General features: G+C 29.3%; 4 protein-coding genes across 8 annotated transcripts; 2 read left to right on the forward strand and 2 right to left on the reverse strand.

The window, feature by feature from the left end:
- The first annotated feature begins 6,958 nt into the window (after positions 1-6,958).
- Positions 6,959-34,974, forward strand: LOC132923873 (uncharacterized). Its single transcript, XM_060987856.1, has 6 exons — positions 6,959-7,623; positions 18,056-18,122; positions 28,938-29,391; positions 29,924-30,046; positions 30,716-31,191; positions 31,651-34,974. Exons 2-6 carry the CDS (start codon positions 18,057-18,059, stop codon positions 32,299-32,301), a joined length of 1,770 nt encoding a protein of 589 aa, XP_060843839.1. The 5' UTR covers positions 6,959-7,623; position 18,056; the 3' UTR covers positions 32,302-34,974.
- Positions 34,975-37,219: 2,245 nt separating this feature from the next.
- On the reverse strand, positions 37,220-43,374 carry LOC132918403 (alkaline ceramidase 3). 3 transcript variants are annotated; one of them, XM_060979614.1, is made up of 7 exons: positions 42,727-43,374; positions 41,114-41,225; positions 40,943-41,053; positions 40,767-40,872; positions 40,413-40,703; positions 38,845-38,949; positions 37,220-38,774 (listed from the first exon to the last, which is right to left on the reverse strand). In XM_060979614.1, exons 2-7 carry the CDS (start codon positions 41,217-41,219, stop codon positions 38,666-38,668), a joined length of 828 nt encoding a protein of 275 aa, XP_060835597.1. In that variant the 5' UTR covers positions 41,220-41,225; positions 42,727-43,374; the 3' UTR covers positions 37,220-38,665. The 3 variants fall into 3 exon arrangements, with proteins under 3 accessions (XP_060835597.1, XP_060835599.1, XP_060835598.1); XM_060979616.1 differs by lacking the exon at positions 42,727-43,374 and adding an exon at positions 41,409-41,512; XM_060979615.1 differs by lacking the exon at positions 42,727-43,374 and adding an exon at positions 41,291-41,311.
- Positions 43,375-43,735: 361 nt separating this feature from the next.
- LOC132918401 (integrator complex subunit 6) lies at positions 43,736-49,430 on the forward strand. Its single transcript, XM_060979609.1, has 14 exons — positions 43,736-44,371; positions 44,486-44,563; positions 44,951-45,371; positions 45,470-45,687; positions 45,751-45,912; positions 46,012-46,164; positions 46,232-46,459; positions 46,526-46,674; positions 46,744-46,865; positions 46,945-47,151; positions 47,219-47,355; positions 47,423-47,660; positions 47,932-48,249; positions 48,395-49,430. Exons 1-14 carry the CDS (start codon positions 44,255-44,257, stop codon positions 48,565-48,567), a joined length of 2,721 nt encoding a protein of 906 aa, XP_060835592.1. The 5' UTR covers positions 43,736-44,254; the 3' UTR covers positions 48,568-49,430.
- Positions 49,431-55,060: 5,630 nt separating this feature from the next.
- On the reverse strand, positions 55,061-61,561 carry LOC132918402 (WD repeat-containing protein 48). Of its 3 annotated transcripts, none has more exons than XM_060979611.1 (11): positions 61,182-61,561; positions 60,873-61,092; positions 60,424-60,639; positions 60,060-60,355; positions 59,794-59,979; positions 59,502-59,684; positions 59,324-59,431; positions 59,114-59,213; positions 58,696-59,053; positions 58,338-58,629; positions 55,061-55,206 (listed from the first exon to the last, which is right to left on the reverse strand). In XM_060979611.1, exons 1-10 carry the CDS (start codon positions 61,233-61,235, stop codon positions 58,341-58,343), a joined length of 2,010 nt encoding a protein of 669 aa, XP_060835594.1. In that variant the 5' UTR covers positions 61,236-61,561; the 3' UTR covers positions 55,061-55,206; positions 58,338-58,340. The 3 variants fall into 3 exon arrangements, with proteins under 3 accessions (XP_060835594.1, XP_060835596.1, XP_060835593.1); XM_060979613.1 differs by lacking the exon at positions 55,061-55,206 and adding an exon at positions 56,563-57,503; XM_060979610.1 differs by lacking the exon at positions 55,061-55,206 and having other exon boundaries at positions 56,563-58,629.
- Between the last annotated feature and the right edge of the window lie 3,635 nt (positions 61,562-65,196).

Below are 65,196 nucleotides of genomic sequence, written 5' to 3' on the forward strand. Positions count from 1 at the left end.
TCGTGATATTACTAACATTAAGAAAAATAAACAATTATAATACAACTACATAACTTCATTAAAAAAATGTTTTAATTATTATTATCATTTACTAAAATATAAGAATATAACGGGACTAAACTACATAACTGCACTAATAGTTCCTATGCACCAAAAATAATAATTAATTATGATATCACAGAGCTCATTAAATAACACATTTCGTTAATTTTATTTACCCACATAAATACATATAGTTGAGATCATTAACTAGTTTTTATTTTGGCAAAGGAGGCTATATGTGTTTAATGTAAAGACTGTATATTACTGCACTTTACAATGTATAGAATATACATTTATGGTATTTTATAATAGTATATGACTTTATAGTTATGGGTTTGTGGAAACTACACGATGGTCGAACACTAGAAATCAACTATTGGTTCTAACCTACAATACCTGCTGAAGCGATAACTAGTCAGACAATGCACTAACCGATTTACAAAGATTTTTTATTTAAACAATCACAATATAATGTTTATTGTGGTATATATAATTTTATTATATAGACATAATACTTTCATTGGAATATTTTAAAAATGTATCTACGTGCAGTTTTTAGTTTTATAACACGTTTGATAACTATTCGTCTATTCATTCACTACATTAAAATGCATAACAATTTAACTAAAAAAATATTTTATTACTTATACATGTTACACCTAGGGCCTCCGCAAAAGATGGGTTTGTACTGGGGTCCGGACTTTAGAGAGGCCCGACGTTTGTGCAAATAATTACTTCAAAATATATTAGAAAAATATTTTAAATAGGTAGATACTTAAATTTTTTTTAAGTTTCAAATATTATTTTAGGATTTTTTTTAATCAACTCAAAAATTATATGCGAAATTTATGACTTATGATTCCATCTTAAATATTATGATATCACACCAATATTAATAACTTGAAAACAATCGATCGTCTATGAAATTTTCCTTCTCTTTCCCAAACTAGGAACCAAAGTTGGTTTATTTATAAAATATATACAGCTGTATACTAGTATACACGTGATATTTTTTTCGAAATAATTTAGTTATGTAATATTAATGGAAGAATATTATTCTAGTCATAGTTTTTATTTATATATTATATCATAATATTAATATAATATATTTATTTTGTGTAAATGTGCATTTCTATATTTAGACATATTAATAAATTAACTAATGTATTGATATGTCTATGGTTCTACACTGTCAGTGGCAGTCTATTACACTAAAAGTAGTGATATTGTCTACAAATTTCATAATAATAACTGGCTTATTAATAACTATGGTACGAACAAAATATAGAATCTGAAATAAAAGTAATATTTATATTTATACAGTAACTGATAAAAAAATTAGTTGATATAGAAATTTGAATTTAAGTGATAATATGTATTGTGTATTAATAGTATATAATTTATAAGTTTACCAGAACTATACATGCCTACATACATTCAAATATAATACAATATAAATTATAACAATCACACTATTTTATTTTTACCTAATAAATTACTAACTTTTTCAAGATTTTAACTATCAACATACATTTTTAGTGTACGAGTATAGGTTCTATGATTGATTATAAATACTATATACTATATAATATTTGTAATCAATGGTATTCATATATATATATATATATAATATTACATTATTACACATGTTTTCAATTTTTAAAGGATACCTATAAATTTGTTGATATTTTATACCTACTCTTATAAATTATAATCTATACATAAAGCTAATATTTAAGGTATGTATATTCATGTAAAAAATTAATTGTTATTTAAGAGAGGCCCGAATTTAGTTTTGTACCCGGGCCAAAAATGTGATGTGGGGGGGGCCTGGTAACACCATTACATCAAAGCATTCAGAGCATTATTGTTTTAAACTTTTGTTCTTTTAATTTATAGTCACACAAAATATTTACGTTTAAACACCTCTCGATATGAAATTATTATGATATTGAATTTTATTTAACCAAAATTAATATATTACTGAATTTATTATACATTATTATAACATAACCTTATTAGCATACCTATTTTATCACCAAAAAAGGTATATTAAATAGGTGGTAAATTCAATAACAAGTAATGGGTATTGCATAATATGATAAAAATTAGCAAAATTAATAGTTGGATAACATATTTATATGTTTTTTGAAAAACAAAAAAAAATTGAGGTTAAACAGGAATTTTCACACTAAACCAGTTTTTCACAAAATTTATCCTTGTTTTTTAAAATTAAAAATCGAATAATTATAGAAACTTGATATTTTGAACAAGTGTTATACAATTAATTTCTATACGTAATATTATAATTTTCTAAATATTTTTAAAATTTAGAAATTTTTAATTTTATTTTTCTATAAATGTTGATAGAAATTTTGATACGTTATTATTAAAAGATATTAAAAAAAAATAAGTTCAAAAAAAGTTTTTATAAACTAATTAATAAATATTTCACCAAATTTTTATTTTAACACTTTCATTATACAACAAAATTTTCAACTCTTTTTAGTGATTTATAGACATGAGAAATTTTCAATTTTGGTTTTTTTTCTAGGTTTATATGTAAATATAAATTTAAATTATTCACTGGGGTCAAATTTCTTGAAAATTTAGCACCCATAATATTTTACATAAATTATATATCTGCATAAAAATATTAAAAATACATACCCAGGCAAATTTTTTTTTTTATATTTATTTGAAGTTCCGATTATCATAGTTAATGCAAGTCGTACGAGAGATAATACGATAAAACAATCAATCTTATCTTTATTATATTATATTAAAAAGATATAATTGCATGCCCACGTGTCGATCATTTTGTTTATCGTTTGTCGTTATGTAACCATCACCGCATCTCCAAGGTACATAGGTAATGATAATTATTCGAGCCGCAACTCGCCTACAGCTAAAATATTATTAGTCCGAAATTCACCGGTCTCCACATCGTAAACGACATATTTAGCAACAACTCACCCTCAGGTCACAACCAAATAAATATATCACTTGATTATATAGGGATATAGGCAATAGATCGTTTCCCTTCAGAATCATTTATCGTCTACAGCAATGATACATCGTTGAATTCAAATTAACACACCTATTATAATAAGTAGTAACCCACTCGATAAACCGATGTACAGCAGAGTGGTACTCAACCACATTTTTTTATTTATATCGTCTACAGCATCTGCAGTGTTTAAGTCTCCAAAATAGGAACATCTATACCTAAGGTGGTTATTGCATATAGTATTACGCGTTTGGAATGTTTGGATAAAGTGTATTGAAACCCAATTAATCAATAGTCCAGGGCAATATTAAGATAACGAACATTGTTATTGATTAGAAATATAAATTTTATAACTTTATAAGTACAAGTAGTTTTGAGAAACAAATGGATCGTTTTAAAAAAAAATTGTCAACTTTGAAGATTTGATTCTATTATTTATTTTAAATCCATCCTAAATATTTTTTTTAGCTAGTATAAATTTATCTATTTAAGTTATAAATAAAAATGTAAAACATTTTCTTGTGTTTTTTTTTTAATTATAATAAAAAAAATATACAAACTATGATTAATATCATTCTGTTTGTTATATTTCACCAATTTTTAAAATTGTCATTCACTAAGAATATAGTTAAGTATATAAAACAATGAAGATTAATCAATAGGTTGTTAGTTCACGTATTATTATAATTCAATTAATTATTGTATTTTGTATGTACATATTACAACATTCAATAGTTATAGGGCTACAACTAGACTTTTAAAAATGCACGCTGCAAGCGATATGCAAGTTATACTTATGACCTTTCTGAACCTTTTTTTATTCAAACACAACTTACCTGAATGTTATAATTTTTGGTGCAAGTAATATACAATTTACCTACACACAAATAAATGTGGTATCGTTTAGTATTTAGTTTAATTGTCAGAATCTCTGGGATATTGTACATATACCGACCGCAACTTACTATACAATTAATGTTATGCAAAATCGTCGGAGAAACGCACGCGGAGGTTAAATAAAAATGTACAATATTCATACACAAAAGTGACCAAACCACTTAACACGATGACGTGTTGATCGAATACGCGATACACGAATAAAACGTATTCAAATTTCAGGAAACATCCGAATTGGATATTATTCATATTTCTTGTACACCTTTATATATATATATATAAATATAAGTACCTAATAATGACGACATGCCGTTGTAATAAAATATAAAGTACGAAAAAAATTACTATCTTTCTCTCTCTCAAAGTGAGAGACAGAGAAGAAAAGAGATATGATGGTGTTATTGTGTCAACCACCGTTGTAGCAGTTTATACCGTATTTCGCGAGATTCGGCAAGGTCGCAATGTTCAGTTGTGTGTCCGAAAAACAAACAAATAACGACATCCCAATAATGTGTCATATCCAAAAGACAACTTGAACATAATTTTTATGGTTTAATACGAAACACCTGAATTATAAGATTTAAAATTTAAATTGTATATATATAGTATATGACCAATACGACACACTTTGTATCTTTGTATACCTAATACAAGATATTATAATTATTCAGTGACCTGCGTTCTGTAGTGGCTGTTTTATGAAAACTTGTTATTATTATTTTTTTTTTTTAATTTTAAATTTAATTTTAATTTGTGTACACACTGTCTTAGATGTTAATCAAAATATTATTTATTTTAAATTTCAATCGTACATTATTATTGATAGTTATATCTGCAAGTATCAACATACAACATAATATATTGGTTAGTATTGGAACAATATGTTTTTTGCACTGTTTTACAGCTGAAAGCTAGACAACAATTTGCTTATGTAGAATTTAACTAAATAAACAAAATAATTCAATTCAAAAAAAGTTCAAATTTATTAGCTTTTTATAGGTTTTGTAAAAATTACTTTTGATATTTTAACTTTAATAATAATAAACTTTATGCTAATATCTAAAAATTTTAATATTTATTTTGATAAATTCAAAAAAAAAAATTTTAACTTTATAATAACAATCGACTATCATAATAACGTAGAAAAAATCTCGACAAATTAAAACTTATTCCCATCACATAATTTTCGATTTATTGCTGTAGCATCAAATAATGAACATATTATTAAGTCTTGGTATACCTTTTTACTGTTACAGTTCCATATATACACTCAAAATGATGATTGGATGGCAGTTGTGTGTATACAAATTACAAATATACAGTATATATTAATCTTTGAGCTTCGCTATCCCCCTGTAATAGTGCAAAACTTATACACGCGAATGGACCAGTATGAATTATGAATATATATTTTATGTTCTAGGTGGGTGTGGCCACTTATCGGGGACATCATTTAATGTGAGTACTATTTTTTATTAATGAAGTTTACTTTTAAGTTATAAGTTATCAAATTGATTTTATAATAATATATTATATACTATTTAAGTATACTGTTATAGAAATCTATCATATTGTATTACTGGCATCATAATTTTAAATACTGCAGATACTTTTTTAATGAGATTCATAACATAAATGATGTATAGATACGAATAGCTTTTAATAAACCATATACTATTTTATTGTATATTAATGAATTATAAATATAAGATGTGATGGGGATTGGGAACTATGTTCAATAATATGCTTTCAATGTAGGTTTTTAACAGATATGTCCTGCTCCTGCGCTTAAATCGTATCCTACTTATCAATAATTATTCAATACATAAATTATATACAGTTCACTTCTTACATTCACCATAGCCATTTTCATTTTCATGCTTTCCTCAAATTGACCACTCTTATTATTATATATGTAATACTGCCACGTTATTGATGTCTTAATAATTGAATTGTTCTTGTTTCCTCTAACCTTTATTTACATTTTTCACGCAGGTTGTAATCATATTTAATTGTTTTGCATATAATAAATATAAGAGCTTTATTAAACGTTTTTATAGAACAATAAAAATCTAATTTTATCTCAAAAAATTATTATGTTAATCATCGCAGATATAGGATCAAATAAAACAGTGTTCGTATCGCTATTTATATTTATGGATAGAATTGGTCAGTTGGATCGTTACCAATATACATCACATTTATAAATACTGCAGCATAACATATTAACATTCACACACATATATTTGCATTCCGAACATTATAAATATTCAAAATAATTTTTAGTAGGCAATATCAGTTTACTGTTAGGTAGCATATATTAGACGATTAAGTACCGCAGTATATTACATAGGAACATTAATTTGTAACCATCACGTAACTTATTATACAGGTTAAAAGTCTATTTTTAGAAATTAGTCGATATATTATATAGATACCTATAGGTAGGTACTTAATGTATTAAACATTTTATTTGTAGGTGGATCCATTACATTAATTGTGGGACGGATGTTCTTCTGTGTGTTTCGACAAATACTTCGGTAGGTACCTCCAATCGTTTCGACGATCCCACATACTATGATATATACATATATCATAATAATAAATCATCTGCGAATCGCGCACGCGATTTAATATAAATTAAGTTATTGGAATCCGATAAATAATAGATCAAAGAGCTATATAGTATGTAGACCGGACGATACTCCAGCGAGGACATACATATATATATAATATATTATACGTATAGGTACTTGCGTGTGTATGTCGCGAGATAAATACTGCTCAAAACGGATGAGTTAAAAAAATAAGATAAATAAAAGAACGAAGGGGAAAAAATGCAGTCGTCCGGGCTGCGTGTGCAGACATGCTATTATCAAAGGTGCCGCTATATTCCCGTGAATTGCGGTTGGTAGCGGTTCCAGTTTCCCGCGAGGACCGGTTCCCCTACCCGTCATCCGTTTACTGGTGGCTACGGCGACGGACGTACGCGCCGCCGCCCGTGGTCGCGGTCCCGGTCTCCCGGCAGCGTCGCGTCGGCCGGTCGGTTACGCCAAAGAACCGGCGGCCGGTAGTAAGTAGTGTGTCTCCGCGGGTCTACGAAATACGTGCGCCGCACAGGTGTCCGCGCTGCTACCACAGTAATATTATATTGTACGTACGCGTAAATACTGCACTGACGTGTATTGTATGTAATTATAAATATATAACTATCGATTTGCCGTCTACGAAAAACGATCCGCACTATCGATTTATTACATAATAATTTAGGTATATAGGAAATTCCGCGCAGTGCACGAGAAATTTTTTCTGTTGGGGTTCCGATTTTTCGTCATCGACATCCACCGCGTCGGGCGCGCGATTTCGGGATCGTTTCGATTTTTTCCCTCCTGCGGTCTTCCGGGGCGCTTTCCGTGTGTTTGTCATCGCAGCCGCAGCCCACACACGCGCCAGTAATGTGCGACCGGCGACGTGCGGAAAACCACTAAACGAAAAGCCGATACACTGCACACGTGACACAAGGAATATGATCGTTTTCGGTGGCCGAATAAACGTTTGATCGAGGCACAGAAATCAGCTTCGTTAGAGTTTGTCGCTGCTTATACCGCTTACACACCGGATACGATATCACCGACGTCAACACCGTCGTCGTAACTGTACTACCGGCTTGAATCGTAAGTTGACAAATCGTCGGTGTTGCCGAAAACACATTATATAATACATTATATATTATCGTAAACCTACATTATTATGATAAGTAAAACGAACCCTGTAATAGATAATATATAGACAGGTAATTCGTTGGCTACGAGTGAAACAATAGTTAGAAAATATAAAACAAAAATCATTGATCGCGGCGGAGCTACGTCATCAATTATCGCGGCCGCCGGGCACACGTCGTTTATAATAATATATAGTATATGTTTATTATAGATGTGTACAGATCTATAGATATTATATACTGCAAAGAGAGAGAGAGAGAGTGAGTGAGTTGTATTAGAGTACCCCCTCATCCACAGCCACTGCCGTTAAATGGGGGGTGCCCTCGAGTCCGGCACAAAAGTACGGTTTTTTGAGGCCTCTGGCTCACGATGATAAATCTATAATCTAACATACGTTTGATGATGACGATGATGATAATAATAATATATATTTGCACATGTCCGAAAGAAGGGCGGTGTGTTCCTATAGATGTTATACAGGTATACGAAACGTAAGCTGAGCCCGACGGGTCGGACTACTGCGCAAACACGACATTATAAATAATATGATCTAGGTACGCGCGGTAAACCACGGTTAACATTAATAACATATTATTTATTATCGCACGCCGATTTTCGTCTTCTCGTTTAACGTTGTTTTCGATTCATCCTGCCCGACTGTAACTTTCGCGACCTCGTTCCGTCTATATATTTTTCTTGATTCTCAATGCTTTATACGTTGACGCCGCGCGGTGCGTATATCGTAGATACCGATAATTTTCAACTACTGTTTAACACCACGTGACGATTGTCTGTTTGGGGGCACCGATGAAGGACCACTGTTTAATCAACTTACAGTACGATTTTCAGAAATTTCCTAATCTCGTTTCACATCAATCACGTTGACCGCGGTCACCTCCCCCGACAGTTGAAACCACAACAGTCAAGGACCAATTTTTGTCGCTCTCTATTTTTGGATAAATACCGCACACGATTTCAAGAAGACCGGACAAATTTTGCGGTCCCGTTATATTTAATAATTATTTTATTATCATCACAATACTCCCATAACTATGTATACTATATACATATATTGTACGCCTACCGTGTGTGCATCGCGAGGTTTCACTCTGCAGCGTACGTTTCGTTCGCCGCAGGACAATAAATTGTTAATATTTTCTTTCCAATTGCATTACAATAATATCATTACAGTACTGTATAAAATCGCAAAATATCGTGTGCTCTTCTCCGAACTACATTGGATACCCACTAGTAAAACTGTTGCGTCGGTATCGTAATATCATATATTATATTAAATTATATTATATACACACGATATACCGGCCACTAATAGACACACGACTAATTGGCGTGTTACTTTTATTGTATACGCATTCCGTTACACGTTTGTAATCTCTGTACTCTGTAGTAACGCGTTGCCAGATATCTACTACAGCGATTCGAATAACACGGATATATTTTATTATTATTATTATTATTAGAACACGACTTAAAGTTATATAGTGTGAGTTTATGATTTATGTGATTTACGCTGTATAGCAATACTGGTTAATTGACTGCGGTTTCAATGATCATAAATGCATTTCCATTACCACCCACATAATATTATGTATTATGTTTATAAACTCTCACGGTATTACTTATCGGTGCATACTTATATCCAAAATTGAAACGAAATCAAAAATATGAAACTTTATTTCACAATAATAAATAATATTCGAACTCGCATAATAAATCCACAACAATATCGTTTTCGTATATTATGTAAATTATCCAGTTATTTGAATACTGTTGCAGCGACGTCGAAACTCGTTAAAATATATTATCGATCGATATCAAAGCGTATCATCGGAAACAAACGGATTAACGAGGAAATAATGTAGTGTACACGCTACAGCGCTTTTAAACTTAAATTTCAGCAAACCTCGAACGACAAACCATTATGTTATATTATAGTTAATCCTTCTAAATTGACCATTGCGGTTAGCCACACATATACGATCCAACCCACTTCGTGTATCAGAGTATATACGGTCATTACACTTAATATTTTATTTACAAATTACAAGTCAATTGCGTGAACCTCGTTAGTAGTAGTAGTAGTAGTAGTAGTAGTAGTAGTAGTAGTAGTAGTAGTAGTAGTAGTAGTAGTACTACTACTACTCTGTACACTATTGAAACGTCATATAAAATTATACACACAATTTCTATCGGATAAAATGACGTCCTGCGAGTGCATTAGAGCACCTCCCCCCCTAATTCCAGGCATTTGAGTTGTATATACATATTCGACGATTGCGAGCGATTGTAATTTTTATATTTTCCATTCCTACAAGATAAAACACTTATTTTACCACCTTGCATCTAAAATAATGGATTTAAATAGACGTAATTAACAACAACTATAACCTCCGTGAGTTAGGGGCTTATATTATCAGTACCCAATATTATATTATTGCTGTCGCTTATTTGGCATCACGCGTGTGCATTTGATAATATGGAAAATAATGAATAACAACAATAGCCGTAATATTTTGTCGCTTTGCAATAATAACGGCGGAATTCATAAGCAAAGAAAAACGAGTTTTTAATAGTTTGCCAAACTCATAATATCTCCCACCATGTACACCTGTATAGCAGCTGTGGCGCAGGTATATCATGCTTCACGTCTTCTTGAAGGGTGCGCCGCGCCGTGGGAAAACTCTATATAGCGTATGTATCGTCAGCATTGTGTGTGTGAGCGTGTATGTTTGCGCGTGTGTATGTGTGTGTGTGTGTGTGTGTGAGTATATGTGTGTGTGCGTGCAGAGAGTCGATGCCCTGTCTGTGGTCACCTCTCTTCCGGCCCGGGCCGGCTCACGGGTTGTAGAATGCCGTTGGGTCAAGGCTATAGATGCTCCCGCCGCGGTGATCGCCATACAGACTCGCGCGCCCCGCGACGCTTTCGTAGGCCAATAATTCTCCCACTGCCGCCGCACTCGTTGCCGCTGCCGCTCCTCACCATCTCGATCGCCACTGTACGTATGTATGTTTGTGTGTGTGCCACCTGACCTAAATCAACTTACCTGATCCGCCTGAGGCGTGTAGGTGCACGCCGACGAAAAATATACGAAAGAAAAAATCGACCATGTATTATGTACGTTCGCTATAATACCTACAACCAGCCAGCGGTAACCCGTACGCACAAAACTTTCTGCCAGTCTTGTAATCATTTCCGAGTCCACTTATTAGTCATACATATGCGCGCGCTTACTTACACTCGCAGACACGCACACACGTGTCCGGTGAGATGTTTTCAGAGCATAAAGCGCGTAATTTCTATAATATTTAATACGCTTCGACTAATTATTTCCGACAATATATACATGTAGAATAATCTAATATTATATGGTTCTGTGAGTTCAATACGTAAAATGAATGAATAAAACTCATACCTCACTCGACGTGAACGATTTTCATTTTTGTTGTTGTTGTTGTTGTCAACATTATAGGTGCATGGCTAGAAAAATAAGGCGTAGAAAACTATAGAATGTGTGGTATGTTGAGTGGAAAAAAAAGTGATCATGGAGAGATTGTACCTTAGCATTAAATTGTCCAATTGAATTTGTATATAAACATGTATGTAGTATGTATAGGTATTATATTCGACGGTGACGACGAAATATACATGAGAGAAGAAAATAAGTATTATCCGTCTATTAATAAGAGTTCCGGTGGGGAGTTTAGGTATTTTCGGATTTGGTAAAAAAAAAATAAATAAAAAAAATGCTGTCTCCTATAATCCGGTTAGGACATCAGACAGGTTTGATAATGTCAGCCCCGGGGCCCCCTTCCCGATCGCAATGTGCCCCACGCACACCACCACATTATAATATTATGTGCAGCACACGCCCGGTGCTGCATATAGCTCATGGGCGCGCAAGAACGCACGCGCAAGAACTTTAGACGGTCCACAGCCGCCAGTTAATTTGAAATTCATAACAGGTCCGATACTGATTTTAAGAATGTCCGGAATTTGACCGACTGATGGGCACGCTTTCCAAATAATATTATAATATGTATGTGTCTAGTGTTACAAACACGCGTGCTGTTGGTATGACGTCACCTGCAGTCGCACAGTTAAACCATTATACATCACTGCCGGAAGGCGGAAGCACAACTTTACCACGATGCTCGGCCGGAAATTTAACTTATTTCGCGATGTAGATATATCCGGATATTGGAAAGGGAGATTATAACTATTGTTCTAACCATTCATCAATCAACTTTCGGGCGATGAACATTATATAATATTATTATGCGTCGTAAACTGGACCGTCTTTCCGACAGTTGTTACGTAGCAAACTCATAAAATAGAGTATAACAATTTACTCACTGTGTTTCGTTGTATACCAAAAACAAAGGTGGGCGGTAAGCACGTCGAGGTTAAAAATTATCTATTCAAATCACTGTAAAACTAATTCATTAACTATAATCATATCAATATCATTCCAATCACAAAATCTAAAATCGAACGAGAGCCTTCCAAAAACATAATCTCGGCCGTGTCCTGCTTATTCTCACACCGATTTTATTCGTGTTCATATATAAATTTACATGAACGTAACACGCGTGTTTTCATTATAATATGTAGTGTAGGTTAGTGTATAGGTATATAAGTTATGTGTCTACACACGTACTTTTCGTGTGCCGACTCCGCGCCTGACGGTCTCGCAGCACGATTCTACGTCCGGCTGGATCAAACTCGCGTATATACATTTATACATGTATATAAGCCATACTAGGTACTATGTATTATTGTTATTATTAAACAGGCGCATTGTCGCGACGTGACAGCAATGTTAAAATCCATTAAATCCAGGACGGATCTGACAATGAGCCCACGGGCGAACAATGGGGACCTGCCGCTGCTGTGCGCGATTTGTGCGGCCGACTACGGACCGACCGACCGATACCGACCGACGGGAGCTCTATACGCGTACATCATACACATCATGTACAGCGTATACATACGACCACTGAAAGTAGGTCGATACGCCGCACAAATGAAAAACGAAACGAAATAAACAATGCTTATGTATACGTGTATTATATATATATAGAAGACAGGTATATCCGATATCGCGTATTGATGTGTCAGTATACGTATAATCCGATTAAAATGAATGACAAAATAAAAATATTATCGTCAAAGAAAACCATAATTTGTCGACGGAAAAAAAATAAAGTCCTCATATTATATTATCTGGATATATACCTTACCTACCTATAAGTATTATATCCTATACACGTGCACATATGTATCGTTTTCTTTTTTTGCAGGATAAATGCTTCTCATTGATGCCGCACACTGCATTATCGCGCGACACGCCTTGTGAAGAGCGACTCGTTTCCGCACGCACATCGTTTTTTTTTCCGAGAATCTTTAGCGGATTTAATAATTTATCCGAAGCGCTTAAAACGGAGGCTGCGCGAAAACCCGTTCCTCGTTTCCTCAGTTCTTCTCGTACTATATAATATGTCTTCGTCCTTATCATACACGAGTTCCTTCGTCGCTGCACAGACGTATTATTATTATTGGTCTTCTTCTCTTTTTTTCTGGCCAAACCATTAATTTAATTTTTCACGGCAGACATCGGCGGTCAACGAAAGTAAATCACACGACAGAAAGATTGTTGTAGGTATACACGATGACGGACATAAAAACAATAATAATAATACGCCCATATGTCTCCTGCACCACGTCAGCGATGCACATATTATTATACATTGCAGGTTCCTACATAATAGCAACTATTTGCGACACGGCATATACCGGATATACGGCCGATCCATTGACTGCGAGTTGCAGACCGCGCGCGCGTTATCGAGTTATTTCCGCGAATGAGGTTCTGACGAGGTACGTTGTTATGTTGCAATAAAATAAAATAATATTAGACGATCTCAAAACTACCGCAGCCCACAGTTGTAAAAGACTAAAAATAACCTGACGACCTCCTATCCCGGCGGTATTATAATGATAATTGATAAATGTGGTTTTATGGCCAACCGTTTTATTTCGTTTTCCATTTTCGAGTTATAACACGCTGTTTGTCTGTTTGCAAATCATACACGCTCCGCTCGTATAATATCATAATATAATACTACGTTTCCGTATGATCAATCACCTACATAATGTATGCTACCCACGTGATGAGTAAACAATTTCGCTACCCGCCGAATGTCAGCCAAGGCGATCGAAAAGTTATGATATTGACTTCTGGACAGTTATAATATATGTATGTGTGGTTTACACACATTGTTACAACGGAGTATCGATGTTAGATTAATTATATCGACGCTTCTTGCAACGTCTTAACTAGGCCCGTTATAAATATATATCCGCGGAACGGACACATGTTGTAAAAATCAAATTATCGACAATTGTTTCTACTGCGGAATCAATAAGGTGTGCGGTGATTTCTAAACGTAGATACTTGTCTGACATACATAATACGTATTATTGTGCTTGGTGGCCTACGTCATGTCGTTTTGTGCACGGAAAAAATCAAACTGATTAATTATTAGGTTTTCGTATTGTATAATAAGGCCGAGATGAGCGTGGGCAGATTTGTTGGCCTAGAATATACTCTATATATGGTTTATATGGACAATACGGAATAATATAAACATTTATGCTCTAAAAATCACTCAGACATTGGTATACGCTCATTCAAAGCGTACTTTGATATATTATTCTCACATTTTTTTATTCACACAAATTCCGACACGGCCGCACAAAGTTAACCTACTCTAATCTGTATAAACGTGAAAAACGTTTTAATAAAAATAAAAAAAAATTAATGTTAAATAACATTTATAGGTAGGTACATTGTATATTACATTCAAATCATACAATATTGATTATATAATATACTATTTTTTTAAATATATCTTGTTAAAAACTATATTCCTAATTTGCAGTCCTCGATTAAATAAAACGAGTTTTAAAGACAAAAAAGTGCCAAACATATATATCTTTAATATTAAACATTTTATTCAAATTTTCATTAGATAAGTAGTAATTTGATCGAAATCTCGTTTTCAGTATTCATGGGATATTTAACAGAATTATTTTTTTACGATATTTTGTTTCTAAAAAAATTCATATATTTTCACGTTAACATTAATGAAAATTGTATAAGCAAAAATACTTACCTTAATACAAACATGAAAGTATGAAACAATTAGTTTTATAGATTTATAACTACAATGATATTCAATAATAATTTATCACTTAATCAATGAGCAATATAATAATGATTAATATTTTTTATAAACTTATTAGGTAATTATTATAGTAGTATGAAAAGTTCATTTTGGGTGATTAATTCGATATATTCAAAAATTCAATTGTCGTATTATATACATATTAAACACAAATTAAGTATTATTTATAGTTTATACACTTATATCCGTAGAATACAGTACAAAAACATAAAATTAATTAATAAGATACGTTTGTTCCTTACTTAACCTATAATATAATATTGCCAGTAGTTTTCTGGACAAGTCGCTTTGAGTCGCTTTCTATTAGAATTATAATACTGCGTATATTAGCGTAAAATCATTCGTAACAAATTCGATGTATTAGTATGATACATATTAGATTATACAAACTGTTTAAACGAAAATTCTTGGAATAAATTAACATGGGTATATAATATTAACGATCGTAAAATCTGAATATAAATCTATAGGGAAAAATTGGCACTGATCCGTAGTAAAAATGTACTAAGTGCTAGACGACTGCGGGTTGTCCACTGTCGTATACACCCATACATACACAAATTATGATATATAGCTCATATGTGGACACCATAAATATCCGACGATGTTCAACGTCCGTTTGGTTGGTTAATACTTAATTTATATTAATTACCTATGGGTATCTAATGTGTGCGTCCGTGGTATGTTAGGTTATTTAATAAACATATTATATTGGTTGGGGCGATCGTCAACGAGTATAAATTATGTAAAATATATTAATATATACCGCGTCCCATAACAATAATATATGCATTTATGCGTGTAACAGTGCTGAGAGTGCGAGCACAATATTATATATATACGTATATAATATACCTAGGTAGTAGGTACTTATGTGTATTTTGTAATTTGTAAATGACTTTGGCCGGACGTGGTTTTCCGCGCGTGGTTCTATCTCGATATAATATATCTCTTGACGCATATTATTAAATTTTACGATAGAACGGTGAATAGATTCGTATTATAACCTAACCTAACTTGACCACCTAACCTAGCCTAACCTACCTACATATGTATAGAATATATAATACGCGCGTATATTGTATGTGTTGTAGAAGTATACATAAAAATAGGGAAAATAAATAATTCTCAACCACTAACCAATAGGGTTTGTCAGTAGTTTTTATATATATATATATATTATTATTATATTATGAACGTTGTTATATAGAAATGAAAAAAAAATAATTATATAAAAAAAAAAAAATAGGAAAAAAAAACCGCGAGCTCGCGGTTATAATATCGTCGTGCAAACGATTCCGGGAACGAGCGGTGTATATGCAGCACTGCAGACGGGCTGGACACGGACTTAATTACGTACTGATGGCACGTATTACGGCTGTCGCCATCCCCGCCGGCCCCGTCCCCCGCGCTCGAGCACCGTACGCGCGCAGGTGTCAGTGTCGTGTGAATACCCTCCGCCACCGCCGCCGCCACTTCCGACCCATAACGTCTACGCGATTTTTTTCTATATATATATACATTTATTATTATTATTATTATTATTTTTTTTTATTTCTTTTATCTCTTTTACAGTTAAAAACGTCTCGCGCGCCATATCCGCCGCAGCCGCCGCCGTCGTCTAACCTGTACGGCTCGCGCGGCTGTACCTCATAATATGTTTATAGGTAATAATAATAATATATACTCGGCACGGCGACCGACCACGGCGTGGCGGACTGTCACGGGACGAGGGGAAACAATCGTCGTCGTCCGCGTCGTCGTCGCCGTCACTGTCGCGGCCGTCGAAATGACCGGCCGCGCGAGCTCACGGTTTTTACGATTATCTGTTTTTAACGAGTGCAACAAATCCGCGCGCGACGGTACGGCCGCGTATTATATTATTATTATTACTTTTATTGTGGACACGTCGTATTGTATTGTACACACTGTTATAATATTTGTAAGTGAGTGCGAGCGAATGATGATGAAATGCAATGAATATATTTAGGGATTGGAATTTGATATATTTCGAAATTGAAAATGTCAATTATACCGATGAACGTTTTTTTTTTCATACTTAATCTGATATAGATGATTATAGTATAGATTATAGTTATTACAAATAGTAAACATTGTTAATGAATGATTTATGTCAACGTCGTGATTTGGAAATTAGCTTTGTTATAAGTTGTAAATTATAGTAATTAGTTATCTCATCCATCAATTTGGTCTTTAACTCTCTACTTTTTGTTAGTATAATTTTTGAATGAAAACAAGGCGTTAAGGTTTCTTGCTTATATAAATGTATTTCAGTACCTATTGAGTTTTTGAATATTAGTATAAAGTATAACTACCCACATTATAACAACTGATAATAGCACTATTATAATTTTTTTACATATATTATAATTTAAAATAATTATCAAACAATAATAAGTTACATATGCCAAATAATATAGACATAAAATCAAACATCAACCATTTTTTATTTTAGTCTTAAAATAGTCAAATTATATTATAACATTATGATTTATGAGTTTGTGACTTAACGTTATGAATTTATGTAATTGTATTTACATTTTTTATTATAAATGTATATAGAATACTTCCAGATCATTAACGGTCTATCTTAATTTCGTGCAATAAATATATTTTTAATAATATTCTATATCGTTCTAAGTATAACTAAATTATCAATATTCAAACATTTTTTGGTGTTTTTTTTTAATTTACGTTTTTTTCATTTTTCAAATTAACTCTATATTTCATAAACATAAAATTCTTAAAATGTAGTAACCCTAAAATCTAAATGTATTCAACACATAATATCATATTATAATATAAAACAATATATTTTATATTATTCACTCACGTAGATTTACCAGTATAATAACCACAGTATACGTGGATAGGTGGATATTACTAGGTATATTATGTGCGCGCACGTGTATCTATAATACATTATACCATCGCCGCCGCCTCGTGCAGCGCTCACGCTCAGCTGTCCGTTTGACGGTTGTGCCATTTAAAAAAAAAAAATATAATAGCGATAATATATTATCACGATGATTATACCTATGCTGCTGCCTCTAAACGTTATTCTTGATTTTCGTTATTTTTATTTTGTTTGCAGAATGATGCTAGAGATGGGCGACAAGACTGCCGCAGCATGGACCGCTTGGTGGATCCTCACATTTTCTGTAAGTACCCATATGATGTAATATATATATTATATTATTAAATTATAATATCATCGTGTGTGCATTAATATCGATGCCATACTTATCATCAACCGTTACCTTCAAGTGCACGATTTATTATTATTTCGTTGTCGTTGTTGTTGTTGTTGTTGTTTTAAAAAGGACAATATTATATTATTATATATACATTATTATCAAACCGAAACGTCGCACGACTGCAGCGTGTCGTATGTATAAAGGTACCTTATACATCGCAGTACTACAGGGAATATACTGAGGATCTCAAGGCTTTTACAACATATTATTGTTGTATACATGTAAAATAAACCAAAGATATGTGTGTTTTCGAGAAATGTAATACAGCGAAATAGGACTTGGGTTGAAGGGTAGAACGATTAACCTTCAAGATATATCACATGGACTCTCAATAGGGTCATTAGATTTTTACTTCACCGAATACCTTGGAAGCTTCAAAATATTAATATTAATACTAAAATAAATAATATATTATGAAATGAAACTTTTTTTATGAATCTAGGTCAATTAACAACCGGAAATTGTTAAGGATAGTGGACAATTATTGTCACTGTTGACACCCATAGTTTATTAAAATGCACATTTCTTTTTTTTTTTTTTATGTAGTATCAACTTATGAAAAATATTATATTACATTTTTTATACTTAGGCACAAAAATTAAGCTGTTAAATTCATGAATTTTTATAATGTATTGAAATCGGGTTGAACATTTAAACACTTATAAAAAAAAAATCATACAAACAACTTTTTCCATTTATTTATCTGAAAATGTTTGATTAGTATTTGAATATATAAAAATGACAAATGTAACTACCAAAAATAAGTTGTTAAAACGTTCATTTTCAACAAATTTAATTTAAACAACTAAATGTTGAAAAAATATGTTTAAAGTTTTCATAAGGATTTAAATAAAATAAGTTAAGAAATTCAAACTTGTTTTCAATATTTCTATTATTTCTATTAGACTCAGTTTACTACTCCCGTTTGAAAATCATCTTTTGATCAGTATCAGATGAGGTGAAGATCGAGAGAGCCCAGACTTATGGGGACTTATCCACCATCAAAACAATATTTTTTAAGTTAATTTAGAATAATAATTATGTGAATAATATTTTTTATTTTAAAACAAAGTATTTTTATACAAAATGTCAAAATCAATGGTGATTACTGATTATTGAATAATATTTTACGTACAACTTTAATTCACAAAATTATATTTACTAAGTACAATAAATAATAATAAGATCATATATAAATAATGAATAGACTGTTTGAGCAAATCGGAGAGGCTAGTCTACCTGCAACTTAATGGTAGTAAAACAGAAACCTTTTCACTAAAAAAAATATATAGATAAGATAATTTTTACTTTTTAAAGTGAATAATACATAGATATACATAAATAATTTATTCAGAGAAATCAAAAGGGTATTGTTGTAAATTTGCTTCTAATACGCATACTAAAATTCGTTGTGTTAAAAAACTTTTAGCTTTTAGTTTATTAGCTATTTTTAGCTGATTGCGAAAAATAAGTCACGTATAATACATTTAGAGATGGATCTAATATAATATTGTACTCTGTATAGTATAGGTACACTATATATAATAAGTTCCTACATAGGTATTTATTATCTAGTCATCTAGATTCTATAATTGGTGTACACGCCACATGCATTACACATACATCGGACATATAATGTATATACGGAGTGATCCATTTAACATAAAACACTCATTATTTTAGAAAACATAGTTTTTGAAAATAAAAATATAACATTTTTTTTTTAAATTATATCTTTTAATATTTTTTTTTAATATTACCTAATTTAAGTTAATAATTGTTAAAGTATTTTACTTTTTTGAATGACAACATACATTTTTTATTTCATATTCAGAAACAGAATTTTATTCGGAGTATTTTGTTTTATAACAATCAATTATATCAGTTGATATATATATATACATATATAATAATAATATGGGTAGGTATACTGGATTTATATGTATATGGGTATATTTATAGGTATAAGGTATACGACCTGTTAATGTATATTATATACCCGCTTTCATATTATAGTGAGTGAATATAATATAGTCATATGCGTTTTCGGGACGGATTTTTTTTCACCGTAAGTACGTATTTTGGGCATGGAATAAAAACGGGTCTATCACTATATTATATTAAAATATAACATTTCCGGGCAGAATATTAACCGAAATCGCCCGTTATAATAATTATTATACGTTGTTTTGTGTAAACAACGGTGCGCCACCGTCAAGCGCGACCCGGCGATGTTTTCCGCGAGTAGGTAGGTCTTGCGCCAAATAGTCGAAATGTCACGCCGGGTCAAAGACACACACGCCACTGACACGCCAACCGAAGGACCCTAACACGCGCGTATATATATAATATTTGTGTGTGGACGAGCTCATCTGCGCATACACGCACTTAATAACTTTTGAAACTGGTAGGTATGTCCGTGAAACGAGACGCGTCCCATTAAAATAGCGTAATAATATTGTTTTATAAAACAGCAGTGGTAGGTAGGAAAAAACAGGCGGACGACGTTTAACATAAATACATAATATCTAAATTTACATAAATATTTTTTTTTTTATATTACTGGTTTTTTTCAAGTTCTAGGACACGGCGAGTTTTAATAATATAATTACACTATATCATTCGGCAGGTTATATACGCCCAGGCGTTATTGTTCGCTCGGCACTCGTTTCCTCTTCGCCATTGCTTTTCTATGATACATATAGTTATACTAATAGTAATAATATAATAAGATGATATCTGATTTCGAACAACCGATTACGCCGCGATATTCAATACTTCTACGGTTTGATGGTAGGTATAGATAATAATAATATATAGATATATGAACTATTATAGGTCTTACCACCAACCGTACGCTAAATAATATATAATACGATGTGTGCCTATTCGTAAATCTATCCATCAGCGCAGTCACAATATTGAATTATATTATTATTTTCGTGCCCGCTTGTCTAGATCGTCCGTCGTATCATACCGTTATAAATTTATACACAAATAAAATATATTATTCTACATTACACATACACATCTATATATATATATATATATATATATATATATATATATTAATATACAAAGCTAAATAAGTTAACTTATTTGTCTCACTAAATATTTAGAACCAATGCTAAAACACATACTAAGCAAATTTAATAAAATTGTATATAATAAAATGTATTCAAATATAAACATTACATACAAAAGTAGTCAACAGAAAAAATAACAGAAAGGAAGGCTCTTTATGTTGGCTCTTTTAACAGAAGTCATACTAAAAAAATTAACTTGATAAATATAAAATGAATCAACTGATTCCCGCATAGCAATTTGAAAAAATTAATATTTTCAAAATATTTGTGTAAGGTTTATTGTAAAATATTTAATTGAAAATATTGTCGAGTTATCTTCAAAATATTTGATCACCATATATTTGAAATAAAATCTAACTAAAATATTTTAAAATATTATGATGAACAAAATAAAATATTTTGAAAATTTTATTTTGCTATGTGGGTTAGTAATAACTGCATATCATGGAACAAATTTTAAATAATTATTAATATTTGAAGTCATTAATACAAAGTAACTCGCTTTATAAAGTTAAAGTAACTTACCTTTAACTTTTTAACTCGATAATACCCATATATATATATGCTTTATCATAATTATCATAGTTTAGGTCGTCTCTCTGCCATCCTCCCCCCAACCAATCAACGGCGAATAACGTATTAAAACAATAATAATTACGCTCGACTGTATATTTCGTGCGTACCATATTATGTAGTACACACGCGCAATTGTCTGTCTTTTGTTTCGCGAAACGGTTATTGGGACGGTTTCACGATAAAATAATATCTCGACAAAAATCGTCTGTAGTCGTTCACTGAAGTAGTCACACGCAGACGATGACAATTACATTCAATTATATAATACATATATATATATATAATTTATATAAGTATTACTATATATTGTAGAGACAACGGTAATAATGTTCAACAATCATATTATTATAAAATTACGTTATTTTAATATAGCCATTTTGAGATATTATCGGCCACTGCAAATCACGTGATATCCCGATAATCGCAACAATAACGGTCACATAGAAACATAATATACCAGATATGTTCCATCAGTGGTATGTTGATAATTAAATTTTGTGACCATTGTCTTCGGTTAGGTTAGTCAATGGACATAGGGTTGATCTCCTCCTTCTTGTGAGGTCATAAGCAGGCGGTTCAAGTCACGTGCTTTACTGGTTACCTAAACTGGTGTACCGTTGGTTTTGAATGAAACACACACAACTGGTTTTCGTGTGCTCCCTATATTGAGCAATGACTGTAATATACGTATATTCTGTATTATGTTTTTTTTTCTTTTTTTTCTCCACTATATGTATAAGATATTACCTATATACCTATTATATAGATACATTTGTTCCGTACAAGTTGTGACCGTCAATGCCGTGCGCGTTAAGCTTCCAGTTATGTGATTCACACACCACGGAGAGAATAAACTATACGACTTTATTAGGTTGAAATATTTTTTGGTACCTACGACAAACATTGTAGTTATACTTATATAATGCCCCGACAGAAAAACGATATGCCCATCTGCTATCTACAAGTTGCAACATATACGCTGTTCGGACCGTTCGGGATAAACTTTTTAACGGTCGCACTTTAAAAAATATTTCTTGATCGATTCGTTCGTTAACGAATCTTACACGATAATACCAATATACAATGATTATTGTATACACGTTTAATACGCACACTTGTTGCGCGTTCCAAACGAATACAAATTGTCAGCTTTCTTTTCCAGTTATTAATAATTAACGTTTGCCAATTATATGAACTCGCTAAGTATACGAAGAATGCAAGCTGCACACGCGCGATGTATTATTTAGCATTCAATTGGTATATATTTATGTATGTAATATATATTATATACAATATATATATATAGTATTAATGATTTAATACGCTTGAAACCAAGACACCGACTACTGGTTTTTTTTATGGGTTAATTTTCCAATAATGATATACTTAAACTGCGTATAATAGTCAAAGAAATTCAATAACCTGCAGTGTTAGTACATATGCGTGTTTCTAGAAAATGTTATGAACGTGATATATTCAAATATTTTCATTAGAAAACCGATTTGATAATTTTATTATTGAAATGATAGTAAATAATATATATTTGAATATTTTTATAAATAATTATTGATATATTATGTATTAATTATTATAATATTATGATATATCTACAAAATATTATAGATGATATTATTATCTCTATAATCTCTCTAAATTATAAATATGAATAGGATATAATAGTTTAATATGTATACTGTATAGTATATTTAAGGTATATAATAGTATATAGAAATAATATATAATACCTAATAAAATTGTATTCGACACGCTGTGCAATATAAAATATCTAATATTTATAATTATACACAATTTTTCCGTACTTTAAAACGTCATTATGTATTAACTCACCGGAACGAGTATATATCAGTCATATGTATAAATCGAAACAAGATTATACATTTAATATTATACTAAAGACTAGAATCAAAATCATAGTGCTTAAAAAACCGTATTTCGTTTTTAATTCATAAAGAAATTTATAATGAGGTAGTAATAATAGTATAATATATTAAGTATTTAATTTTAAACTGTATGGTTAATGATATTGTTTTCTATATACATATACTAGAAGACCGTTAATTTTGTACAGGATATATTCAGTACCTAATAAACACAAAAACCATGTTTATAATATGTGTACACATCATTGATATTTTTTTACCTAGACATACAGGTTAAAAGAGATAAATACCATCGATAAACGTGTAAAATCGAGTTTTTCAATATTTATAATTGACGTACTTTTCTCGTAGTTATAAATAATTATACATTTTTTTACTATCATTTTTTAAATTACACAAATTTACGGGTAAAATACGATTTTGTACGGTGTTTATTGACGGTAAAATTGTATTATTGTGCATTATTACCAAATTGTACGAATTTCACAGTTGTATTTAACAAAATAAAATAAATTTATTGGACGATGAACGGCGATGTGTCGATATAGTCGATTTACATATCTTTGTATCCATACATTAAATTTTATATACATACATTTCTATATACATTGTAGAGATGAAGATATAGAGACCTATGCTAAAACAATAACAAAAATGTGTTCAATCCAGTGGTGGATTTAACAATCGTATAGTCTGCAAATACCGACAGAGCCCCTCCTAAATTGTGCCACCCTAAATCATAAAGTTAATTTTGACTAAAAAGTAATATGTATATTGCAAACTGCAATATTAATTTACCATTGTTTTAATAATAAAATAATTTAAATATATAGGAATTCTTCAAAAGTAGAAAATATTGAACTAATAAAGTAATAACTTATATACGTAAATCCAATTTATTGTACATTATAACTACCATTGATCAAATAGCATTATTTATAATTATTATAATATAATCGACACTACTGCGTACTAATTTCATAGATTCAAAAGAATCAAAAAGCACAGATGATATATTAAGTTATTTGGCATTTATTATTAAACATTTATTGTCTGATGTATTGCTCCTAATGGAAACTCTTTAAAAAATATTTTTAACATTGCCCATTGGAAGTGTGAATGTTGAAAGAACTATGACTTATGAGTTATGACTTTATGAGTAGGTATACTAAGAAAATTAAAAAAATATCTTCGTTCAACTATAGTTCAAAATCGAACAACCAATTTAGCCTTACTTTCAATTGAATATGAAGTAGTATAAAAACACATTGATACGATCTTATCAATAAGTTTTCTAAGGCTAAATCTCGTAGAGGTTCTCAAATATAATTTTTTTATTTAATTGTATGTACATACTTATTATTAATTTTGTTTTATTTTTTAATTTAAAGATTTGTTACCATAAAAATGATATTGGTTATTCATTATTTCTCGCAATCGAAGCAAATTTTGTATAATAAGTGCAAGTTTGTTACTGATAATGTTGTACGCCCCTCTTATGTATTTGTCGACTTTATTTTAATATTTTTAACCCTTAAATCCCCCACTGGTTCAATCTTAAGAAATATCCATAAAATAATGGCTCTATCCTGTTTAAAATATATTCAAATTTCAATCAAAATGTACAATAAAATAAATAATAGACATTACAAAAATTACAAAATCACTAATATATTTACCTTTAATTGGTATAAACTCCATAGAAAATATTTATTTTAAATTAAACAATGATTTTTTACGACGAGTTTAGTTTGTAAACCTAACCATATTATTATACACCTGCTTAACACTTAGCAATTTTCTGTATTTTATTAGATTTTTAAATTATTTTAATGATGATGTTTTGTATAGTTGTGTGACTTTTTTTAAATTTCATAATGTCGGAGCTTATTCAATTGCAAGCGTATTGTATTTCAAAATGCCATGCTCATATAAAGGTTAATATTACCTAAACATAATCAAGTTCTTACCAGCGAGTTTAATAAAAAAAAAAAATCATTGCATTTAGAAATACTATAAATTATTAGAGTTACCTGTATTTTAAATTCGGTGTAAGTACCTACCAAACAATTAACACGCATTTAAATTAATTTAAATTACTTACATTTTATACTTTAATATTATAATAAAAATAAAAAATAAATATATTTTATTATATACCTTACTCATTTCTATAGATATATATACGTAGATGCATTTAATATACTTTAGTTGTCAGTGGATCTAGAAGTTGAGGTTAATGAACGATCAAATGTAATTGAGTATGAGTAACTTCTTTTTAAAAATCATATACGCATTGTAATAAAGACATAAAAATGTTTGGACATTTTTATTTATCTACTTGAGTAAGTACTATAACTAGCAACTACTTATAACTAATGGAAATATGATGATGATATTTGATCACAGCTATAGTTATATACAATATATATTGCATGTACTTTTAGTATCTAAATATCAGAACAAACCCGATAATAATAATGTATATGAAAGTAAAATGAAAAAAAAATAATTTAAACGTCATCTTAAACCGCAATAGTATTGATTTTAAGATAATCATCTTATAATAACTATTATAAGTACCTCAATTAAATTATGCATTAAATATATTATTCTTTTTTTATTTAACACTTAATTTCTTTTTAAATTGTAAAGTTTAAATTAGAAAATATTAAAAAATGTTGACAGTTCAACACAAAAAGAAATAAGGTGCCTATTATATCATAAAAAATGTTAAAACATTTCTTTCACTTATCACTTATGAAGATTAATATGTATTATATAGGTAAAAGTTTAACACGTGGACATGGTTTTACAATATTATTTATATCTAAGTGAAATTTGATTTCGATCAATGATCTATTTTGTACATTCCATTATCGCAAACATAAAATTGAATTGTATTACGATTGTAGGTACTTTTTAAAATTCAAATCACACATTTTCATCGATCACATACTCGTATATTATTCGTTTTCCCTTTACAAAACAATCCTGTTCTACTTTATGTATAATCAAATCTATTCATCATATTCTTTTATATTGGTACGTGAAACGTATACGTACCTAATATATTATGTAGGTATACCCGTAGCTAATACTAACATGAATCAGATGATACAAATTACTAATTGTTATACGCTATAATAGTCACTTAAATCTTTTCTTCGTATTTCATGAGAACCAAAATTAATTTGCTTACATTAAAACAATAACAACTAATGCATATACTATTTAAAATGTATCAATATTAACATACAAACTTTTCATGGTAATAGAAAACAAAAATGCTCATTTTAATAATAAAATGTATTTTTTTATTTCACTTGAAATAGTGAACACTAAAATTAATTCAGAAGTGTAAGAGTTTTTAAATAAATTATAAATGGTTCTTCATACGTAAAAATATGCTAATACTTGCTGTACCTATAGGGTACAAAACATATGAAATTATTTTATTCCACCAATAATACTATAAAAGTTAATTATTCTTTGTTTTTATATTAAATTAAACTATATCAGAGTTTCTTATCCATTAAAACCTTTTTTTTTTTACAACAGTTTATTAATGAGTTATTTTTTATTTTTTAAATGTATGTTATAGTATAAATAATTAAACGTAGTGTTTAATTAATAATTTTTAAAAAAAACTGACAACGATAATCCATATTTTTCATCACTTGTGATACGAGTAGGATGTGCAAAAATAATATAAACAACGAAATATTAATAAAAGAGAATTTTTAGTACATAAAACTGTATGTAATAATTCATATAATTATTATTTGGTATTTAATTGTCACTCACAATTAATTTATAGTATACTAATTTCGATAATTATAATTAAACAGAGCATAACATGACGTATTTTATAATGTAATTATTTTTTATTGCCGCATACGTAGCATAATTTGACAGTAATTTTATATTTTTTAAAACACTTAAAAACTAAAATATGCAATCTTCAAGTTTTATTTAACCTAGATTATTTTATTATTCATATTTAATAAATTGTATAAAATATCTTTTAATCAAATTAGTGTCTACTTTGTATCCCAGTTGCGTTAATTAGTTTAAAAAATATACAGACAGTATATAATAGACAGCGTTTATTTAATAATATGTTGTAGTATAATACGGAACAATACAAAATATTAGAATGTACTTTTTACTTGTATTTATTATTTTAGCATTAATACGCTCATGACGATAATAACTTTGTTTTGATTACAAATTATTTGAATTACTAGATAGTAGATGTATTGTTTGTGTATAGAATCCCTCTGATATGATAACTACAATTGCGTATACTAAATAAATTACCACATTGGGCACAAATTTCTAATAATTATACCTACAAACTTTTAATAATGATCAAATTAAATATGTTTTGTCCGATTAAAAATAAATATAAAAATTATGGTTTAAGGGGGAAAATGTAAAGACAAAAAAAGCAAGAACAGTTTTATTATATAATAATTAATCTATCTATAATGTATATTACTAACAAATGACACTTACATTGGCTTAATCTTGATACTATTCTTAATTAGATTAAGAACAATATTAATCAATGGAAAAATTTAGAACTTTGTAGAAAAGAAGAAACAGCGACTTCGAATAAATTACACTCACCTATAACACTTTATGAAAAAAAAAAAAAACCTATAACACACAGTTTTCTGATGACTAAAAATGAACCCTCATTATGTAATACATATGATGTCTCTCTTATGATTAACCATATTATCACAAAATAACAAAAATTCTAACCTTACTGTGACCAATTTCACATCTCCGAACAAATCAGTCCAGCCTTAGAACAAACCTACGATATACAGGGAACTTATTTTTATTTTTTAAAACATCTGAATTATATAATTTAATATAATACATACTAACTACTAAGGGCCTTAGTTACCGGTGATGTATCTATAAGGCCAATAATATATATTATATTAACAAATTTCAAACAATTCATATGTAGTTCAGTGATTAAGATTTTAAATTATAATTGTTAATTTATTTTATATAACTTGTGTTGCGGTGAAGTCGTTTATATGCTGCATAATTGTTGACAAATAGGGGCCACATAAGTCTCAAAATACTTAAATCAGATCATTCATCCACTGATGAAATTGTATTTTGTTTTCCAGTTGGTGCAAAATGCTGTAAGCGTAGGTGGAGGTGGTGGCGGTACCAGCGATATTTGGCCGCTGGAGCGGCCCGATGGCATGCCGGTGATCCAGTCCTTAGAGGTGATGTGTGGCAAGGATCACATGGACGTTCACTTGCAGTTTACTCAACCCTTCGAAGGAATCGTGTCGTCTAAAGGCCAATACGCAGACCCGCGTTGTGTGTACGTGCCACCGTCCACCGGAAAGACGTTTTTCACGTTCCGCATAGCGTACGCGCGGTGCGGCACCAAGCCTGACCTCAACGGTCAGTTCTATGAGAATACTGTGGTCGTCCAGTACGATAAGGACTTGCTGGAAGTTTGGGACGAGGCCAAGAGGTTGCGGTGCGAGTGGTACAATGATTACGAGAAGACCGCGTCCAAACCACCCATGGTCATTGCCGACTTGGATGTTATACAGTTGGACTTCAGAGGTGAGAGACAGCGATAAAATTAAGAAAATATTAGTTTGTAGTACTTATCTATAAGCAAGAACGATTTTATCTTTATTTTGATAACCGTTGTGTAAATTTAACTTCACTCAGAACCGTTTTTGGAACTTTTTAATCTTATTAATCTTCTGTTATATATCTGTAGTGACGTGGTGAAAGAAAAGGAATTATGATGCCTAGGTGTCATGGTGGAAAATAAAAAAAATGTGGTTAATTGTTAATTTTGTTAAACCAAGTCAATTATAACATAAAATAGGAAAAAGCCTCTTAGAATTTAGTATTCCCAGGTAAAAGTTAGTAAAATATAAGTAGGTATAGGTATTACATTTAATTTTTTTCCGAGCAAATTTCATGGATATGTCCTTTAGAAAGGGGGTAGGCACTTAAATATATATGATATATATCATGGTTAATAAATGTTCACCACGCCACTGTTTATCTGTAAATAATATAGATACTAGCATAATTATAATAATTCCTAATACAATTTTATAACTTTTGTTTGAAATACCAGGTGATAACGTCGACTGTTGGATGGAAATACAACACGGAAAAGGCCCGTGGGCTCCACCAGTTAGCGGTATAGTGCCTTTGGGTTCTACGTTAACGTTAGTGGTTGCCATCAATGATTATAGAGGTAATAAATAATACTAGAAAAGTAGAAAAGTATAAACAGTATATAATTTGAAATAAATAAATAAAATATAGTATAGTAGATTACTAAACTGTTGTAGACGTATTATTATACTCAGAAAACATTGAAGGGTAGATATCACCTCTCTCCAAATTTATAGTGTCAATACCTTCGATATCATTTACGAAGAATTTTAGAAATTGCCGATTTATTTAAAATTTAAACATTATAATACAATAAATGTACTTCTTAATGTAGTTATATAATAGAACTGGACTAATTGGAGAACCGATGTTTTCAAATATTATCAAAACTATTAAAAGCATTAAACTCTAAATAGAAAACAATTTTTTAATATATTCTTAATGCTAGATATATTCGGTCTTAATAATAATAAATCTATGTATTATTTATGTATTATTTTTTTAAATAAAAAATAATGAAATCAAAATCTACAATACTGCACTGTCCGAAAATAAAATAAGTTTTTCAGTCCTAAGTGCGTTCCGTATTTATATATAGTTAAGTGTCTTAAAATATAAATATTACGGCCATAGAGCGTACAAGATACAATCACATAAACATATTATAGTATTATTAGTTTAATAATAAAAAAAATAATAAAAACTCTTTAAAGGTATTATAAAACTTTGTATTGTTATGCCTCCACAGGCGAGTTCGACATGAGAGTGAAATCTTGCGCAGCGTCCGATGGTGGCGGTCATGTCATACAGCTGACAGACGACCAGGGGTGTGTGTTAAGGCCGAAAATGATCAGCGGGTTCCTGAAAGCCAGGACTTCAGACGAAAGAGCGTCCGTCATCACTTATGCGTTCTTCCACGCCTTCAAATTCCCGGATGCACTCAGCGTGCATATCCGGTGCAAGGTAGAAATCTGTCGACATGGTTGCCTGGACCACTGTCAAACGGACGAACGGATATCGGCCGGACATTTACTTCACCAGCAGCAACAGCACCAGCAACACCAGCTCCAGTACGGACCAGTAGATAGGAAGGACCAACAGAACGATCGGTTGGATTATGTCCAAACAGTCGTAGTCAACACGGATCAGCCGAATGCCCAAGCGCAAATCCACACACCATTCGATACCAACGGTCACAACAAGCCATTACCAAGTCAAAACAAGGTACGGTATCAAAATTAATATTTTCTTTATTTTACCAATAATTGTTTATGGTAAAATAACCATTTGAGTTTTACATTGGGAGCGCCAAAATTTAAGCAGGTCACTTTATTTGAATAAATATACCTATATATTTTTATACATGTATGTTGCGTCGTGTGTGTATGAGGTTTAAAGGTTCTATATGATACACAATTCTATATCGTATTTTTAATATTCGCATATTTCGAAATTTTTGAGCATATTGTGCGTGTTATCACATTTAAAGAGTAGGTATTTAAAATTATTTTAGTTATTGACTTATTGTTTATGGTTTTTATGAAAGTATAGCTACCAATTTTTTTTAAAAATACATTTTATACAAATTTTTAATTAAAAATATTAAGATATGAGATCAAACGTTGTTTATAAATTTAAAAAAAAATTAAATCGACCCAATTTCAAACGAAAACGATTTTTCAGGAGACAATGAACCGAGACGGTTTCCCGCACGGGCCGCGGAACCTGGACGACGGCGTGGTCGAGCCGTCGACGGACGGCGACGACGACGACGACAACGACAACAGTCAGCCGCCGGCCGCGACACCGACGTCCGCCAACAACGGGACCGCGGGCGAACAGACGGCCGCAGGCGTAGCGCAGCTGCAGAGGCGCCGGCGCCGGCGTTCGATGAACGTGTCGGACGCGGGCAACGCGGACGTGGGCGTCAGCGGGCTGTACGACGTCATATCGCAGTCGGACTTGGCGTTCACGCCGGACACGAAGACGGACAGCGAGGCGGTGACCATATTCCAGGGACGGATCCGCGAGGACGTGGTGTACGGCATATGCATGCCTGTGCACGGGTTCGGCGCGCTGTTCGTCATGTTCGCCGGTTCGGCGATCGTGTCCGTCGTGGTGGCCGGTTTCCAGTTGCACAAGTACCAGGTGAGGCGGGAGACGCAAAAGATGATGTCCGTCCAGGCACACCAGCACAGCGTGGCCGCGGCCGCCGTGGCCGCCGGCGGCGGTTACATCCACAACTCGCTGGCCGGCATCGTGGCGCTGAACAAGCTGATCGCGTCCAAAACGGCAGCCGCCACCACCACCGCGCAGACCAGACGAAACAGCTAATCGACTACTATTAATAATAATAATATTATTTACTATCTATATTATATTAGGTATATATATACATATAAATACTACTACGACGTTGTTGACGGCCATCACGATTTTTAGTGCATAAATCACTCGATGGTCGTCATCATTATTTTCAATTATCATTATCATCGGTATCGTCAGTATCGTTGGTGCGTGTTTATTATAACGTTAGTGAGGCTAAATTTTGATGGAGGTGGAATATAGTTGAAAAACATTTTTATTTTTACTTACCCGTCACCAGACTGGAGAGAGAAATATTATATGTTTATTGGTCTTTGTTCTGCAATTTCTTTTCTAGACGACCATACGAATACTACACTAACGTGATATACTTAACAGGGCTGTATTTATTTGCGTGGGAAAACGGGGTTATTATGCCGGGGTACAAAATGTTTAGGGGTGGAATTTTTTCGTTAAATTGTCATTTTTTTAATCCAGTATTAAGCATGATCCCGTTCACCGATTTCCTACAGTAAATATTATATTTTTTTTATATTTTGATATCTGTTACCGTAATTTATGATAATATTATCAGTAGCGAGAGTAAATCAACTAATCGAACAAAATCTAACTCCTTCCATCAAAATATGAAATTGTAATTAAACAATTTTCTGTGTCACAAATATCAAGAAGAAAATTTCTTTTTCTTTTTCGTTTATTAAGCGATTGTTTTTGTTACAACTGTATGGACAATTCGTAAATACAGCCTTGAATTGTAATCAATCAATGTAATAGTAACGCTCTAATTTATAGTAGCCCAACATGAACAAAAATATACAATATAACTAAGTATAATATACCTAGTCAATCGTCGTAAATTGATGTTCTATATATATTTTATCATAATTTATTTAGATTATTAAGCATAAAGCTACCTAGGGCAACCCACCACGACACTAAATCCATCTTTGAACATCATATTATCGCCACGCGCCAAAAAAATTCTTTGACTTAATTCTGATTTAACATATAATATCCCGGTTGATGCTGATAACAATTAATATTTAAAAAGATATATATTTTCATTTTTACACGTTTAAGAATATTATAGGTAGTATACATAATATAATTGACTATTATTATTATTATTATTTTCTCGTATTGCGTTTGAATTAAGAAAATAGTTTTATTTTTTTAATTGGTGCTAAATTAATATAAAATCAGCAATGGAAAAAACTTGGATACAACATGCATACATATTTTTCATTTAAATATTTATTAATGGTTTGTAAGAGTTATTTATATACAAATTACTGTTATATTGACAAATCTGTAAAAAAAACTTATTAGACAATTTATTATTTTATTCCATTTTTAAATCGTATGATGTTAAGTTTAATTATAATTGTGTAAATATATATCTAAATACTGAATGATAGCAATCAAAACTAGATAATTTTGTTATTATTTAATATATTTTAATATTTTAGTTTAATATTACGTAGTCATGAAACTGGCCAGTTCTTCGTAATAACGGTTGAAGTTTTATTAACAAATTTAGCAAATTTTATTATCTAGTAAAACCAAAATTTTTTGTGACCTAAAAATGAAATTCTTAATGTTCGTTCAAGTTGTTTTTATGACACGGCGTTTCGTATAGGCGAAACATGTACATTCATGTAAACGAACACCTTATTTTAAATGAATACATCAATACATGCTAAAGTTGATAATATTATATAGTATATTATACTATTTTCATCTGATTTACAACACCCGTTGGCATTTTTACTTAGTAATTAAGTTCTTGTAAATATTTTATTATTATTGTGTATTTATTATTTTTTATATTTAGCGTAAAATTGTTTTGCTCAGCATTTTGAGGGGTGAACAGAATGAAAATGGAATTTTTTTCTTAATCATAATGTAATTTGTACATTATTTATCTGAATTTAATCTACTGAAACTAAATTAGTCATACTATTTTATACTTTTCCAATTGTTAATAAATAATGTTTAAAGATACATCGAAAAAAAATCAAAATTTTACCATGTTATTACCTATAACAGTTCTTTATTTCTTAAAAAATACTTTCATACAATTCTTTTAATTTAAATAATTCTAAATAAAAAATGAATATATTGAGTTATTTATAAAATAATACACTTTTAGTACCTATAATTATCTAATCCATTTTTACTCTGAGCCTCACATAATATTATAATCATAATATATTTATGGTATAATTTTTACTGCGTTAATTTTTTTTTTTTATATATATTTATAAATATTTTGTTATTATCATAAAGTTAATAACTGTAATATGTAAATAAATTTTAAACAAGTTTTAGAATTGTATTTTATTTATTATTATTATATCTGAACCAAATACACTGTTAATACGTATAACAATGCATTTTAACATATAATATGTACCCATAACCAATGTATTATTAGTCTTAAAATGAGGAATCTGTGAAAAAATGTTTATGTTATTTTGTATTATTACATTAATGATAATGGACAATTATTATTTGCGCACATTGCATCAAATATTTATATGGGCGCATGTAAATTCCACTGGTTATTTCTTACTACCTGTAAAAAATTGTAAATTCTACCGGTACCTACGTTTTTTTACCTAAAAAATTTTATTTCCACCGTTTTTACACAAATTAATAAAAATCAATAATGACCAATAATGATCACTAGTTATTAGTTAGTTGAAAAAAGATAAAAATACAATTAATAATATAAATAAAAAAATTAAATAACTCAAATAGAATTTTAAATTGGATTGATAATGATTAGATGCAGATGGAAAAATAGTTTCCGCGAAATCGTATCGTGCTCGATTTACATATAGTCGATTTAAAACATGTAAATTTCACCTATACTTTTATTTTGACCTGAAAAACCACGTTAACTGCACCGATGGTAAAATCCACAGATTAGGTACATCGGTAAAATCTACAATCACCTATTTATGTTCCTATTAGTACCTAAGTACCCGGTGCACACGAATTGCATACCAAAACAGGTAGACAAACTTTTTTAACAAATTGCGTCCCGGACGCAATTCGTGTTACTTTTTCACTTAATATTTTTTTTAGGTTTACAGTGGTTTTCAAATTTATTTTTAAATTTTTTTAAATATAACAATAATTGAATATTTATCATTAACATAATATTATTATATGAAAACTTGTTTTTAGTAATTTGTACTTTTAGGCCGGAGCTATACACGGCGTATTCGACGCGTTTCGAATGCTGTGTATTCCACGGCGTTTTCCATCGAATTAAAAATAAACCAATGCATTTCTAGTTCAACGGGCTACGAGGCGGAATACGCCGTGTATAGTCCCGGCCTTATAAATATTTTCGATAAAAATATTGATGGAGAAAAATACAAGAACTAGGCTTGGCTTCAGACTATATCCTAAATGATGAAATAGGCAAGTACTTAAAAATTATCTTTGAATTATCTTTCCTAGAACCAGAGTTTGATAAGTGCCAACTATTTAGTAATTAGTATAGATACATACATAAATGAAAATTCAATATTTCCTCCGTGATTATGGGCAGAAAAAAGTTCTAACTCACAAAGAACAACTAACTAATGAGATTGATTATGACTTATAATTTATATTATTATAACATTATTATGTTTTTACAATTCAATTTCAATTTTTTTTTATGTAACCTGCCATATCTTTTTTATGGCAATATTACTTTAGGAGCTACTCACAATAATTTACTGTAGATAAAAAAGTAACGCAAATTGCGTCCGGGATTGGTTCGTCTACCTACTTTGATACACAATTCGTGTGTACCCTAAGTACCAACCTACCTAATAGCAGTGATTTTTCTGCACACTATGTAGCATCATTTTAATTTCTTACCCAATTAAAATATTTTGTTAAACAATTATCAACATTGTCTACCTGCACTCAGCTGCGGTAGTATGGTTTTAAATCTATAAATGTAGGAAATTATAGTATAAACATTTGGTTAGAATTTCAAGTACTACGATCATTCGATTTTGAATTACTACAGAATAAAAAAATATCTTTTGACAAGAAATTGGTATTTAACACGTGAATTTGTGTTTTCATCAAATTTTAAATTTCAGATGCTTGTTAAAAATGTGTTTATTTTTAAATTAATTTTACCACAGTAATGATTGGAAGTCAGGACTTAATGTTTTATTTAAAATTTGTTTCATGTTATTATAACAAGTTGTGCGTCTTCATTATTTAAATGTGTAGCTAATAATGACATAACAATGTAAAATACAAATAAAATCTTAAAATAAGATTATATATTATAAAAAATATTTAAACAAAATTATTGGGAAAATTTTCTAACTAAAACATCAAAAATAAAATCAATACATTTTTATATTATAATAAAATCAAACTTCACTTCCGAGACATTTTGCCATATTATTTATAGATTTTCTGAAAAAACTATAAAAAAAAAAGTAGAAAACTGGTCAAGAAAGCAAAAATAATCATAAAAAATGGAAGCATCTTTATAAAAAATCATTGAAAAAAGAAACAAGAGCACTTTCAAATTTCATAATTGAATGTGTTGTAACATAACATACACTTCAATAGCACTTGGCTACATTTTAAGGTAATCCATAAAAATAAGCAAATGCTTTAAGTCCCGAGTCCTGATAATACTAATAATATCAATAATTTTAATATTATTAATTTATTATAGAATTTTATTATACAAATATGTTTATTGTATATTTTTATTCTTTTTTAAAGTTAATTTAAAATTAACAAAATTACACATATTTTTAGTTTATTTTTATTATATTATTTAAAATGTTCCATTCTTAATTGCTGTTTTCAAATCTTTAAAGGCACAAATTATGTGAATCTAAATACATTGATTGAATAAAAAGGTATATTCAAAAACTTAAAGACCATTCAATAAAAATTAAAAATAAGTATTCAAGCTTCATTTAATATAATGCCCAAAAAATTCTAAATTTATTTCATTATAAATAAACTATTTAAAATCATACATATTATTCAGTTATTTATCAAATCAATCAATATTACAAACTAAAAATCAGTAAAATTTACTAGGTACTAATATACGTAGGTAACAAAAAAAAAATCAACAATTCCAAAATAAAATGATAAACTAGCTTGATGCATCGTTGTATAAATAAGTATTTAAACATTTTAATTCAGACATAGACCAAAATTTAACAATATAATAGTTCATTTCAACAAAAATAAATATTAATAATATTGTGTTAAATGGAATACCCAAATAAAATTAAAATATTCTATATATTCTAATAATCTAGAACTTAATGAATAAATAATAATATAATAAACTAAATAAATATATCACATGTGTGTATTTCTTATAATTTAAACATAAATTAATTATAAAAATGCAAAACTTAAATGAAAGGTTGATTAACCAAGATCATTAAAGCAAATGCAGTTTTTTTTATAATCAAGATAGGTAACATTCACATCCCCTATAATTCAACTACTGACTATCTAATTATTTCAATCAATTTCCCAACTAGTGGTCCTCGAGCATAACATAGATGCCAGGGGTCCAAGAATTTGAAGATTTTATTCCATTTTCAAATTTTGTGAAATTATAGTATTCATTAATGGTAATATAATGTTGTGGCAAGCAAATAACAATAAGTATTATAGTAACCAGTTGTAGTAATCATGTCTTGTTTACCGTTGATATATTGCTATTGAATATTAATACACCATAGGTTCTATTGGGGAGCAAGGGGGAAGGCTTGACCCCTCAGTTTTTAAATGTATTTTAGCATATTAAATTTATTTAGAAAACCATTTACTTGTCTACATTTCATCAATAAAATGTACCCTCCCCCCATCACAAATTACAGCTCTAGTTGTGCCTAAGCAAATATAAGACCTGGTATTTTTATTTATTCTAAAATCTATAATGTGTGGAAAATGTAATCTGCTTACAAACAAAAAATTAAAAAAGTTGGGAAATAGTGGTTTACATTATTTGATTATTAATCTAATAATAACAAAAAGTGTAAATAAATTAGATAAATGATTTACACTAGTAGAATAATTTCCTATAAGATATATTATATCACTTCCAGTTCCAAATCAAATTTAAATAGTATTACATTTTTTGTTTTAACTTAACTGAATAATAAATAAACTTTAATTTAATTAGGTAACTCAAAAAAAAAATAATACTACCACAGTAAAATAATAGTAAAAATATATTAATAATTTAATTTTGAATTGGTACCTAAATGCTATATTAGTTTTATTTAATTTTCAATAAAATATACACAAAGGTAATAAGTATATAACAAAAGATAATACTTGTTTACTATGGACTTATATTGAAAAATTAATAACTTTTTGTAGTTTTTTGCCAACGTATACTAAAATACATATTCTCAGGTAAAAGTAGATTTGACAGTTTATATTTTTTATGGTAATCATATGTGCTGTGAATACTGAAATAAAAATAATTAAGGAATTTTAAATCGATCTAATTAATAAATAAAACATATTAAAAATAATTACCAAAATAGAACTTGAATATAAACTCCATATCCTGCAAATATATGCCACCAGGCATGCATTTGAGTGAATGGTTGTAGGAACATTGGAATCTGTTCTCTTAAGATCCTGTATGTTAAAAGTAAATAGATAATTACTTCATTTAATATACCTAGTAGATCTCTAAAAAATTTATTTAATTATGTATATTATGTCACGTCCACTTAATAAATTTGTTCGTTTTATTAAATGGATTTCTCCTTTTTTTATATACAATATAAGGATAACATTTCATGAAATATTATAAGCTTTTAAATAATATAATAACATATCAATATGGAAACTTATTTTTAGATAAAACATAAATATTTTAGATGATATGTCAAAAATAATGATCATTTATACTAATTAATAATATGCAGTTTTTAGTATTATGAAATAGAAATGAATATATTCACACAATATGAACATTGAGCACTTATATAAGAAAAAATTTTCACAACATCAAAAATTTCTCTTATTCATGAAATGTTTTCAATATTGAGACCATTGTGATAACATAATGAAAACAATCAAGTTATCAAAAATAAATTAATAAGAATTTTTTTGTATAAGTCTACTCTAAAAGTATATATAAAAAAAAACTATAAAACCATGGGTATCTTTCCAGTGAGGTACCCTACAAAAAAATATATTATCATATTTTTAGTTAAATTACTTAATATAAATAACAATTATAAGATTTTTAGTTTTAGAAGAGAAAATAGAGTTAATCTCCTGATATAATGGAAATATCATAATTCTGGTTTTTTAATAAAATTCACAGGGCAAAAAATACAAATATTTCATGTTTTAATTTATTTTAATGTTTTTGGTAAAAAAACTGAAAAATGTATTGTTTTAAGATAGACATTTTGTGGAATTCATTTTTCTGAAAACATTGACAATATTTTAATTTCATTAATCTCCTGAATTTTAATATTTTTAATTTTCCAATTTCGAGAAAAACACTGCAAATTATTTAAAACCATAATGGTGATATTGATTATAAATATTAGGTATAACAAATATGTACATATTAGCATTTTGTACAATAATTATTTATTTTTTTTTTAAAATTTCAACAATGTTGAAGAAATAAAATATGTTTATTGGTAGGCGGTAGCCACATTGAAAGCATTCGCCGTAATACATTTTTGCTACAATGATACCTCTATTGTATTAAAAATCTTTGCAGTTTTTTTTAATATTAAATGATAAATATTAAGAATCAGGAGATTAATGAAATTAAAATGTTAAAACGTCAATAATTCCAAAAATCAACTTTACAAAATGGTTATCTTCAAATTTTTGAAAATAATTAAATAAAAAATATATATATTTTAACTTTTTTACCAAAATATTAAAATAAATTATAACATGAAATATGTGTAGTTCTTGTCCCAGTGAATCTTATTAAAAACCCAGAATTATGATATTTCCATTATTTCAAGAGATATCGTAATGGATAAATCCTCACGGGGCATCCTGTATATATGTATTGATATTCATTCAAATCACAGAACAATAAAATATATACAAAAAAAACTTACGTGATATTTTTGCAAAATATATTATCAATATTCCACAAAAAAAACCCAAACAGGTATAATGCTATTGCAACAATAAACATATGTTTACAAACAGCGCATTTAAATTCTAATATTAGTTTGATTTCTTGTGCTAATGATATAGCAACTAGTATACCATAACAAACATGTTGCAGTAATGGTTGAGGCCAAGCAAGATAAATTATTGCAAATCCAATACTTATAATTATTAATATTAATAATAATAATTTATTCGGAATAATCTTAGATTTCATATCATGTTTTACTATTGATCTGTAAAAAATATAAACATTAAATTAAAATTCTAAATTAAAAATATATTTTAAATAAACTTACAAACAATAAACACAATAACATGTTCCCCAAACCATTGGTAATTCATCAAATAACTGCATTTCATATAAAAGTGTCATGTGAAATGCCAAACTGCCAAAACCAACCACTAAAAATTTATTTATTTTATATTAACAAAATATTTTGTTTTAATAAATTGTATTGTAGACTTTACATACCCAAAATGAATGCATAACAAAAAAAAAATCTTCGAGCAAATTTTTGTTTTTTCATGTCCCAAATACCCCATAATGGAGGTATTATCATCATCAAATTACTGATAGTATTCCCTTCAATAAATTTAAAATTATACTTAAGGATTTTACTACTACTTAGCCTTTACTACTTACACATTTCAGCAACATAGTGATTTACTTCATAGTTTTTCTCACACCAATCAATGGTAGCTGTAGGTTTACCCCAATAACCTGTGCTATTGAGTTCTTGAAAAGCCATTGGTATCTACATTAAAACACAAATATGAATGTTAAAATAAACTCTAGGTAATTAAAAAGTAAAGTAGATACCTTAAACAGATATATTGTATATATGTATCTAGTCCTGAATATTAGTTTTGGCTAATATTATTTTAAATTAGAATATTTAAAGATTTTTTAAAAAAATCTTACAAACATCTAAGGTTACCTATATAAAAATGTACAACTGTTTTGGACGTTTTAATTATAAATACTAAAATACAAATAACAATGCATGACTATAAAAAATATAAGAAACACAGTGACCAATAAATATAATCTTTAATGAAGACTTTCTACTTTCTAGTTTTAAATATTTTATATCCACATTGGTTAGTTATAATTTATATTTTAAACACATATTAAAACATATCACGTATTTTAAAGCGTGATATGTTTTAATTATAAATTATAATGATAAATGTAGTTTCATTTGTTGTATTGTACATACAGACAGACATGTAGGTATTTATTTTCTATTGAATGTTTAAATTTACATTTAAATAGGGTAGACTTTAAGAAAATGTTAATCACAAATTACAAGAAGGCACTAGAATATAATATTCAGAAATATTCTCGCATAATGAATTACATACTAATAACTAATTCAATGGAAGTACCTATATATTTCCAAGAAATAAATATATCAATGAAATTTCAAATTAGTATAAACCACTTCACAATTTGCTTGTTGAGATTTTAACATAAATAAGATTTTGAGAAGTATATTAAATATTATAATCTTTGAAATTTATAGTGAACACTATTTAAAATATTTAAAATTGAATAAGTAATAATAAAAGCTCTAAAATGAATTGAATTTATTAATACTTCATAATTGCATTTATTTAGGTAAGTATAAATAAATAATCCAATAAATATAATTTTTAAATGTTTAAACATTAAAAAAACTGGCCAAGGAATATTATTTAGAAATATTTAATCAATAATTTAGAAAAAATTCCTATAATATAAATAATAAATATAAATACTAAAAACCTATAAAATTATAAGTTTTCTATAAGATAAAAATTTAAATACTAAGTAATACTAAGTATTATACAAATATTTAATTGGATAAGATAATTAAATCTGTTGGATTTTAAAATTTTGATAAATAAATACTTAATACTTAATATAATAAATTAGTAGTAACCACAATTTTAGTTTTAATTAAATATATATATATATATATATGTATATATACATAATTTATTTATAGAATATACTACAACCCAGTACCTGAATAATATGTTAAGCTTGAAATTTAAATATTATTAATTATTAAATTGTAAAAAATCTATACATTTTAAAATAAGTCAGATAAAACTCATATATAATACTTAGTAATCACTAAAAAAAACTATATAAAAAATAAGTATTTAATTATAATATTACATAATAATATATTACATATTATATGGTGTATAAATTATAATATTTTGTCTAACAAAAATAGTGATTATTAGAAATACCAAAATACTTACATATTATGTTTAAATGGTTATTAGTTAAAGCTTATAGGTACCAACTGATTACTACCTAATTTTTTATAAATATATTACAGATTATTGATGTAAAGTCATAGAATGGCAATTTCAGTGAGAAAATGCACCTTACTACAACTATTACTGAGAACGATAGCACCGTACATTACTAACATTGTAATGAACACGAATAGGACTTGGGATCGGCGTTAACCTACCTAAACTATAAGCGGTGTGTGGAAAATTTAAGATTCTAAAAAAAAAAATCATAGCGTATAGGGACGACGGCACTAGGCGAAACAACTCTACCGACGAGTGACGACCGTCACCATCGAGTCGCAACGGTGACTGCCGACTGGTGCAGCGGTGCGAACCGCGGTCTGCAGAATGCAAGTAAGGGGCGACCAACGGAAGGTCGGCAACGGCACCGACTTGTCGTCAGCCCGACGTCCGACACTTCGGGACGGTTAGTACTTTTCTACTGTACGCGGCCACGGACGGCAGACCGTTTTCCCCCGGGAGATAATATGTATCTATTTTACACCATGTTCGGGAACGTTTCCCGGCGATGTCATGTCATTGACTCATACAGTGCAACCACCACGACGGACGAGATATCGGTCGATAAACGCGTGTAAAAAATCGTTTCGACCATAAGGACGATTTCGAGGATTTTATTTTTTTCCAAACGAGGAATATTAAATATTAATACTAATTCTTCGTGCTAGGGCGTCCATGTCTGATGACTAAAGACCAAACAAATCGTCAGACGACAAACCGGTCGACTGCACGATTTACTGGATCACAAATCCGGTCGAATCGATAATAATAATATGGTCACCGTGCGATCGTTACTCGTCGCGAGCGGCATGATAAATATTTTATAGACGAATAACTAAATTATCCATCTATCTTATATTATTTATATGGTCGCGTGTGTCGCAAGTCGCTAGTAAATTGTCGCCGAGCCGTTCGTCGGTCGGTTGGAACTTTGAAACGTTGTCACTCGTCAATTTAACCCTCCCACCAGCCCGCACGACCATGCGGCGAGCACACAAAAACTGCACAGTACTACTACAACAGTAGTTAGTAGTGCACACCCAAAACCCGCAAACGCCGCAACACCCGCAACGCTATCCGCACCAATTTTGTTGATTTCCCGCAGCAGTGGTCGAACGGGTTACGCGCCGCCGGGGCAGCGCGCTCTCGCGGAATCGAGGTACCTCTCTCGGCGAGCTCATTTAGTCATTTCCGACAACGACGCAATGGTAAAAGTCTACTGCTGTGTGACGGTTTGTACTCGCTCTATTCGCAGTTTTCCGAACACACAAGCACCTAATTCCCCCAGACGACAGTCAAAAATGGCCGTCACCGTTCACGTATGATTTTGCCCGCTCCGCACTACGATTCGTGTCGGTCGCGTTTGTCCGTCGCGCCTGTTTCAATTTCAAAATATGCATAACTCCGGCGGTGTACATCACTTCTGCCGTCTTTGAATTCCGTTGTGCAATCCCGCCGCTCCTAAAGCATGACTATCATAGTGTTCCTCATCGACACCTCGGCCTCCATGTGTCAGCGGACCTACATGGGTGGCCGGCCGACGCTCTTGGACATCGCCAAAGGGGCCGTCGAATCCTTTGTCAAGGTCTGCGCCTCGGGCTACCCTTTTCGTCCGTTCATTTGCCGCCTTAGCGCGTCGCGATGAACCGAAAGCACAAGTGGTTGTTTTAATGACAATTTTTTTTTTCTGATAATATAGGTAAGACAGCGATCTTCAGAGAGCCGAGGTGATAGATATATGTTGTTAACGTTCGAAGAACCACCAGCCAACATTAAGGTATTTATAAGATACCTACCTTGACGGTTTTGATGTCTCATTATTATAGGTGTAATCTGTAAAAGATTCGTACGCAAACTGGATAGGATAGGTTGCTTAAGCATTCATGTACATTTTCAAGAGCTGTATCATTGATAATACCAAATTAAATTGTCATTATCAAATATTTATTTTACTTAACGCCTATATATCTGGTAATTTTTCAATTTAATTTCAATGCTGATTTAAAAGAGCCATTGTTGGGTAGCTTCTTTAAATGTTAATTAAGACTACTTGATAAATTATATTTTTCTGTTATCACTTGCTAAAAGATTGTATGATTTTCAAAAATAAAAAATTATGAGTAATATAAAAACTTATAATTATGTTGTTTATTTATTTGTTTAGGCTGGTTGGAAAGAAAACATTGGCGCATTCATGAATCAATTGAAAAATTTGCGCTGTGCTGAAATGACCACTTTGGGCCTAGCACTTAAAAATGTATTCGATATACTAAATATAAATCGTATGCAAAGCGGTATTGACACTTATGGTCAGGGTCGTTCTCCATTTTTTTTGGAACCTTGTATCATTGTAGTTATAACAGACGGTGGGCGTTTATCAAATGCATCAAATGTAGTTGATGAATTTAACCTACCCATGACAAACCCCATTCCTGGATGGGAAATGACTAGAGAACCATTTCGTTGGGATCAAAGATTATTTTCTTTAGTGTTACGAATGTCTGGCACTCCAACAGTAGATCGCGATACTGGACTAGTTGCCAATGATACATCTCCTATTGATGCTATGTGTGAAGTCACTGGAGGTATGATATTTATTTTTTAATTCATTATTATATTTAATACTATAATTTAAATTTATAAGCAGAAAAATGTTATGTTAATATATATATTTTTTTTATAGGTAGATCGTATTGTATAACTTCACAAAGGGTATTAATGCAATGCATTGATAGTTTAGTGCAAAAAATACAAAGTGGTGTTGTAATAAATTTTGAAAAAATTGGTCCAGAACCTTTACCAATCAGTGACAAAGAAAATGGCATGGATATAGACATTGGTTATGAAGAATTTGGAAAAATAGGCTTTGGAAATGCTGATCATATAAATCATCAAAATGGAGTATGATAATGCAAATAAACCATAATATATTTAATTTATGACTTATATCAAATTTATATTTAGAATAAAGTGAATGGCATTCCCAATATTGTTCAACCTCCTTCCAATGCATGGCATAATTGTCGTAAACTCATTCATGTTCCAAAATCAGCTCAAAAAGGTTTTCCTATGGGATTTTGGCCTATACCTGAATCATATTGGCCTGAAAATACAATGAATTCTTTGGTAATTATTATTAACCCTAATTATGTATATAATATATATTATAGTTACTTAACTTATATTTTATATTTAAATAAATATAATGTTTGGTTGTTATAATAGCCACCAAGATGTGCACATCCAACAGTTAAATTTTCCTGTGTCAATCAAGAACCTATGGTGATAGAAAGTTTACCTTTTGACAAATATGAATTAGAACCATGTCCACTAACGCAATTCATTTTATCAAGGAAACAACCTACACTTTGTTGGCAGGTAATCAATATTAAATTCAAACATTATAATTTAAAATTAATCAACTTTTATTGTTTTAATATTTTAGGTTTTTGTTGCAAACAGTTATAAAACTCCAGAAGTGATGCATCCATTTGGTTATCTAAAAGCCAGTACAACTTTATCTTGTGTTAATCTTTTTGTATTGCCTTATAATTACCCTCTACTATTACCCATTCTCGATGAATTGATCAAAGTGCATAGATTAAAACAAACACCTGAATGGCGAGCTCAATTTCAAGCATATTTAAGAAGTACACCAGGATATTATAATGCTGTAATTATTTAAGTGTATTACTTTTTATTTAGTTCTTTAGTATATTAAAATCAATCTAATTTGTAGCCTTTGAGAAGAGCATTAACAAGAATGGGTGTGCCTAGTACCGTAGTGACTTCATTAGTGCCAGACACAGCAGACAATGCTTCATTAAGCTACTCTGTATTAAGTTATTTAAAACGACTTAAAACTCAAGCCAAAACAGAATATGATAGGTATTTTTTTGTATAACTAAAAAAAAATTTAACTTTATAATTTTAACAATATAATTTTTTATATAATAGATTATGCACTGAAGTTACTAACAAACAAACAGCTAAAACAAATTTAAATTTAGCCGATTATGTCCGTGTTAATCACATATCATTGCTCAAAAAAGATATGACGACAAATCCTCAATTACAAAGTAATAAATATTTTTTATTGTATTATTATTTATTTTTGATAAATTTATAATTTCATTTTGTTTTTATAATTTATTTTAGATAAATTTATTCATCTGCGCGAACAATTAAACGACTTTAATAACTATGTAGTAGGTACAGCTAAAAGAAAAAATGTAGAATGTAACAAAACTGGTGGTTCTGGTTTTCGTAATCCATTTGACATATCAAGAAGTAAACTTTTAGAAGTAGTCAAAAACATGCAAACTAATTTTTCTCATTTCTCTCAAACCAGATTCTTTGAAGATGGTAAGTAAATTAAAAATTAAAAAATTTACTTGATTTGATTTATATTCTTTATAACATTTATAATTAGATCTAGTGCATTCAATGCCTGTAAGCCAAATGGGAAACTATCAAGAATACTTAAAACGTATGACATCACCACTCAGAGAAGTTGAATCAATGCCTGTTCGACAACACATGTTTGGAAACCCTTTCAAAATTGATAAAGTTAGTATTACGTGTGTAATTTTTTGTTCTATATATTTTACAATTGAGTATTTTTTTTTTTCAACAGAGAATGATGGTAGATGAAGCTGATGTTGACTTGGTTGGAGCAGGAAGTGGATCATCAAGTCCTAGAGCTGGATCAAAAAGAGCATTAGATAGCAGTCCCGCACGGAGAAAACCTGGGCCTTTACCACGACATGTATGTGCATCACCTCGGCCCAGATCACCATCACCTGCCCCTTTCAGTCCTATTAATTCAATAGTTGAAACTCCACCTATACTTTTACCTAATGGAGGAGAAACAGGTATGGCATGAATATCATCATTTTGTTTTTTATTTCAATCAGTAAACATATTGAACTTGCTAGTTATATAGCATTTTCTTATTTTACTTTTTTTAATGTATTTAATATATAAGTTATTACTTATTATCAATAATATATTAATATTTATTAATAATATCCTGATAAAAATAAATATAATGCAATTATTTTATTCTTTAGAACTAACTAAATATTTTCTAAATTTATTGACATTTATTTTATCATTTGATGTTTTGTTTTATTATAATTTTAGATGAAGAAACTCCAATTCCAGTTAATGGTGAATGTTACCCTAGGGCTATGTGCCCATCACCACCTCCACCCATTCTTGAACCATATGAAAATAACTTTGATGATGATATTGATGATGACGAGATTGTGCCAAATGATTTATGTAACCATGTTCCAGTAATTCCAGAAGGAAATACTGTTCGTCAACACTTGTTAACAATAACTGCTAATATGAATCAAGAAATTGATGAATTATCCAAACAAGAGTTGATAGACATTAAGCAACACAATGCAAAAGTTAGGAAACTTTTATTCATTGAAGTTAAACGTCCTGGTCAAAGTAAGTATAATTCATGTTTTGATGGGGCGTCATTCGCCTTCTGAGAAATTGTGAGTAAATAATAAATATATAAATAGTAAAAATAATATGTATATATTTTTACTAATAAAACAATGTTTTTGCTTTTTTACATTTTTCTTTTCAGATTATACAGCATTATTCCATTGTTTGAGTACATTAAAAGGTCCAGCGTCTATCCAATTGACCTATGTTAATGACATTATTGCTGAAGCCCTTAGGTTTAAGAGAAAAAAATTAGTTAACAAATTGGAGGAGTTTAGAAAATCATATATGCGAATTCCAGCTGCGGCCAGATGATAAAAAATAATAATAATAAGATATGGATTGTAGGCCTAACTTATTATTTTTCCTCTTCTATAATATCGTGTTGATCTACTGATACTATCTGATGTGTGAAAATATAACATCTATATCTAATGCTACAGACTTGCAAAAAAATTTAACAACTATTTTTGTAATAAAAGATTAATAGGCATAATTTAATGATGGAATAGGATAATATTTATTTAGTTCCTTTTCTATTAAACATCTGTCTTCTACTTTTCCACAATAATATTGTTATTTTGTAAAATAATATTTACATTTGAGGAGATATTTTTCATTTCCATTATTGAATGTTTTTTATTCAATCATTTATAATTTTTTTTTTTTTTTGCTTCTTGCTATCAATTAAACCAGTTACCCAATTTGACACTCGGTTTTCAACAAAATCAATGCATTTTTATTTCTCCAGCTACTCTGAATACCTACAAAAATTTGAAGAAAAAAATATTTTTTCACAAGTGGTGCTTAAATTAGTGTAAATTGCATTCTAAAGAAAATATTTGATCCTTAAAATTAAATTTTATATAATGTTATAGTAAAAATTATTATACTCTATTCCAAATAAGTAAGCAGACCTTTTTCGTGCACATTGAGTTAGGTCCTGGATAATATAACCCCGGGCAATGGCAAGTTGATTTATGTTGACGAAACATAGGAGTAATTATTTATGATGGGGCGAGAATGTGCAGTCTGCCTCATGGTATAATTTGATTTGGAGTAGAGTGTGTAATTGAAAAATTTAACAAATAAACAATTTAACTTTTATTAATTATGCTTTTTAGTGTAATCAAATTTGTATGTATTGCTTAAGTTAATAAAATCAGTTACTTTAATCATTAGGTTTTTTGGTTTGAATATTATTTAATTATATAAATAAAAATAACTAAAAGTATTAAAATATATATTAAATACACATAATAAAAAAAATATATAAAAATCAAATATTAATTTCAAGTGAGTAGTTGTTAATTAATCATTATTCTTCAGTTTATGAAGAAGGTGGAAGTAACTTTTATATAAAATTATTTAGTATAATAATGTTAATAGATTTTTTTTAAATATTTATATAGGTATATTTCTGATGCATATAACCAATATTATATTTATAATGAAAAATAAAATGAGTTTTTTTTCTTATGATACATTTCAGTATTAATATATTATTAGTGCTCGAATTGTGGGAAGGCTGCACAGGGGTACGGAGCTCCCCTACTATTTATTTGTTTTTTTGCGTACCTCAACTTTATTTTTGACAGGAACGGGAGGATGGCATTAACTTATGTCTAAAATATTTTTTATTAAAATGTGGATTTCAATTTATAATATAACAAATTTTACAATTCTTAGTATCAAAATTATTTTTGATAATAGTTTATTAATTTATTATTATTATTATTATCACTTCTATGGTTCTATATATTTTTTTTGTAGTTTGCTTATTAATCAATTATAATATCATACTGTTCTTTGCCTATAATTTATTGTACATATCTATTCTGTGGACTCTTATGAAGGTAGAATTAAAATATCTGTGTAGCTTAAAAGTGGTATTCAAAATATAAGTAAAGTTAGCAAGGGGGGCAGGAAAAAAAGCCCCCCACGAGTATGAGTTAAGTAATTGTACACTTGGAACGCAGTTTTTAAATCGTTGAATTGAGCTCTACTTAATTTTTCCCAATTCGAGCACAGTGTATTCTTTGGTTTTCATTAAGCAAAAAATAAATCTGAATTTTAATAAATTTGAAAAGCATTTTCTTATAATTAAAAAGATTTTAAATAGAATTAAGTTTTTTAACTAATATAAAAATAAATCAACTTATAAATATTAGTATTAAACAATTTGACAAGTTCAATAATTTATTAATATCATACAACACTATTTTATAACTAATGATTTAAGTAAGCTCCCAAAAGTAATATATACTATTTCCACACTTCCTATTAGGTAAAGATCAAAAAATAAAATTATTATTTACATTTAACAAATAGAGTTGGTAACTGGTACTCATATCTGTAACCTGTGGCACAAAAAAATATTTTTTTTTAAATAATTTTTACTTTTTTTTTTATTATAAAATTTTAGAATTAGTCAATAGAATTCATAAAGTATTCACTTGATAAGAATTAATTTCAAGAGATCTAAGCCCCTGTTTTCGCCTATGCCTGTGTGGAGCTAAAGAGAATGCCTCACCCACATCACGGTTTCCCAAACCATACAACGTAAAAAATTTGGGTTCAGCCGAATTAATTTTATTTAACCAAGCTTTATTTTTTTAATATTAGAATGAATAGGCCAATTATTATTAAACTCGAAAGTAAAAACATTATTTATGTTTGTACTTAGAACTTATACGATATTTTAGTTTTTAAGCAATTAACTGTAAACGCATTAATTTTTAGTTCGATATTTGATTGTCCAATTAACGAATTTGATGTACATACTAAAATTATGCTAGATATAACTAGACTTATTTAAATTTAATTGTAAATAACTAAAATCGAAAATACCTATTTTTATTTTCACTTACACCATCAACAAACAAAAATATAATACACCATGTATAATTTTAGTCGATAGCAAAAAAAAGTAAATTATAATTGTATAATTATGTATACCGTCATAGAAAATCCAATTATAGCTTGTTTTTCCGATGTCAAATTTTAGGTAGCAATGCTGAGAAACAAATTTAAACACAACTCTTACTTTCATGAATAGGTATGTATAGAAATGGTTAAAAAGTACCTAGATATGTATAGTTTTAAAAGTTACTATTAATATTTTTATGTCTACCCATTAAAAAAATGGCAGGACAACCGAAATAAGCTCCAGAGTTCAGATGCATTTTGAATTCTGAATTGGATTGAACACGCATGTGCAGAACTATATTTTTCCAATGGACCAATAGGGACGTTTCAGAAACCATCGTAGAAAAACATTTGGAAATAAATTTAGAATATAAGCAACAACCCATCTCCCTCTTCTTAATTTTGTTGTCATTGTTAAACATGAAAATACAGCATATTGTTGGCAGATAATAGATATAAACTCAGTGACGCAGCGATAAATGGAGTGGACAATGGACTCCAAACCCGCTTTAGCAACATCCAACATAGATACGAGATACCTATTATGTTATTACCTTATTAAGCACTTGAAATTTGAATTGTTTTTATTATATTATCCAAGTAATAAATAATACAATTAATATATAGAGCGTGAAGTAATGAAGTGTGGTAAGAGCTACCCATAATTTTAAAATCTAACCAGTTAGATTTTTAAGTTCAGTATATTTATTTTGACAGTTTTTTTTTCAATTTAGCTTTATACTCCAAATTCACGAGCAAGTACTACATAATCAATAATAAATAAAGTTTATAATAAGGCTTTCTAAAACTACATTTTATTAAGTGACACGCTTTTTTTTAGAATCATAAAATTATTATAAAAAACTTAGGTAATACTTTTAAAAATATTATGCAAACATTTTTAGTTACCTAATTAAAATGTTTTAAATGATTGATATACCTATATATAACGTTTATGCTAATGGAACAAGTGCGACAAAATTCGAAAATGAATATTCAGTAAAAATTTCAAGATTACAATTACCTATTAATTTCTGTGTAAAAGTGTCCGTTGTATCTCAATTACATTTTCAATTGAGATAATTACATTTTTCTTGGATGTTTTGAAAAGTATTGAGAATTTTTTACTTTTGACTCAAAAAAGTACCAACTAGATCATTTTTCAAATAGATGATGACAGACACAAAAAACACACACTTCATTGTAAAATCACTCTATTTATCAGAGTTTAATACAAATTCATAAAAAATTGTACATTTTTTAAATTCTGAGCTGATCCATACTATCAATATATAATATTATATTATTATTATAGATACAGAAAACGTTAAACTTTTTTTTGCAATTAAGTTGAATTACTTTTCACTGATTTTCCACTTCTCCCTAAATGCTAAAGTGATTTAGGTACCTACTACCTACTGATGTATAACTGTATAAGTACATCAAATAGTGATTAATAAATAATAATTAGCTATCGATACCTACGCCCTCCTGTACTATATATTTCACCTTCCGTAGCCAGTTCACACAGGCGTGTTATGTCTTAAAAAGCCTACCTAGCGTTTCTCAAACTGTGTTTGGCAGAGCCCTAGACTTCCACGAGAGTGAGTAGCTTAGTGGACACATCCAAATTTAATTTAATTCAATATTATTAGTTAATTTTAATGAATGAATAATTGTCTATTCCTTAGTATAATATAGTCTTTACCGCAAAGCGCAGTTATAATCCCTCCCCCCACGACAAAAAGTAATTCAAGAATTTCCACCGCCACCATTGCATTTAAACAAATATTTAATTAGCCATTAGGTATAGCCGTATAGGTACCTATATCGATAGTTAGTAAGATTTTCTTAAATCGTTTTTAAAAAGGACCTTTCTGCTGTTTCTAAAGTAATAGAAACCACTAACCAGAAAGAATCAAAAATACATTAAATATAGGTACCTACACATCTTTAAAATTTAGATTAACATAAAGGAATCTTGTTAATTATTATATAAATATATAATATTAAAAAAAGTTGTTAAGTAAATAGGTAGTAGGTAGAAGGTACGTTTTTACTAAAATCTAAAAACCAAATAAAATATAGAAACCGCTCAGTCTATACGAAAATTTAAAAAAATATTATTTACAATTTATTGTAATTATTTTTGTTAAATTAAATTTGAATTTTATAAAAATAATTTGGGTCTTCTATTAATTATTAATATTTTAGTTATATCTAGTAATAATAAAAATCACTACGGAAGACGAAAAAAAATTGTATTATTGTTTTAGAAAAAGTAGAGTATTCTAGCAAGTTTAACAAAAACCCGGTGCCTTATTATAAGTTATGAGTAGGTAAATAACTCAAGTGATCCAGATTTCTGTGGATATCGGACGGCCTTTTGAAGAAACTCTTTATTAGGAAGTTAAATAGAAAATATAAAGTTTATAAAGGTTATTCTAGGCAACGTCAGTTAAACCGGATTCAGGATGATTCAATCAAATTTAACCCTAAAATACATCAATAGAAGATAACACATGGAATGTGGATAAAGATAGATGAAGAAAGTAGAAGCATCAAAAACCATAAGAACTTAAGAATAATAAGAAGAGTTTGTGTAACGGATGACTACCTACTTTTATGATTAACTGATTATCAAAAGTTGTGTTCAGACTTTTTGGCCAACTATTTTTTATCATTTAACAATAAATATATATATTTATATATATATTTCTAGTCTGTATACACGCGATTTCTCGAGATCGGCCTCACGCCTTTGTAAACTTTATCATACTTGCAATGGCTAATGCATTAGTAATGCTTAATATTTTTACCAAATACCAAACCAAACGATTTAAACTGTTTATCAATGAATAATGATATTATGAAACCAACTAATGTCTATTTTGTATTCATGCTTATGATAATACTCCAACAAAGTAGGTATCGAGAATTTAATGCAAAAGAAGACATCACCATCTACTAAGAATGTAGGAACCACTTAATTAAATAATAACATAAGATCACTCAGGACTCAGGAGATCCGAATATTTCAGATCGGTTAATCCGTCTGCTCGGTTGAGATATTGAGTGTTTCAGCATCTAACATCAATAACGTATTATGGGGGAGGAAGGTATGTATTTATCCAGAAGTCATCAAATCGAGGGGGTTTTAATCAATCACTTCCCAAGCTGCCTTAAAATAATAATATTTTCATAAAATTATTATAAAAATAAAATACGTTGCCAAAATTAAAAATAACCCGCTACCTACCTGCGGTTAAATGTTTTGCTAAAAAAATATAATATAATAAGTACCTATTTTGCTATTATAGTAACAAATTAGGTGTAACATTGGTGAGTGCTAAAATAAATTGTACTACAACCCCTTAGGACTCTATCGCCCACATAATACTTACAAATATCTGACCACTGACCTAATATACCTATTATGATTATTTTTACGAAATAATTATCTATAAACATAACTCCTTAAAATTATACGTTTTCAGAGATAATAATAAAATGGATGATAAATCATATTATAAATTAATGAAAAAATGTTAATTATTTATATTCGATTACGGATAAAAAAATAAAAATCCTTACCACAACAGTTCACAAGCAATTTGTGAACTAAATTACTTAAAGAAACAGAGTGTTCATTTTAAATATATGGATGCATCTCTGATTAAGTATAAATTTGTTTAATATTTATAAGTGTATTAATTTATTATTTATTTTATTATATATACCTACCTATAGTGAGATGACCAGCGAAAAAGCACTCGCAAGCACTATTGAGTATTAATAGTTTAAACTAAATGTCGATTTTATAAATCGTCAGCAAGGCATAGATTATACAGTACTTGTACTTTGTACTTGCGACAGCTTCAGAGCTTAAGACACCGTCAAATCATTATGTAAGTCTATATATATATATATATTCTCACCCAAACTAGATTGCTCTCATACTTAAGCTAAACAGCATTAACGGAAATCCGAGGAATAGGGCTTAGTCATCTTAAATTTTTCAAGCCACTAAAAAAAAAAATATAAAAGTATATAAAAGTTCTGTGTAATGGGATACATTCTTACAGTAATAGTAGTAAATATTTTGACAGAAAAATGTAAAAAAGTGTCCCCTATAGGTATTTTGTAATTAATTGAAAAAAGAGAGGCGTAATAAAGTACCTATAATATCTACACAGGTAAACGCTCCGCTGTAGAGTAAGTTTTGAGTGTACCTCGTTATTCGGTAAGTCAATGTAATGTATGTGTAAATTTATATGTATATTAATATTTAAGTAATTTGTATGATTTATTTATATAGCTATTATACTAATTAATTCTACTATTAGAAATTCGGTGAGTTGAATCAATTTTTTCTAAAAACATCATACGTATTAAAAAAATAAATAAAATTGTTCTACGTTTAAACTCCTAATTTCGTCTAAATTTAGTAATTGAACAATTTATAAAGAACTTTATACCTACCTCCTATTACATTTTCAAGAATTTTGATGCAAAAAATATTTTTTTATTGATAATATTTATAGAGAAAATATAAAAATTTAAATTGTAAACTTATAAGAATCAAAATATTTTGAAGATTATACTATGCATAGAATATAATAATACAAATTTTTGGTGAGAATATCTGCAAGTTCCCATCTCCGGTTTGTGTTTGAATTATACAACTCAAATAAAAATTTTGAATTTTGTTCAAAAACTAATTTCGCGTAATATTTCCGTTTTCCTTGGTTTTTTTATTTTTCTTGATTATCAAGAAAAGAATTGAGAATTTTTAACTGTTGACCCTCGTAGTACCAACTAGATTCACTTTTCTACCAGGAAATATATGAAGACCGAAAATCGAAGCATTTTTTCTAATATAAAGTGTCTTTAGGCACAACATAAATAAACAAAATAAATGATGTGATTAACTTTTATAAATTGTATATGCTTTCAAAATTTCTGTGAACTATTGAAAATAATATCCATCTATAAACGAATATTTTATTTGAATACATAACTTATTCTGAAAAAAATATCAAAGGAAATCCATCACTTATTATGGTGAGGCCACTCACCATAAGTACACCATTGTTGAGTATAGCTAATCCTCAAAGTGGAAAGAAAAAACTATTCAAAAAAATAAAATTTATAATTTGTAAAATGAATGAGCTGTATTTGGTATATTGTATATTATACCAAATATATAAAATATATAATTTATATAACCTTATTCAAATGTTGCTTGCAAACACAATTGATTATTATTTTTATATTCAGTATTACAATTCACAACACCAATAGGCAATAATAACATTAATAACCACCCAATTTCTTTACTCAACAGAATAGTTTTTAATTTGAATGATTAATAATATTGAATAACTGGATTATATATTTATTATGATATTCCAAAACTAGGCACAATTACTGAATTAGTGTATTACGTGATCACTAATCAGCTGTAGTAAGTAAATAAATATTCATACATTTTTTACAAAAATACATGAATTATATGAAATATTTATAAAAAAATCTTTATTATTGTATAGTAATATTTTTGGAAGTGCCCCCCCCCCCCCTATCAACATAAAATGAATATAACTATAATATATAAGTAATATGATTTTAAGTACTTAATATTGATTATTAATTATTACATGGATGTTTATACAACAATAAAACTAAATAATAAATATTAAGTATATTTGACAAAATTAAATATACATACTATTTTAATCTTAATCATTATTAAATAATTTAATAATATTCAGCAATACACGAATAAATATACAATAATATAGTTAAACGTTACTATCTATATAATGAAAATTTTCAGTCATGATGTACATTAACTAAGTATTTGTTTTTGAATAATAAATTAAATAAAAGTGAATTTAACGTAAATAATTAAAAATAATAAATTTATTAATTGAAAACCACAATATTGCATTAAATATAATTAAAACTAAAAAACAATTAGAGTATTTAAAATGTTATAATAACTCATCTAATTCTCTATATAGATACATGATTCTAAAATAGAGATAATAATAACATTATATTATGTGTACACACAATATAATATTGGTAAATAAACTTGACTATTTGTTAAAATCGTTAACTTCAATGATGAAAAAAATCACAAATTATTTGTGAGTACTGAGTAATAATTAATACTTTTAATGGAATTATTAATTACCAATTAATAACATAATTTTGATAACCTGATCTACTGTAATTAATTAGTTATAAACTCAACATGTTTTAGGGAAAAAATTCAAATATTCTCACACAATTTGAACTGTTTACCTAAAATATGCCTAAAAAATTGAAAAAAAATTGTATCAATGTGAAAGGGATATTCATTACATAATATATTCTAAGTTTAGTGATTATGTTTAAGCTGGACAATTCATTTTTAGGAAATATTTACGTACAATTATTAATAATATTAATTTTATCAACTAAAAGTATTTAAATATATAATAATATATTATATATAGTTAATAATAACCTATATTATTTATATCACAAATCATATAACAAGTAATTCTTATGAAAGAAAAAAGTAATAAAGATAATTTATGCAATTTAATATCTTACAATTTAGTTTGTTAAATAATTAATACCGGGCCTATTTGTATAATAATTAATGTGTATTACTTTAAATAAATTGGTTTTAAATGATTTGTATCAATTTGTATGTGTTCATAATGTTACCAAAATTATAATGAATTTAAAATGAGATAATTATAAAAAAAAAAATAAGTCTTTTTTTCAAACATTTTTGTAAGTCTTAGGAAAATAATATAATCAAATTAAATTTGATTTGATGCCAATATTTTTTACATGGTAATAATATAATTTAATTTATGTTTGGTTATATTATATACAGATTAGTTAAAATACACTTATTTTTGTGTGTGATATGAATTTAACGTTTATCATTAATACTTTTGATGTGAATACATTTTTTAACTTATAACAATATCATCATAATTTAATACACATTTATTTTATTTGCAAACAATGGCAAAAAATGTATCAACAAATTTATAAAAATTGGTTGACCATTATTATATATTAAAAAAGTAACTAAATAAATAAAGAATAAGAAGATAATAATTTAAAATATACCATGAAGTAAAAATTACTTTTTAATGTTTGGCCTTGAAGTATATTGTTAAATCAGCTGAAGATTTCCAAATGAAATGTTTCAAAGTCCTTAAATCCATTGTAGGAGAAAGTATTTGATCATTACAACTTAGTTCAAAATTTTTCTCTGGTGTATTTCCCTGTAGATGATTACTTATGCAATCGGAGGTTTTATTATATGGACCACTTCCATCATTTTCGGACAATTTTTCATGAATATACTCAGCTATTTTCTGAACTTGAATAAAGTCATTTGCCACTAAGCGATCTCGACTCGGACGAAGAGTACCACTATAAATCATTTATTTTTTAAAAGTTATTAATAAAGAATATTAAATGTATTAAATTTAAACATACTTTTTTACAGGCCTAATACAAGTATTTGATAGTGGCACAAGATAAAATGATATCTTGAGGGCTTTAGGTATACTTTTTTCAACAATAACATTCATAACCCAAGAAGGAATAGTTTCGTTTAAAATTGAAACATCATTTTCATCTCCAGCCTGACTGACTAACATCCTATACAAACACCGGCCACCAACTTCACTTATCATAAGTGGTGTATGTTTAGGAATTCTACAACATTGCGAATCTAGTTTTGTCTGAGCATTGAGTTCAGTAGACTGGGCTCCGTCAGAAGACCCATGATCTGTTTGAATGCGATTGAGCCAATTTTCTAACAATGATCTCAACATCCGATTGCCATAATTTACTAATAAATAAACACAAATTATAACTATAAGAAACTACATTAAATTAATATTATAATTACCTCTTAAGTTATCATCTGTGACATTAATTCCTGCTTCCTTAGCAGAAACCCAAGCTGCAAAACAATCATTTTCATCTTGTCCCAAATGAATCGTCAACATCTAATACAAATTAAGAAATGACCATGTATTTAAATTATATTATATTATAGTTCTTATTACATTAAATATTAATATTAATAAAAATGAAAAGCAATAAAAAATAAATATACCCCTGTTTTTAAATCAACACTAAACCAGTTTGGTATATATATTATACGGTGTCGTTTTTTTATTTCTTCATCAAAATCGACTTCACCTAAATCTTGTAGTTTAGAAGCCTACATAATTAAAAAAAATATCAATTAAATAAATCAATGTATTTTTAAGGTTAATTTTTAAAATAATAACCTTAAGAACATCATAAACCGAAACATTTTTTTCTGTGTCTTGTGTCAATATAGTTCGTTTATCATTCAGTACATGATATTTTCGTATAGCAGCAGCTCCTTTAAGTGTCCTAAATGGTTCTTGATTGTATGGTTCTGTTGGAACATCTTCAAAATCAGCTGTTTCATCACTTTTTCTTAATCGCTAGAATTTTTTTGTATATTTATTGTTATACAATTTTTATTTAAATTAACATCATAACAAACAATTTTTTATTTTTATCATTCAATCATTTTTTGAACAACATGCTCACCCAGCAATTAATTGAGGACTCAGATGTGGCTACCCAAACAGCACTCATATCAGGCGTTGTAACCATTTTTACAACCGGAGCAGACTCATTGCATATAAGTTGAACCCTATTAGGATTTTTTAAATCTGTCATATAAATTTTTTTATCACGACCACCAGATAAGACATGGGAAAAATTTTCAGTTGCCTATGAACATAAGAAAAATCATTTGAATTAAAAATTATTTTATAAAATAATAACTTAAATTTTAATTAATTAATCATTACTGCTAATGCCCAAACTCCTTCTTTATGAATTCTTAAAGTTTGAATGCATTGTTGTTGTCCTAGAGACCATAATTTAATAGTTCCATCTGAGCTACCCGATAGGCATTGTGTACCATCACGACTTACAACCAAAGCTTTTACATTGTCTGTGTGACCAATCAATTTCATCATACAGTCACTTGTCCTTGTGTCCCATACTCGTAAAATTTTTTCTGTACTTCCACTAATTAAAACTGTACCACTATTGTTCATTGCCAAACTGTAAATAGAATTTTTGCTACCAGGCAGGGAAGCCGCTAAACATATTGTATAACAATTAATAATAAACAATCTTTTTTTATGTTATTTCTTGTTATTAACATACTTGTAACAGTATTGTTAGTAGTAGTTAAAGTAGTCAACATATTAACATCCCACATGAATATTGTTTTGTCTAACCCAGCTGATGCGACTACTTCTTTATCACGAGCATATGCTAAAGCTCGAACATAATCTTTATGTGTTCGTAAGGTTGATAGACAAGTATTTTCTTTTCGAAGTCCCCACAATTTAACAGTGGTATCTGAACTTGCAGAAATTACTGAAAACACCAAATTAAAATTAAATCACAGTAAATAAGAATAATAGCATCGGTATAAGTATGTTTTTAAAAGAGATTATGGCAAAATTTGAAGATAACAACAGGTAATGATGTTTACACTTATTTGAATAACATTGGTTAACAATATATTTTTTACGCTTATTTATTTTTAGATATTTTTTATACAAGATTGCTATATCATTTTAAATACAAAAAATCATTAAGCAACTTACAATAATTTCCTCCGCAACATAGTACAATATCATTAACCCAATCAGTGTGATGTTCTAATGACCGTAAATATGTAGCTTCAACATTATCTCGGACATCCCATTGTCGTATTATTCCATCTCGACCGGCAGAATATAATATTCCTTGTTTGGAATCCAACTGTAGGGAATTAATACCAGCTCTATGTCTACGTTCTTCTTCATCACGAATAACAAATGAAATCTAGTGTTGAAATGAAAAAAATATTGTGTGAACGTTAAGCTAAAAACATCATAACATCTATATGGATAAAAAAATAAAATCATCATTACTTGAACTTTTTTACGTCCAGGCTGTGCAAGACAATTTTTATGTAAAGTACTCATTTTGTGCTATAATTTTAGTATAATTACGAAAAATGCATTTCTCTAATAATTAATCGAATCGATATGACTATACGATCATTAAAATGCAGGCGTTGATTATTTCTCCTCTTTGAGCAATACTTAAAATTACTGTTCTGATTCTAAAATACATTTACATATTACATTATATTAACAGTATCGACTATCGAATACCGATGGGCGATAATATATTTATATAATACGTAAATATGTTATGTTTGCACTGTTTGCAGAACATAATATGACTATATGAAAATTGAAAATATTATTGAAAATATTAAATAATATGAAATATGAATTATAATATTATTAAATATATCTTATCATTTTGAATGTAAAATGTAAATACAATATTAGGTGATAAGATAAGATAATATCATGGCTTAAAAACACAATTTAAAATCTTAAATCGTGCTTAAAAAACAAAATGTTATCTGTCATTATAAATTTCGAGCACACAGAATACAGATAATGTATAGAATGAACTAGGTAGATTAAAGTATAATCTATAAACCTTGGGTAGATACTAGATAGTATTCGCTGTGTTGCCTCCGTCTTACACACATACGACATAGTAAATTTTTGTTCAACAGTTTCAATAGTGTCACAGACTATATGACTATATTTTCATATAGTCTGTGATAGTGTGCTGTTAGTTTAATAGTTTTTATATTAGACTAATAAAGTGAATTGACCTTTTATAAAATTTAAAATTTTTTAATGAGACGATCTTTTTTAAACACTATTTATAATTATTTATAAGTCAATTCACTCTAATAAGGCAAGTCTAATATCAAAACTAACAGCACACTATTGAAACTGATGAACGAAAATTTGCTATATTGTACATGTGTGTAAGAGGGTCAGGCGTAGTTACGGGGGTGATGATGGGGTCGATGGGGATAGATCCCGCAAGAGTTTTTTTTTTTAATGTTTAATGCGTCAACTTGTACTCAAACTCAATGTCTCGATATAAGATTATTTAATTATACAATTACCCATATTATATTATATTATAATTACGGATATAATCCATCACGTCCTTACCTTAGATCTCAAATTATATCTATCGCCTATCATAGTATCATATACATTTATGCTCTACAGATGTAGAAAACTTCTACATTTTACTAGATGAGCTAAAGCTGTGAAGGTGCAATTGCTTAGTTTAAACTAAGCAGATCATTTAATAGTGTTCCAAAATCAGCTCTTCAAGCTCTTACTGAATGTGATGCTAATTTATTTTCTAATATAATTAAAATTATCAAAATTGTATGTACATTGCCTATGTCTCCACCACTATACGTCCACACCTGAGCGGAATCTTTCATCTCTAAAAACTAAAAGAACAAAGACGTATCTAAGAAATACCATATCTGAAGATAGTAAGAATAAAAAAAAACCAACTTTGTATGTATTGTTATAAAACGATTGTCATTACATTTTCATAATAATTAATTAATAACCGTTATTTTTTCATGAAACAAGATCAATTAATTGAAGCTATATTAGCTGTCCAAAAATACATGCACATTGACACAGAGGAAATAATAAGCAAATTATCTACGGCGAAGCCTTCCATTTTATATTTATCCAATAAATTATATACCCCCCCTCCCAGAACAAAATCATAACTACGCTACTGAAGAAGAGGTATTTAATTTGCACCAAAAACAACCCCCCCCAAATGTATATATTTTATAACTTGCGCCACATCTAAAAATTAATTTTATTAATTTGTGCCACATAAAACTATATCTATATGAAAGGGTAATATGTGATCTGCGTCATTCTGTACCTTCAAAAATTATAATTTGCGTCACTTTTAAATAACTAAACAATTTTTTTTTTTATAGATTAATTTATTGTTAATAATTTAATCATTGATCAATCAAGTTCATTTAAATAATTAAAAAAAAATATATTTAATATGTACAATTCCGGTTATTAAAAAAATATAAAAATCAGTCAAACTATGAATTATGATTTATGATTAATAAATAAATGTGTATAAAATAAGTAATAACTGAACAATTTCGTTTACAAATTAACATAGTATTATATTTTAAAATTTTAAATTGTTGATCGATCAATCAAGTTAATTTTAATATCTAATTTGCATTTGTTTAAAAAAATATTACACACATACTTGCACTTTTGATGCAGGACCGCCACAAATTAAAATGTTGATGTTTTGAGTTATGGTTACAGACGTTACAGTTCGATAGCTTTTATTTTTCTCTGCCACAAGCGGCACAAGTCGTAGCTCAATCAAGTTACTTGATTCAAGTATCATCACATCCGTAATATATATTTAAATTTCAATATTTGTCAATCATACATTCATACGTATAATAATAACTCCTGTATAGATATTCCATGTATCATAAATTCATAACGAATTGTCTATATTTCAAATTTTGTGCTTTGACAGCCTGAGCATATAAATAATTAACTTATAATTTACATTTATTAAATATACAATATAGCGAGAAAATTACATAAGTAGTATTGTAATTTGCTCCCCTAGCCCATGCCTTCTTACCCTGCAGCTCTGGATACGGCTATATAGTTCGTAGGTACACGACTTGTAACTGGCATTACACCAAATGATTTTAGTATGGTATAAAATCCATAATCATTAAGTCTATAATAAATTGTTATATATATATATAACTATATACAGACATACAGTAGTTGTATATAGTTATCGAACGTATACAAACATATAGTGAAAGATTTGTTAATTGAGTTGATGATGCGTAGGGGTAATAACCTACCTATCTATATCTACCCACTTAATTTTATCATATATATATATATATATATAAATACAATCTCAACAAATATAATGTGCACGCGATCTCCGCGAATATATTATTATTATATACTATATAATATATGCACTGTAAATGATATAAATACGACGTACACACAAATATTGTACTGTGCCCCTGAGAAATGTCCGGCCGAGCCCCACCACGCGCATTATGTCTATATTGTCTATCGTTGACCGTTGTAGTATATATTGTACACTTGTACAGGTATATATCTCGCATCGTTATTATTTATATTCTACGCAAAACATAATATGCTGATGGGATGGACCGAACACAGAACGTTCGTATATATTATTGCCTGCGCGCACGAGCGAACCTCGTGATGATGTATATATACTTCGGTAATTCGTGTGTACGGAACTGCAGATCTGCATTCGCCGATGGAGAAACCGAATTATATATTATTATTTATATCACGGTGGCTGTCGCTATCGCGGCGTGATGTGCCGCACAATACCGCTGTTACCGCGCGGTTAATTCTTGATGGTACGCGCGCGGGCCACGTCGACCCGGACCCGATATAGCGATGACTGCGATAGCGACGACGGTACAGGGCGAGTTGCTTGCAAGAATAAAAACGTCAGCAGTGTCGACTAGGAAACGATTTTCGGGTATACCGTATGGTGCAGGTGCGCGACATCGACCGAGGCCACAGACATTACCGACGGGACGATGGTTTCACAGTATCTGCAGGACCTGTCCGCAGAATACCTGCACCTATTCTACGCCTCGGAATTCCGGCGGCAGTGTCCTGTCCGCAGTAATTTACTCATATACACTCGTCGTAGTCGTCACGTCACGTCCGTCATATGTAGACGCAAACTATAATATACGCCCGCTTGTCGTATCAATAGCTTGCCGATTGTGGCAATCTTCGGCCAAGGAACATCCACAAGAATATTCGGTTTATGTTTTTATATATACATAATATTTGATATTATTTTTTTTCGTTGTATTGGCCTTCGTCACTTTTTGACGATTACGCCGTAAAAACTATAGTTTTACGTCTTTTTAAGTGATGTGTAATAGACAGCGGAGGTGTCATTTCAATCATTTTTTTAAGTACGCATGGCGTATATAGAGCAGGCCACTAAGCTCAAGCC

This window comes from Rhopalosiphum padi, chromosome 1 (genome assembly GCF_020882245.1).
Source record: "Rhopalosiphum padi isolate XX-2018 chromosome 1, ASM2088224v1, whole genome shotgun sequence".
Taxonomy (NCBI): domain Eukaryota; kingdom Metazoa; phylum Arthropoda; class Insecta; order Hemiptera; family Aphididae; genus Rhopalosiphum; species Rhopalosiphum padi.

Coding starts and splice junctions, on each gene's coding strand:
- LOC132923873 (XM_060987856.1), top strand. CDS start 18,057: ATGATGCTAGAGATGGGCGACAAGACTGCCGCAGCATGGACCGCTTGG. Junction 18,123..28,937: donor GGTGGATCCTCACATTTTCT/GTAAGTACCCAT, acceptor TTTGTTTTCCAG/TTGGTGCAAAATGCTGTAAG. Junction 31,192..31,650: donor CATTACCAAGTCAAAACAAG/GTACGGTATCAA, acceptor ACGATTTTTCAG/GAGACAATGAACCGAGACGG.
- LOC132918401 (XM_060979609.1), top strand. CDS start 44,255: ATGACTATCATAGTGTTCCTCATCGACACCTCGGCCTCCATGTGTCAG. Junction 46,675..46,743: donor GCCAAAACAGAATATGATAG/GTATTTTTTTGT, acceptor TTTATATAATAG/ATTATGCACTGAAGTTACTA. Junction 48,250..48,394: donor AGTTAAACGTCCTGGTCAAA/GTAAGTATAATT, acceptor TTTTCTTTTCAG/ATTATACAGCATTATTCCAT.
- LOC132918403 (XM_060979614.1), bottom strand. CDS start 41,219: ATGGCTTTTCAAGAACTCAATAGCACAGGTTATTGGGGTAAACCTACA. Junction 40,873..40,942: donor TTGTTATGCATTCATTTTGG/GTATGTAAAGTC, acceptor ATAAATTTTTAG/TGGTTGGTTTTGGCAGTTTG. Junction 40,704..40,766: donor TGTTATTGTGTTTATTGTTT/GTAAGTTTATTT, acceptor TATTTTTTACAG/ATCAATAGTAAAACATGATA.
- LOC132918402 (XM_060979611.1), bottom strand. CDS start 61,235: ATGAGTACTTTACATAAAAATTGTCTTGCACAGCCTGGACGTAAAAAA. Junction 59,214..59,323: donor GTGTTGATTTAAAAACAGGG/GTATATTTATTT, acceptor AATTTGTATTAG/ATGTTGACGATTCATTTGGG. Junction 58,630..58,695: donor TGTATTAGGCCTGTAAAAAA/GTATGTTTAAAT, acceptor AATGATTTATAG/TGGTACTCTTCGTCCGAGTC.